At 47.3% G+C, this 61,603-nt stretch overlaps 1 protein-coding gene and 1 pseudogene across 1 annotated transcript; both read left to right on the forward strand.

Moving 5' to 3' along the window:
* Positions 1-42,408: 42,408 nt before the first annotated feature.
* NT5DC4 (5'-nucleotidase domain containing 4) lies at positions 42,409-57,016 on the forward strand. The gene is given in 19 exon segments (XM_074395712.1): positions 42,409-42,480; positions 43,100-43,175; positions 43,270-43,387; positions 43,466-43,536; positions 43,539-43,560; positions 43,746-43,852; positions 43,964-44,021; positions 44,372-44,466; positions 44,954-45,064; positions 45,223-45,311; positions 45,593-45,625; positions 46,277-46,384; positions 46,633-46,699; positions 46,808-46,981; positions 47,629-47,680; positions 48,073-48,123; positions 50,932-50,978; positions 50,981-51,018; positions 56,963-57,016. Coding segments are annotated over 19 exon segments (1,443 nt in total).
* A 1,567-nt stretch (positions 57,017-58,583) lies between these two features.
* Positions 58,584-59,477, forward strand: LOC120368062 (uncharacterized; annotated as a pseudogene).
* The last annotated feature ends 2,126 nt before the right edge of the window (positions 59,478-61,603 follow it).

The raw sequence follows: 61,603 nt of genomic DNA on the forward strand, positions 1-61,603 counted from the left end.
AATTAGAATTAGATTGAGCTGTGACAGAAAACTTCAATAACAAAGAAGAAAGTTTATTTCTCTCCTACATAAAAGAAGCCCAGGCCTATTATGGTGGCTCCACGGTCATCAGGATGGAAAGACAGACTCTATCGTGTTCCATCCTCAACATGTGGTTGCCACTTCCAGACCTAAGGACCCAGAGAGGTCAGTTGTCTCATTGTTGATGATATTAAGGTGTTCACATCACCAATAGCAAGGAATGTGGATGCCTTAGTAAGATATATGTCGACGCCAGAGGGTGGGATATAAACTCCACTCCTGGTTCTAATTTCTGCATCAGGATCCAGTCAGAAAACAGAAATCCGAGTTATTTTAACAGAGCATTTAATAAGAGTTGTTAGCTAGGTGTAAAGTGTTAACCAGTAACTGAAATGGCAAGAAACGAACACTGAAGTGTCATGGAGGTAGCAACCATCAAGGCTGGAAGAGCAGAGAAGAGGTGGGAATGATTAAAATGTTAGAGGTGGCCAGGCACGGTGGCTCATGTCTGCAATCCCAGCACTCTGAAAGGCTGAGGTGGGTGTATCACAAGGTCAGGAGTTCAAGACCAGCCTGACCAATATGGTAGAACCCTCTCTCTTTTAAAAACACAAATATTAGTCAGGCATGGTGACGTGCACCTGTAGTCCCAGCTACACAAGAGGTTGAGGCAGGAGAATCACTTGAACCAGGAGGTGGAAGTTTCAGTGAAGCAAGATCATGCCACTGCACTCCAGCCTGGGTGACAGAGACTCTGTCTCAAAAATTTAAAAAAAGTGTTAGAGGCTTAGAGAAAACCCATGTGACGCTGAAACTCAGAACCTCTGAGGAAGGGTCACTCCCTGGCTAGAGCTTTTGTGGCGGCTTGGAAGGGTCCTGTGGGCCTGGGCCCTAGCTGCTGACGGGAGGCAGATAGCTGGCAACTTGAAGAGGTGCATGAAGGGGCTGGTTCAGTGAGAGCTGAAGAACCACACACAGGACCCAACTGCTATGTCAGAAGGAACTACTGGCTGGGCGTGCTGACTCATGCCTGTAATCCCAGCAGTTTGGGAGGCCGAGGCAGGCAGATATCTTGAGGTCAGGAGTTCAAGACCAGCCTGACCAACATGGTGAAATCCCGTCTTTACTAAAAATACAAAATTAGCTGGGTGTGGTGGTGGGCGCATGTAATCCCAGCTACTCGAGAGGCTGAGGCAGGAGAATCATTTGAACTCAGGAGGCCGAGGTTGCAGTGAGCTGAGATCATGCAACTACACGCCAACCTGGGTGACAGAGCAAGTCTCTGTCTCAAAAAAAAAAAAAAAAAGGAAGGAACTGCTGTTGCTGCTGTCAGAGTGAAGAAATGTGAGGTGACCCTTTTCGGGAACAGGAGGTGAGCGAGAGGAAGTTCCTTTTCCTCCCTCCAGCCTCGCTGTCTAAGCAGAGCAAAACAGGGTAGCCCGTGGCAAGCCAATGTTGGAAGGGACCCAGCCCAGCGTCACAGCAGAGCAGAGAGGGCGGGGTTTGGAGCTGAGATATGATCACTTCACAGCCCGCAAAGGCAGGGTGTGCCGGGTTTCTCCGCTGTGGAAGTGTCTTTTTCTCTTGGAATGAACGCATTCTCTGTGGGGCGATGCTTTGATCCTGAGGGAATGTCATGTGCTGCCACAGTCTTTCTGCCAATGGCCTTAGTATCCACTAATAAATCTCACCTGAATCAGTTATTAGGCAGGTGGTTGTTAAACGATTTTCTATTTCTCTCATTCCTTGTACATCTGTTAGCTGGCCTTCTTCGGTAAAGAGCTTTCTCTTCTCCCTAGCCCCATCCCTGGGAAATTGGTTTTTAAGTGGGTGGCCACATACCCAGCCAAAGTTGAAGTAAGTTCTGTCTATCAGGACTTGGGGAGAGCGAATACTGGCGTCTGCAGCTAGCACGCTGTCACAGGCCTAAGCCTAGGCGGTCTCCCTACTGCAGTTGAATCCACGATTGACTTGAATTGTAAAAGCTTAAAGTAAAAAGAAGAAATGAGTGCTTCACATATGGAAGGATGGGAAAAGATAACCTGAATTCACAGGTGGTGTCTGGTGTTTCAGGACTGTCCTTCTCCAGGGGGGACCAACTGGGCCAGTGGTTCTCAACCTTGGCTGCTGACATAGTTAGGATGTTTGTTCCCTCCAAATCTCATGTGGAAATGTAATCTCCAGAGTTGGAGGTGGGGCCGAGTGGGAGGTGTTTGGGTCATGGGGGCAGATCCCTTGTGAATGGCTTGGTGCCCAACCCTTGGTAATGAGTTAGTTCTTGCTCTATTAGTTCATCAAGAGTTGGTTGCTGAAAAGGATATGGGGGCCGAGCGTGGTGGCCAATGCCTGTAATCCCATCACTTTGGGATGCTGACGCGGGCAGATCACCTGAGGTCGGGAGTTTGAGACCAGGCCTGGCCAACATGGAGAAACCCAAAATTAGCTGGGCATAGTGGTGAATGCCTGTAATGCCAGGTACTCAGGAGGCTGAGGCAGGAGAATCGTCTGAAATCAGGAGGCGGAGGTTGCAGTGAGCCGAGATTGGGCCACTGCATTCTAGCTTCGGTGACTGAGCGAGATGTCGCCAGAAAAAAAATATATATATATATATATGGGGGATGGGCATGGTGGCTCACACCTGTAATTTCAGCACTTTAAGAGGCTGAGGTGGGAGGATCGCTTGAGCCCGGGAGTTTGAGACCACCCTGGGCAATATAATGGGACCTAATCTCTACAAAAATTAAAACAAACAAACAAACAAAGGATCTGGGACCCCCTGCTCTCCCTCTTGCTCCGTTTCTCAGCATGTAACATGTCTGTTCCCCTTTTGCCCTCCTGCATGAGTGAAAGCTTCCTTGAAGCCTCACTAGAAGCCAAGCAGGTGCTGGTGCCACGTTTGTACAGCCTGCAGAACTGTGAGCCAAATAAACCTTCTTCTTTATAAATTACCCAGCCTCAGGTATTCCTTTACAGCCATGCAAAATGGACTAACACAGCTGTGCACTGGACTTACCTGGGGAGCTTAGACCTGGGTTCCATCCAAGGGCATTGCGATTGATTGGTATAATTGTAGCCTAAGCATCATGATTTCCAAATCTCTCTTGGGCATTCCAATATGCTTGCAGAGTTGAGAAACTTGAAACAGGCAGCCTAAATTGGCCACACAGGGTAAGTTAGTGCTCCTTGTTTCAATCCATTGGATAGAAATGAAGGAATTGAACCAGGAAGACTGGCATGTCTTGCTTTCAAATCAGCACTTTCAAAAATCTGTCCATTGATAGTGTTTGACCACATGGCATATTCACAGATTGGATTGCTCACCTTCAAATAAAAGTGACTGGTCTCAAAATCCAATTTAACTCAGCTGGTCCAATCCAGGTAACCAGATTTAGAGTGCTTTTCATGACTTCAGTCACAAGCTCATTTAAGCTGTTGTAAAAATGGAAACGACTTTTTCTATCTTAAGGATGGAGTGGAGAGGATCCTGAAGTGGCGGAAGTGACAAGGGTTGGTCTGAGTAGAAATGACAACAGTTGCTGCTGTGCCCTGAACCTTGGCCACAGTTCCAGTGTTGTGCCACATGCTTAATACAAAGTAGGTCTTTAAAACTTTTTAAAGTTGTGAATATTTCAGACATATAAAAGGCATAAAGAATAATGGCCTGGTGCGGTGGCTCATACCTGTAATCCCAGCACTTTGGGAGGCCGAGGCAGGTGGAGCACCTGTGGTCAGGAGTTCCAGACCAGCCTGGCTAACATGGCGAAACCCCATCTCTACTAAAAATACAAAAATTTAGCTGGGTGTGGTGGTGGGTGCCTGTAATCCCAGCTACGCAGTAGGCTGAGGCGGAAGAATCGCTTGAACCCAGGAGGCAGAGGTTGCAGTGAGCCGAGATCACCCACTGGACTCCAGCCTGGGAAGCAAAGTGAAACTCCATCTCAAAAAAAAAAAAAAAAAAAAAGAATAAAATAATGAAGACTCTGGTTCCACCACATAGTTTAAGATTCCAGAGCCAGGCTGAGCGCCGTGGCTCACGTCTGTAATCCCAGCACTTTGGGAGACTGAGGCGGGTGGATCATTTGAGGTTAGGAGTTCAAGACCAGCCTGGTTAACATGGTGAACTCCTGTCTCTACTAAAAATACAAAAAAATGAGCTAGGCATGGTGGTGCATGCCTGTAATCCCAGCTACTTGAGCGGCTAAGGCATGAGAATTGTTTGAACTTGGGAGGTTGGGGTTGCAGTGAACCGCGATTGCACCACTGCACTCCAGCCTGGGTGACAGAGTGAGACCCTGTCTCAAAAAAAAAAAAAAAAAAAATTCCAGGGCTTATACTGGTTTTGGTGTTTATTATTTCTTTTTATTTTATTTATTTATTTATTTTTTTTTTCTTGCTTTTTTTTTTTTTTTTTTTTTTGAGACAGAGTTTCGCTCTTGTTACCCAGGCTGGAGTGCAATGGTGTGATCTTGGCTCACCGCAACCTCCGCCTCCTGGGTTCAGACAATTCTCCTGCCTCAGCCTCCTGAGTAGCTGGGATTACAGGCATGCCCCACCATGCCCAGCTATTTTTTTTTTTTTTTGTATTTTTAGTAGAGACGGGGTTTCATCATGTTGACCAGGATGGTCTCGATCTCTTGACCTCGTGATCCACCTGCCTCAGCCTCCCAAAGTGCTGGGATTACAGGTGTGAGCCACTGCGCCCGACCTGCTCTTTTTTTTTTTTAAGACAAGGTTTCACCATGTTGGTCAGGCTGGTCTTGAACTCCCGACCTCAGGTGATCTGCCTGCCTTGGCCTCCAAAGTGCTTGGATTACAGGCGTGAGCCACCACTCCCGGCCTCTTTTTTTTACCCCCCACATATATATAGCGAAATATATAGTATAAATATGTATATTATGTATAGTTATATATAAAATATGTGATATATTAATTATATATATATAACTAAATAACATATGATACTGTTTTGCATGTTTTAAGCCCCATGTAAATGATCTCACACTATATGTATTGTAAAATTTACTTGTTTCTGCTTAGCATTATAGTTGTGAGATTCCTTTAATTCCAGTTAAGGAGTACTTTCCTTAGCATTCTTACATGAGGTTCCTTGAACACTTGTATTAGAGTTTCTCTAAAATCTAAATCTAAGAGTATAATTGTTGTATTATATTATAATATAATACAGAAAGGCTGGGTGTGGTGGCTCATACCTGTAATCCCAGCTCTTTGGGAGGCCCAGACAGGCGGATCACTTCAGCTCACAAGTTTAAGACCAGCCTGAGCAACACAAGGAAACCCTGTCCCTACAAAAAATACATAAAATTAGCCAGGTGCGGTGGTGCACGCCTGTAGTCTCAGCTACTCGGACGGCTGAGGTGGAAGAATGGCTTGAGCCTGGGAGGCGGAGGTTGCAGTGAGCTGGGATGGCACCACCGCACTCCAGCCTGGGTGATAGAGCCAGACCCTGTTCCCAAAACAAAACAAAACAAAACAAAGTGAACAAACAAGCAAACAATAAGACCTGGTATATATTATATACTTATATAGTATATGCTGTACTATAGTATATGTTCATTTATAATCTTATCAGATATTGCCAAATAGGTCCGAAAATTGAACCAGGTTAAACTCTCATGCGTGGTGTATAAGAGTTTCAGTTCTGGCCGGGCGCGGTGGCTCAAGCCGGTAATCCCAGCACTTTGGGAGGCTGAGGCGGGTGGATCACGAGGTCAAGAGATCGAGACCATCCTGGTCAACATGGTGAAACCCTGTCTCTACTAAAAATACAAAAAATTAGCTGGGCATGGTGGCGCGTGCCTGTAATCCCGGCTACTCAGGAGGCTGAGGCAGGAGAATTGCCTGAACCCAGGAGGCGGAGGTTGCGGTGAGCCGAGATCGTGCCATTGCACTCCAGCCTGGGTAACAAGAGCGAAAACTCCGTCTCAAAAAAAAAAAAAAAAAAGAGTTTCAGTTCTATGACTTTACCAATGCTTGGTATTGTCAGACTGAAACATTTTTGTCAAAGATATTATTTCTAAATTCTGCTAACAATCCTGTGAGCTAGCCTTGTTTCAGGCAAAGAAACTAAGTTGTGGATATTAAGCGACTTTTCCAGTGACACAGCAAATAATTAAAAGAGTTGGTTCTAACCCAGGTCTGCCAGATTCCAAAGCTCTTGAGCTGCGTGAAGTCACTAGAACACGGTAGAGCTTCTGAATCTGTAGCTGGAGGTGAGTATCACCAGGTGTCAGAGAAGGACCAAAGACCAGGAGTTAGGACGGAGTAGTAGGAACGGGGGAGAAAGCATGTAAGGAAGAATGTAAGGCAAGAAATGCTGACAATGGCTTGTCTGTGGCACCATCAGGCAAGGCTGCCATAAGAAAAGGGTAACTGGTTGGGTGTGGTGACTCATGCCTGTAATCCCAGCACTTCAGAGGCCCAAAGGAGGTGAGTTACTTGAGGTCAGGAGTTCAAGACTAGCTTGGCCAACATGGTAAAACCCTGTCTCTACTAAAAATACAAAAATTCGCTAGGCATGGTGGTGGGTGCCTGTAATCCCAGCTACTTGGGAGGCTGAGGCAGAAGAATCGCTTGAACCCAGGAGGCAGAGGTTGCAGTGAGTCGAGATCATGCCATTGCACTCCAGCCTGGGAGATAGAGCCAGACTCTATCTCAGGGGGGTGAGTGGGGGTGGGGTGGGAAAGGAAAGAAAAGGAAGAAAAAGATAACTGTGACAGTTAAAAAAATTTTTTTTAAAGAGATGAGGTCTCACTGTGTTGTCCAGGCTGGACTGCAGTGGTGCAATCACAGCTTACTGCAGACTCCAACTCCTGGACTCAAGCGATCCTCTCATTTCTGCCTCCCAAGTAACTGGGACCACAGGTGCGCCATGGTGCCTGGCTAACTGTGACAATTTAAGAATGGCCAGTTTTTTTTGACGCTCTTCCCATAGAGGTGGGGTCTATGTTCCCTCTCCTTAAAACTAGGTGGACTCTATCTGCTGTGATTCGTAGAATTTAGTAGATGGGACTGCCAGTTCCCAGGTTCAGGCCTTAAGAGTCTGGCAGCTTCCACTTCTTGTGTCTTGGAACACCAGGGGAAAAGTAGCTTCCATAAGAGAAGCCTCACTACCCTGGGACTGCTGTGTTGTGAGGTAGTCCAAACAGATTCATGGAGAGGAATCAAGATTTCTTTCCCCTTTTCTCCCGAGCCAACATCTTTGGCAGAGCTGTCAGCCAACAGCCAGCCCCAGCCTGCCAGCCGTGTGAGCAAGCAGTCTTGGAAGGTGATTCTACAGCCCCAGCTGAAACACTCCAACTGATGCCGTGTGAGCCGAGAAGAGCAGCCAAACTGAGCCTCTCTCAAATCCCTGATCCTCCAAATGCGGGAAAAATATATTGCTGGTTTTAAGCCATTAAGTTTTGAGATAGTTTGTTACATAATAATAGATATCAGAGCTATAGTTAAAGCAGATGCTGAAGGGAAGATGTTTTTATCATTCATAGATATCACAAAATATGTATATTTAACGCATTTCAAAATTTTAATTCTAACCAATACAATTCTTTGGAGTTTACTTTTCTTGTGATAGAAATAGCACATTATAAATCACCTACTGGTGAAACCCAATCTACTCTTGTTATTTTTCCATATTCCATTCTAGTCTTTGCTTCAAGTGAAAATTTAATTTGTGATTAAATATGTAATTATGGAATAGATATAATTTAGATTTCTTGTGTCATGTCATTTTTAGATGGGGTTGGCCGATGGAAATCAGACAGTAGTTAGGGTGGTACGAAATCAGTCGTAGTTTGCCTTATTTATTTATTTATTATTATTTTCTGAGACAGAGTTTTGCTGTCATCACCCAGGCTGGAGCGCAGTGGCGTGATCTTGGCTCACTGCAACCTCTGCCTTCCAGATTCAAGCAATTCTCCTGCCTCAGCCTCCCGAGTAGCTGGGATTGCAGGAGTGCACCACCATGCCTGGCTAATTTTTGTATTTTTAGCAGAGATGAGGTTTCACCATGTTGACCAGGCTGGTCTCGAACCCTTGACGTCAGGTGATCTGCCCACCTCAGCCTCCCAAAGTGCTTGGATTACAGGCGTGAGCCACTGTGGCAGGCTTACCTTAACACTCGCTTGCTTTCACTTACTCACTCTTTGCAATAACTCAATCTGGAAGTTTGATTTTACAGATGGGAGGACTAAGGCATTGTGGAGGTAAAAAAGGGAATCCAAGGTCTCACAGCTACAACATTAGGGAATGTGTCATTACGGTGGTGGAGAAAGTGAAAGTAAAGCGGAGACAGTTTACCAGGTGCCCACACACAGAGAAAACTTCCAACCAGTAAGATGGGAGCATTTCCAAATCTGAGATAAATGAGACTGCTAGATGCCAAACGGATTGCTCCTCCTTAGGAGAATCTGAGTGTATGGAAAATTATTTAAGGACCATTGAAACCACTTTCGGCGTGTGCTTTGGCAATAGCTCCTCCCAAAAAGCATGCAGCCGGCAGAAGATCTGGATACCACAGAGACTGAGATCCTACATGTGCTCAGGGAAGGGAGTCCCCACCATGGAACCTGTGTCTAGGGTCTTCAAAATCAATAAAAATGAGCAGGGAATTGAAGGAGAAGGAAAATAAAGCACAAGGGAGGTGATTTAGGGCTTTGCAGGAATGCCTGTTACCCATTTCTGGGGTTTTGTTGCTGGAGCTTTTCAGGGGAAGTGCGCTCCTGGCACCCGGGGCAACCAAGCATCTCAGGAAGGCAATGGCTATGGCAGACCAGCTTGCTTTATTCAGGGCACTTTTTGCTGTAATAGCCACAGTTGTTTCCCAGAAAAACCATTTGTCACAGGAACCCTGTCACTTAGAGCTTTGTGTGTGCATTTTATTGAGGAACTGGCCAGAACATGCAGCAAGAACCTGACTTTGCCTGACAGAGGCAGATGATATTAGGAGTCTACTGAAGACGTAGGAAGCAAAGCTTCTCGAAATACACCAGTATTTGGAAATTGCCTCCTTCTGTGTCCCTTTGGGAAGTTTTACGCAGTGGACACTTGTAGATACCCTGCATCCGTTCCCCTTCCTTTTCCCCTATCCAGCAGGCTCAGACTTCCAGTGGGGACTTCAGTGATTCCTGCTCTAAGCCCATCAAGACATGCCAGTTCTATCTTCTGGATGGGCATGTGAACACTCTAGTCTATTCAGGGTGAATCTCAGAACTTTTTCTGGGATCTTAGAGCAAAGAATTTTCTGCTGCTTTTAAAAGGGAAGCATGCAGCCCCAGGTGTTCCTCTGGGGAACACAGGGGTCCAGGCCTGTATCCAGGATGCCACTACCATGTGGAAGATGGCACGGAGCCAAGCAAAGTCATGGGTCCTGGCAACATTGTTGAGCTGTTGGATGCAGCCTTCCTGTGGACTTTTCTGCGATGTGGGCCTATGCATTTATTTTATTGTTTAAGCCAGTTTGAGTTGTGTTTTTCATTTCTTGAAACTGAAACCATCCTAACTGGTACCATTGGGATGCCAGCCACTACTTCTATCTGAGCTGTTGGATGGTCAGAGACAAAGTTCCAGCCCTTGGCATGGGGGAGACAACTTGGTAACCAAGGCTAGGCCCTTCTGAGAAGACAGAACTGAAGTGCTCGCAGCCCTTCCTGTGGGCTCCTCCAGAGAGGCAGCCCTGAGCTGTACATCCCAGTAGCTGCTGGAAGAGGTGGGACCTAAATTCCCTGTTTTGAGGGAGTGTACCGTCAGTCATGCCCATCTGACATAACTGAGGCTTGAACAGCTAATTCCCTAGAGGGCTGCATTTAACTACTCATGAAACAACGGAAGCCTAAATACCCTGCAAATAATCACAAAGATCCTGTCCTCCCATCCCCATTCTTTCTCCATCCTGACTTAGTAATACCAGCAGCTCAAAACACTGCCCCACTTCCTGTTTTTGTTTTCTGTAGCTCCTTCCCGCCAGGTTTACCAGATGACCACGGAGATAGGCTTCCAGGTCTTATCAGGCGCCCTTTGTCCTATCAGCCTCAGGCAGCTACCAGCCTGCCGGCCCCACCCAGTGCGCAACTCCCTGACTTGAAGCTGGAACTCTCCCTTGCCCCAGATTCTGCGTGGGTCTCTTGTTCTATTCTCATCTGATAGTTCAAAAAGTTTAACTGTCCTCTGTGGTAGATTAAAAAAGAAAGAGGTGGAGAGAGCAAGAACATAAACTGATTTAAAAGTTAATACAGGCTGGCATGGTGGCTCAAGCCTGTAATCCCAGCACTTTGGGAGGCTGAGGGGGGCAGATCACCTGAGGTCAGGAGTTCGAGACCAGCCTGGCCAACATGGTGAAACCCCATCAGTAGAGATGGGGTTTTTAGTAGAAAAAATACAAAAAAATTAGTTGGGCATAGTGGCAGGTGCCTGTAATCCCAGCTACTTGGGAGACTGAGGCAGGAGAATCGCTTGAACCCAGGAGGTGGAGGTTGCAGTGAGCCGAGATTGCGCTATTGCACTGCAGCCTGAGCAATGAGTGGAACTTCGTCTCAAAAAAAAAAAGTTAATACAAAACTGCAATAATGTACATAGTTTGGTATTACTAGTTCAAGAATAGTCATCAACTCATTGGAACAGAATTGAAAGTCCTGAAATAGACCCAAGGATATATGCTATATAGGAATTTACTGTGTGGTAAAAGTGTCATTTCAAATCACTGGGAAAAGGAACCACTTAACTGTGTGTGCTTTTGTCTCCCTGGGAGCACTTAGCAATGCCTGGAGACATTTTTGGTTGTCACAACTGAGAGGGTGCAACTGAAATCTGATAGAGGCCAGAGGTACTCTAAACATCATGCAGTGCAAGAACGGCCTCCCACAACAAAGAATTATCCAGCTCAAAGTGTCAATAGTGTCACTGTGGTGAAGTCTTGGGATACATGGGATAGTGGGAACAACTGGCTGGCCATTTGGGAGAGAAAAACAAAGTTAGATTCTGAATCATACCACAACGTAACTAATTTCAAGTTTGGTAAAGAATAAATTTTAATAAGTGAAATAATTAATATTTTATTAAATTAAATATTATATTTTAAATTTAATTATTAAATAAATTAATTAAAATATAAATTAAAAATTAATATTAAATAAATATTAAATATTAAATTAATATAATTTAAATATTAAATATTATATTAAATCATTAATATCTTATTAATGATTTAGAGTCTTACAAGACTTAGAAGAAAACACAGTTAAAGTTATTCTTATGGTGTAAAGACTTTTCTAACCACACAAAGCACAGATGTAAAGGAAGTACTCAGAGATTTAACTGAATAATCATGAAAAAACACTACACAGAGAGTATAAAAGACTAATACGGGGCTGAACATGGTGGCTTATGCCTGTAATCCCAGCGCTTTGGGAGGCTGAGGCAGGCGGATCACGAGGTCCAGAGATCAAGACCATCTTGGCTAACACGGTGAAATCCCATCTCTACTAAAAATACTTGAACTAGTGAGCTGAGATCCCGCCATTGTACTCTAGCTTGTTTGACAGAATGAGACTCCATCTCAAAACGAAAAGAAAAAAGAAACAGGCAGTCTCGGTAAGGTGAGGTGGCTCATTCCTGTAATCCTAGCACTTTTGGAGGTTGAGGTGAGAGGATTGGTTGAGCTCAGGAGTTTGAGCCAGCCTGGGGCAACATAGTGAGACCCCGCCTCTGCAGAAAAATTAGCTGGGCACAGTGGCATGCCCCTAGTCCTAGCTCCTCAGGAGGCTGAGGTGGGAGGATCGATCGCTTGAGTCCAGGAGTTGGAGGTTGCAGTGAGCTATGATCATGTCACTGTACTCCAGTCTGGGTGACAGAGACCTCATTTAAAAAAAAAAAAAAGAAAGAAAAAAGAAACCGATGGCATTAATTTTAATATACGCTTTAACCTAATGTGTCAAAAATATTATTTCAACACATAAGCAACATAAAAATAACTGAGGGACTTGATATCAGTTTTTGGTACCAGCTTTGAAGTCTGGCATATATTTTCCAGTTAGAGCACATCTGAATTGGGATTAGCCACACTTCCCGGGCTCATCAGCATCAGTGATTAGTGCTTACTATATTGAACAGTGCAACTTTAAGCCCGACAAGGCAGGCAGGGCTTATTTCCCTCTTACAGATAGAAAAGAGGCTCAGACGCCTACAGGTGTCCCTTGGCTGAGCAGGAACCCAGGCCCCAAGCCTTCGGGCTCCCTGCAGGCAGTTCCTCCCATTCTCCACTTCCCTCCACAGTCTGGAGCACAGTTCTGGTTTCCTCGCAGCTCGTAGCCCACTGCGGAGGCAGAACCAACTTCAGCTCCAGTGTAATGACTACGGTGACTGCAGTGGAGCCGGGCTTTCAAGCAGGGAGGGGGCCGTGAAGGCAGGAGGAGACAAGGACAAGTTATCTCTTGGTGACAGAATGGCTTCGGCTATGAGCTGCGTATGGGCAGGGCTCCTCAACAAGCTGCTCAGGCGACAGATACCCTGAGCCGTTTCTGAGGAGCCACCTGCCAGCTTGTTTTCTCTCTTTTTTTTTAAGACAGGGTCTCTTTGGGCTGGACCAGCCAAGGCTGGGCTCAAGTCCACCTATCTCAGCTTCCAAGTAGCTGGGACTACAGGAACACACCACCACATCCTTCTAATTTTAAAATTTGTTTTTGTAGAGCTGGGGTCTTACTATGTTGCTCAGGCTGGTGTCAAACTCCTGAGCTTAAACAATCCTCCCACGTTGGCCTCCCAAGTCGCTGGGATTGAACCACCACCCCTGGCCTACCTGCCAGCTTTCTATACCTTTAACTCATGGTGTTCATCTGCACACAGCATTTCTTTCTTTCTTTTTTTTTTTTTTAAGGTGGGGTTTCACCATGATGGCCAGGCTGGTCTTGAACTCCTGACCTCAGGTGATCCACCCACCTCGGCCTCCCATGCACACAGAGTTTCATGTTTCCATAAGGCTTGGCCCCTCCAGAGAGACTCAAAGTGCCCAGTAGAATGAAGAGAAGGCATCCATAAAAATAACAATAACATTCATACAAACATGGGAGCAGTGCATGGCTGCCCAGGCAAAGTGATTCTACCACTGGCAGTGCAGTATTTCTCCAGCATCTCTGAGTGGCAAGTTGGATACGAATCATTTCCCATATCGGGGTGGGCACTCTCCACTGCCCCCAGGCCCTGTGCTAACCTTCAGGAGGAGCACTGATTGCCCTCACGCCAGGGTCCTGTTGCCCACTTGGGGTCTGCAAGCCAGTTTTTCCCTGGGCATGGCTAACTCAGAGATTATTTGATGTGATCCATAAATTTAGGTACCTTTTCTAATAAAAATTTTATTACAATAAAAGTAAATACAGAAAAAAATTTTCAAAATGCAAATACTGGCTAATCACCAACTCTTAGCTCTACAGACAAACGTGTAAGCTAAGGGACAGCGTGGGCATGGGTTATACATGGAGACTGTGATGCTGAGCAAGCCACAGGGAGGACTGAGAGGGAAACCATGACGTCTGGGCCTGGCCCTGCCACTCAACAAAGAGACTTCAAAGATGTCTCTATGGATATCACAAAGATCGAAATATGCTTTAGTTATTTCAATGCTATAGCCAATTCTATCCAACAATGTCAAACAGTATTAGTCAATGAATTAGATCTTTAATTTTCTGAATGGAAACACAATTTTATAGCATGACCTTGAGCCTGGATAAAATATATTCCCTGCCTTGAATGTTGCTGTTAAGATCAACTGCGTTAGTTTAAAGGAAAGCGCTCTGTAAACCAGGAGATTACAACAAATACATATAGGATGTTATTATGATTAATCATCCTTATTCATTTTCCTTTAACCTAGCTGCAACTGGTATTCAACTTTGTAGTTTTTGTGAGAATCTTCTAATCAAAAAGTTTCTGTTGTTTAAAAAGAAATTTTTCCCCCCAGGCCCTCAGTAACAGTTTTTGAGACAGGGTCTCTCTGTTGCCCAGGCTGGAATGCAGTGGCACAATCTCAGCTCTCTGCAACCTCTGCCTCCCTGGCTAAAGCAATCCTCCCGCCTTAGCCTCCCTGGCAGCTAGGAGCAGAGGTGTGCTCCCCCATGTCTGGCTAATTTTTGTATTTTTTGTAGAGACAGCATCTTTTTGTTTTTCGAAACTCCATCCCAAAACAAAAAACAAAACAAAAAAAGACCATGTTGCCCAGGCTGGCCTCAGACTTATGGGCTCAAGCAATCCTGCCCACTCAGCCTCCAAAGTGCTAGGATTATAAGCATGAGCCACCATGCCTGGCCAGCCTCTGCAGTCTTGTTTCCTTCATAAAAATATTTATTTCGTCCTCAGCCCAGAACCCGTCTTTTCATTCTGACACCCAAGAATCCACCTTCAGCTGGCAGGAGCAGGCTGGAGCAGGAACTAACTCACTGTGACCTTTTGCTTTTGACCGTTCCTCTTTTTACAGTCTGGGTATGGTGTCCATGCATGCCTTTCCATGCTCTCTGCTCCATGGGCCACCCTGCCTTTCACCCCAGGCCCCAGCGATCAAAACAGGCGAGGACTGAGTTCATGGCCCCTGCCCTAGAGTGAGGAGGGAATGAGTCGAGAGCAAAGGCCAGAATCCCCACTGGCCTCTCTCCCCACTGCCAGAGCAGAGTAGGGTTTGGCTGGAGCTCCAGGATTCTGCTGGTGGTGGGCTCTGACTGCAGTGTGGGGCACTCTCTGGAGGCATCCTCTGGAGGTGGAAACTGGATCTGCCGACAGCCGTCGTGGGTGTTCCATCCTTGGATCACCCTGATGATGATGTTGCTCATCTGTTTTCCTATGGGGATGAACATCAAACTCCGAAAATAAAATGAAGCCAGCAGCCATCCCACACCCCTGTGCCCTCCTGATGAAGATGCCATGAGCTGGGCAGTTGGCCCATCTCAGAGTGATGATGCGAGCATGTCATCACCTTTTTTCCCCAAGCCTGCCCGGGACTTGCAGGGAGGGCAGGCAGAGGAAGGTTACTTCATCTCCTCACCTGGACCTGGTCTCCTTTGATACTGGCACAGACGATATGAGGAGTCTGATAGGGGCTGCCTGATTTTCTCTAGGGTGTTTACAAACTCACCTCCTGAATATAAATATAAACGGACAACGGTGAGCATATTTTTCCATTATTCATTCATGAATACTCCCAAGCATACACACAAGTAAATGTAGCTTGTGTGTATGCTTGCTGGTTTTTATGACAGTGTTGCACGCCTGTAGTCCCAGTTACCCTGGAGTCTGTAGTTCCAGTTACTCCGCAGGCTGAGGCAGGAGGATTGCTTGAGAACAGGAATTCACGACCTAGATCCTGGGCAGCATAGTGAGACCTCATGTGGAAACATACACACGCACACACACACACATCAAATTTTCACTTGAAACCTCCTTTTCTATTTATGTTTTAAAATCAGGCCAGTAAAGGTGGCTCACGCCAGCAACTCAGGAAGCTAAGGCTACGAGTTTGAGACTTGCCTGAACAACAGAGCAAGACCCTGTCCCTAAAAGAAATGTAAAAAACTACCCGGGCATAATGGTGTCCACCTGTAGTCCCAGCTACTTGGAGGCTGAGGCGGTAGGATTACTTGATTCCAGGAGATCAACTTTGACCCTGCCACTGCACTCCAGCCTAGACAACAGAGTGAGACCCACTCTCTTAAAAAAAAAAAAGATATGCCAAAAAAAAAAAAAAAACCTAAAAAAAAAAAAGTCTGCAGTCCTGACAGCCCACCAAATTAAGATTCTCAACCGACGTTAGCAGACTACCAGTTCCTCACCACCTGCTTCTTCCAAAGGCTCTGCCTTTTGCCAGAATACATATATTATTTATCTTTTCTCTCATGTAGGCATTCTGATATATTTGTAGACGTATTACTTTAAAAAAATTATTTTAAACTTTAAAAAATTTAAAGATAATACATGGATATAGTAGAAAAAATTCAAACAGTATGGAAAAATGTAAAATGAGAAGAAAAAGTCCCCCTCTGCATGGCATTCTTATTCCTTAGGGACCAAACCGTGGTCCTGGTGCTTGGCAAGTATCTTTCCCAACATTCACAATGTCTGATACGCACATTTTATGTCACCCCAATAAAACTGGGCTTCCATTCTCTTGCCTTAGCACAGTGACTGTGCAAAAGAAATACAAATCTGACCTCATGTTTGAGCTAATCTAGTTCTTAAGATCCCTGGAGAGTGCTAAGGACAGAGGCACACAACACATGCACATGTGTTAGGGATTGCAGTTGTAAGCAACAGCAATCACTGTTTTCTGTTGGGCAATACTGGTGCTCATAGAATGTCTGGATGACTCACAGCTGGGAGGCTCTACAGATGAGACCAATCCCCAAAATCATGTGGCAGAGTTGGCCTGGTTATAACATGAACACAGACATAGGCACTGGTGGCTGCAGCTTGCAACACCACGCCACCCACTATGGGTCCTGGTTGCTGGCTGTGTGGCAGCTGCAACTGCCACCCAGGAGACTAGAGGTGCTGCCACCACTGCCACCTCATGGACTGAGTGGGTTTTACAGAGTGCTTCATGTGACTAATTTCTTTTTCTTTTTTCGAGATAGGATCTCTGCTTACTGTAGCCTCAACCTCCCAGGCTCAGGCAATCCTCCTATCTCAGTCTCCTGAGTAGCTGGAACCACAGGCATACACCACTACGCCTGACTAATTTTTGTATTTTATTGTAGAGATGGAGTCTCGGCATGTTGCCCAGGCTCCTGTGACTATATTCTGATTCAGACACTGGGTGAGTACATTTGATTGACGGAGTCATGTGTACCAACCCTCCCTGCAAGGAAAACTGAGGACATGAGTCTCTGGCATTTTCAACTTCTATTGTGAAGGGATTTCTGCCTTCTAAAGATGGGGCTCCTTTAATAGACAGAGGATCAGATGCTGGACTGCTCAAAAGAATGAAAATTGCCTTCTACAATACCACCCTACAAAGTTTCTTAAAATATTGTTTTTTGGCCGGGTGTGGTGGCTCATGCCTGTAATTCCAACACTTTGGGAAGCCAAGTTGGGTGGATCACCTGAGGTCACAAGTTTGAGACCAGCCTGACCAACATGGTGAAACTCTGTCTCTACTAAAAATACAAAATTATCTGGGCATGGTGGCGCATGCCTGTAATCCCAGCTATCCAGGAGGCTGAGGCAGGAGAATCACTTGAATCCAGGAGGGGGAGATTGCGGTGAGTCAAGATCGCGCCATTGCACTCCAGTCTGGGCAATAGGAGTGAAACTCCATCTCAAAACAAAAAACGACAATTGTTTTCTGTCTGACCCCCAAGTCTCTTCCTCTCTTTCTCCCAGGTCTCCTCTCTCCTCAACTCTCCGTCCTATTGTCTGCTTTTTCTACTGCTTTGTGAAGTTCCGTGATTCCTTAGTGGGTGGTGGGGAAGCTCTGAATGCTCCTGCTTTAATAATTTTGTCCCTGCCATATATACATGTGAGAGGGCCTAAAATATGTGTGCAGTTTTTGCACAAGGGATGCTGTACTCTGCCCGAAGTTTGGCACCTTGCTTTGAACAGCATAGATCAGGGATCATTCCATTTTCACACAAACAGAACACTGCCTCATTCTCTGATAGCCGAACAGTGGACGAATCATGATTTCTTCTTTTTTTTTTTCCCCCTGAAAGTATGCTCGATGGCTCACCAAGATTTATGTAATACATCTTCCCCTGATGGATGTTAGGTCGTTGTCAGCCTTTAGTAACTGAAACAGTACTGCACCCTGGTGCCTGTGTATCACTCGCCTGTGTTAAATAGGGACGTTGCTGAGCCCAGCTGGAGGAGGATTCTAGCCTTGAACACTCCTGGGTGTGAAGTCACGGTGGGCCGGGCGGGCCTCCCAGGGCCTGCATCCAGAGAAGTCTCCATATGTCTTGTGGGTGGATATAGAACTGGAGAGAGGCTTGGCAGGAAATCTGTAGTGAGAAATGTCACAGCCCAAACAGTAACTCACAGACAGAGCTTCACATGTCTCGTTCCACAGCAATCAGCAGCTGGACCATTACCTGGAGGAGCTGCAGGCTTGATGAAAGCCCCAGAAACGGCTAAGGCAGAGCAAGTGCCTAGGAGTTGTTTGGCAATTGGATACAATATCTTTTAGATATTTTTAAAGCCACTGAGCAATTCAAATCCTCATGTTTAGAGATAAATTCAGAGGCCAGTCCTTTCACTATTGGGCTGGAATGATTTTTAGTCATCTCACCTCCCAGTATTTACTCCTTCTCCCAGATGCAGCAGCCCCAGCTCCTTCCAGAGAGTCACCTGTCCAAGTCAGGTGCCTCCTCAGAGGAAGCACCCCTCACCCGCCAGCTTGCCAGGGGGTGTAACTCCACCTGGGCCAAACATACCCTCTCTCATGGACTTTGACTGCTGTGTGGAGTGAGGCTGGAACCAGAGAAACCTGGCTGATGCTGACTCATGCTGGAGGTTCTTGCGGAGCGACGTGTCAGAGCTCATGAGCTCATTTCCCTGGAAACCAGCATGCCTGAACTTGACCTCTGGCTCTGCAGCCAGACAGCAACAGTAACAACAGCAACTCCCTCCCCGCTTCTCCTGCCTTGGTCCGGCATAGTCTGCACTCCTCCTGTGCCGTCCTCCCAGCCCCTCCACCATCCTGGCTTCCTGTTAGGCAACGCCCCCCTTGACTCATCCCACACCTCCCTCACTTCCATGCTCACTTGGGAGCAGCAGCCAGAGCCAGCTAAAGCTCTGCCTCCCCCAAACCAGGTACACCTTCACTCTCCCTCCAAAGCCCCGTCTCATCTCAATGAGATGCCTCACTGCGATGCTGGAACCACTTCATTCCAAGTGATCCGGGTCAGTTTCTCCCCAATCCTGTGACTACTGCCTCTGGTCACCCTGAGGGTAGGCAGGAGAGCCCTGATGTGGCAAAGCTGGGTGGGGACCAAATGGGCACAGGAGAGAAGAGGGAAGGTGCGGGAGGATGAGTCACTGGCAGAGCGGGCAGAGGCGCTGAAGAAGGGAATGAGAGCATGGACCTGGGCTTGACGGCTCAGCTACCGAACACCAAGATGCTGCAATTTGAGAGTTCCAGAAAGTTCTCTCTACTTAGCACTAGCTCTTTTACCAGCCTGGGTTAATACAGGATCTTTGGATCCCTTGAGAAAATGAAAATATTTAAATTGTGAACCCATTAACATCCAGGCACCGTCATTTGGATTTGTTCATAACTAAGACCCAGCAAAGAGCAAGCACTAAGAGGATGAGACACCGGCCTGTTGGCTCCAGAAGAAGAAAAACAAATCAGAAAGTCTGGATTTGAGGCCCGGTTTCCCACTTACTACTGAGCAACCTTAAGCAAGTTGTTTGATTTGTCTAGACACCAATTCTCTCATCATAACCGGTCTCACCTGCTTTGTCTGGCGAATGGGTAGAAATGGGCCAGGGAAGGAATGACCTGGAAGTGAGGCTGGAGGGGGCGGGAAGGAGTGATGTGCCAGCACCCCTGCTCCTCCTCAGGATCCCCAGGCAGTCCCTACACACACCTCTCTGTGCCCAAAGCCCCCAGCCACGTCTCCATGAAAATGAGGCAGGAGCGCGGAGCAGGTGCCGATGTGCGCCTTCCTGTGCACCTGTAGTTGCCGCATAGAGAGCCAACCTGGTGATAAAATTGATAGTAGGTAAATGCTGGGCTCTTTCTGAACGTTTTAGACCCTAGGCTGCTGCCAGTGGGGGGCAGGGTGAGGGCGGGAGATGGGTGCTGGGTTTTGTACACCCAGAAGTAAAAAGTACTTTTTTTTAGCTGGGCATGGTGGCTCACACCTGAAATCCCAGTACTTTGGGAGGCCAAGGCGAAGAGATCACTTGAGGTCAGGAGTTCAAGACCAGCCTGGCCAACATGGTGAGACCCCGTTTCAACTAAAAAATACAAAAAATTAGCAGGGCGTGGTGGCCTGCACCTATAATCCCAGCTACTTGGGAGGCTGAGGTGGGAGAATGGCTCAAACTCGTGAGGGGGAAGTTGCAGTGAGCCAAGATAGCGCCACTGCACTGCAGCCTGGGCAACAGAGTGAGACTCTGTTAAAAAAAAGAAGTACTTTTTTTTCAAGGTACATAACAGGAATAAAGATCAAATGTATACTGTTTCTCACAGTCTGGTGATTCAGGTTTGGTGTGTTTAAAAGACAGCTTATTTTGAAATGTTTGAGTCTTACGCATGTTTTTGTGTTGTCAATACTAATATAAAAAACCATCTTTTATTTTAAGGAATGCCTATTGTGCTCAGGGTATAATTATGTTTTTGGTTGTAGTCACCCTTTCTTAATATGATTATTTATTTCCCCGAAGTTTTAAATTTTTTTGAAGAGTTAATATATTTCCATGGCTCACAATTCAGAAATAGGAACCAATGTATTGTGAACAATTTCTCCCTTTCTCTTATTCCTTGTCTCTAATTCGTACCACATTCTTTGTCCTCTGATATCCTGTTTTTAGTTTCTTATATATTCCTCCAGTTTCTCCATGTAAATGGAAGAAATTTCAAATATATATTCTTATTCCTTTTTTAAATAAATAATTTCAATCTATATTTTAGATCGAGGAGGTATTATGTGCATGTTTGTTACCTGGATATATTGCGTGATGCTGAGGTTTAGGGTATGATTGATCCAGTCACCCAGGTAGTGAGCTTAGTACCCAATAGTTAGTTTTTCAACCCTTGCCCTCCTTCCCCTAATCTCCCCTCTCTAGTAGTCTCCAGGGTCTCTTATGCCATTTTCGTGTCCATGTATATCCAGTGTTTGGCTTCCACTTACAGGTGAGGACAGGTGGCATTCAGTTTTCTGTTCCTGCATTAATTCACTTAGAATAATGTCCTCCAACTGTATGCATGTTTCTGTAAATAATTTTTCCTTCTTTTTTACCGTTGCTTAGTATTCCGTAGTGTAGATGTACCACATTTTCTTTATCTAATCCACCATTGATGAGCCCCAGTCCATGACTTTGCTATTGTGAATGGCGCTGTAATGAACGTACGCGTACGTGAGTCTTTTGACAGAACTACTTGTTTTCCTTTAGGTGTGTACCCAGCGATGGGACTGCTGGGTTGAATGATTTTAAGATCTTTGAGAAATCTCAAAATTGCTTTCTTTCCACAGTGATTAAACTAATTTACATTCCCACCAATAGCGTTTAAACATTTTCTCCACAGCCTCATCAGCGTTTTTTTTTTTTTTTTTTTTTTTTTTTTGATGTAATAACAGCCATTCTGACTGGTGTGAGATGGTATCTCATTATGGTTTTGATTCATATTTCTCTGATGATGAGTGATGTAGAGCATTTTTTCATATGTTCATTGGCCATGTGTATATCTTCTTTGGCGAAGTGTTTGTTCATGTCTCTTGCCTACTTTTTAATGGGGTTGTTGTTGTTTTCTTGTTGCTACTCTCCTCTTTTTTTTAATGCAGAATGTGGATACTATTTGTCCTGCAACCTTTCCCCCAACAGTTGTTGGTAACTTTTGGAGCTCTTTCCTTACTAGTAGATGGAGCGCTTCCTCATTCTATTTTTTTAAATTGAGGTATGATTGACATGCCAAAAAGCTATATATATTCAATTTGTACATTTTGATGAGTTGAAAATAAATATACACCCATGAAACTGTCACCATAACAAAGCCATAAACCTCATCACCTCTAAAAGATTCCTCTCTCTCTTCCTCTTTTTTTGTGGGTGTGATAAGAACATTTAATATGAGCTCTACCCTCTTAATACAATTTTAAGTATGCAATACAGTATTGTTAACTATATGTGCCATGCAGTACGGCAGACTCGAGGATTTGTTCATCTTGAATAGCTGAAACTTTATACTTTTTGACCAATACCTTCTTTTTTCCCTCTCCCACCAGGTCCTGGTAACCTCATTTTTTATAGTTGTATGTGTATAAGGTATTGCATTATGGTGGGACCTTAACTTTATTTAACCAGCCCTCTACTGATGGATGTATGCTACTTGTTTTACTGTTATAAGCAGTGTTACCATGAGCAGCCTTATACAGGCGGGCATTTTGGATTTGTGCAAATTAGTCTGTAATGTAAAAGTGGAATGGGTCAAAGGATTGATCTTTTTTTAAGAGTTAGGATCTTGTTGCCCAGGCTGGAGTGCAGTGGCACCATCAGGGCTTTCTATGGCTTCAAACTCCTGTGCCCAAGCAATCCTCACACTTCAGTTTCCCAAGTAGCTAAGACTACATCACAGCCAACTAATTTTAAACATTTTTTGTAGAGATAGGGTATGACCCTGTTGCTTGGGCTGGTCTCAAACTCTTGAGGTAAATTATCTTCCCCGCTCAGCCTCCCAGAGTGCTGGGATTATACACATGAGCCACCACGCCGGGCTGATTTATCTTAATTTTGATAGAAACTGTCAGATTGCTTTCCAGAAGTGGTTGTACCCATTTACATTCCCACAAAGAATGTTTGAAAGTTCCTCTTTTTCCACAGACTCACTGAGTTTTATCAACTAATTGGATTTTTGCCAATCTGATAGGTGACAATTATCTGTAGAGTTAATTTGCAGTTGTCTTATGAGAAAGTTTGATGATCCTGTATGTTTTTTTTTTTGAGACAGAGTTTTGCTCTTGTTACCCAGGCTGGAGTGCAATGGTGCGATCTTGGCTCACCGCAACCTCCACCTCCTGGGTTCAGGCAATTCTCCTGCCTCAGCCTCCTGAGTAGCTGGGATTACAGGCATGTGCCACCATGCCCAGCTAATTTTTTGTATTTTTGGTAGACATGGGGTTTCACCATGTTGACCAGGATGGTCTCGATCTCTTCACCTCGTGATCCACCCGCCTCGGCCTCCCAAAGTGCTGGGATTACAGGTGTGAGCCACCGCGCCCGGCTGATCTTATATGTTTAAGAGCCAGTTTTTTAAAATTTTCTTTGAATTATTTGTTCATTTTCCTCTTACTGGGTTATCGATGTTTTTCTAGAAGCTCTTTATGTATTAGGGAGATTCACTCTTGTCTGTGATATGAGATACAAGTTCCTCTTCCCACAGGGTTACATGCTTTTGGTTTTGCTTATGGTGTATTAAATTATGATTTGTTATTTTTTTTAATTTTGAAATAATTTTAGACTTAAAGAATTACGAAGATAGTACAGAGAGTTTCCTTAAATCCTTCTTTCAGCTTCCTCTACTGTCTTCCAGAATCATGGTACAATGACTTTCAGTCAGAAAGGTAACATTGACTCAACAGTATTAATTAATATGTAGATTTCAGTTGGGTTTCCCTAGTTTTCCACCTAATGTCCTTTTTCTGTCCAGGATCCAATCTAGGATCCTGTTTTGATTTAGTTGACTCTCTCATCTGTGATGGTTTCTCAGTCTTTTCTTGTTTTTCATGACCTGGGCAATTTTTAACAGTAATGGTTGGGTATTTTGTAGAATGTTTGTCAATTTGAGTCCATTTACTGCTTTCTCATGATTGTATTAAGGTTATGGATTTTAGGGGAGAATAATGCAGAAGTAATGTGCTTTTCTACCAGTGTACCATGTCAGGGTACATGATATCAACTCTGATTGCTTGGCTAAGACAGTGTCTGTCTCCTTACTCCAATTTAAAGTTTCTATTTCCCCCCTTGTAATTAACAAGCATTTTGGGGGAGATACTTTGAAATTACTGAAATATCCTGATTTTTCTTAAGCTTCTGATGCAGGGCAGGTGACCCTCCAAACTGGAGATTAGCCAGAGGGGGTTCTTGGCTTTGCTCAGGAAAGAATTCAAGGGTGAGCCAGTGGTGTGAGACAGCGGTGTAAACGTTTATTGATGTGACAGTGAAGAGCAGCAGCAGAGGAACTGCTTCTTGTGGAGCAAGGCTACCCATGGGCAGTGTGCCCAGAGCAGCAGTGCAGGGGCCGTTTTGTGGTCGCATTTATATGTACTTTATTTTTTATTATTTTGTTCTTTTTTTTGAGACATCTGTCTCCTGGGCTGGAGTGCAGTGGTGCGATCTTGGCTCACTGCTTCTGCCTCCCAGGATCAAGCGATTCTCTTGCCTCAGCCTCCTGAGTAGCCGGGATGACAGGACTAATTTTTTGTTTTTAGTAGAGACGGGGTTTCACCATGTTGGCCAGGCTGGTCTTGAACTCCTGACCTCAAGTGATCGGCCTACCTTGGCCTCCCAAAGTGCTGGGATTATAGGCATGAACCACTGTGCTGGACCTGTATTTTATATGCAAATTAGGTGATGGATTATTCAGCAATTTCTAGAAAAAGGGGTAGTAACTTCTAGATGTTGCCATGGTAATGGTAAACTGTCATGGTGCTGGTGGGTGGGTCTTATGGAGAGACGTTTTTGGTGCCTCTCTTTGTTTCAGCCAGTTTTCAATCTTGTCTGGAGTTAAATGCTGCCTCCTACTTTACTTCTACCCACTAATTTTAGCATTCTTTTTTCTTTTCTTTTTTTTTTTTTGAGATGGAGTCTCGGTCTGTCACCCAGGCTGTAGTGCAATGGCACCATCTCGCTCACTGCAGCCTCTGCCTCCTGAGCTCAAGCAGTTCTCTTGAACTCAAACTCAGCCTCCCAAGTAACTGGGATTACAGAGGCATGCCACCATGCCCAGCTAAGTTTTTTGTGTTTTAGTAGAGACGGGGTTTCACTGTTTTGCCCAGGCTGCTCTTGAATTCCTGAGCTCAGGCAATCCACCCACCTCAGCCTCCCAAAGTGCTAAAATTATAGGTGTGAGCGACCGTGCCCAGCCTAATTTTAGCATTCTTTTTCTTTTTTTTTTCTTTTTAAGATGGGGTTTCTCCATGATGGCCAGGCTGGTCTTGAATTCCTGACCTCAGGTGATCCACCCACCTCGGCCTCCCAAAGTGCTAGGATTACAGGCGTGAGCCACCACGCCCGGCAATCCTAGCATTCTTATGCGGATTTTTTGCTACAGACTGAGCCAGCTGCATAATTTGTAGGGCTTAGCACAAAATGAAAATTCAGAATCCCTTTAAAATAAATTATTAGGAATTTCAAGATGAGGACAGCAGAGAATTAAACAAAGTGTGGGGTTTTAGTTATTACTGTGAAATTTTAATGGTGATTTTACCATTTTCTTCATTATCTCTACACTTATTAATTGGAGTTCTTCTGTAAAGAAGAGTTGTCCCTTCTGTGCCGTTTATTTATTAAGTCATTTACTTATGTCAATATTAATTTGGAGATATTTATTTCATTCTTTGGGTTATAAGTAAATACTTTTGTTATTCATTTTTGCTACTCATGTAGTTTCAGTTTTGAAAACTTGGGCAGCTCTTTCAGGTGGTTCCTGTGTTCTTTTAATATGGCCCCATCTTCTCTATGTTTTATTTCTTTTTATTATTATTTTTTAAGACAGAGTCTTGCTCTGTCGCACAGGCTGGCGTACAGTGGTGCGATCTCGGCTCACTGTAACCTCCATCCTTTAGGTTCAGGCAATTCTCCTGCCTCAGCCTCCTGAGTAGCTGGGATTATAGGCACCCACCACCGTGTCCGGCTAATTTTTGTATTTGTGTTAGAGGCTGGGTTTCGCCATGTTGGCCAGGCTGGTCTTGAACTCCTGACCTCAGGTTATCCGCCCGCCTCGGCCTCTCAAAGTGCTGGGATCACAGGCCTGAGCCACTGTGCCTGGCTTTTATTTATATATTTATTTTCTTTTAGTACTTCCTTACTTCCTGATAGCACAGGATTCTCCAGGTTTGTTTGCATTTTCTTTTTCTTAACCCTGGAATCAACCTCTTCACCAGGGAGCCCCATTCTTCTTATTGGAGAATGGAATTTTTTTTTGGACAGAGTCTCACTCTTCTCCAGGCACCAGGCTGGAGTGCAGTGATGTGATGTCGACTCACTGAAACCTCCACTTCCCAGCTTCAAGTAATTCTCCTGCCTCAGCCTCCTGAGTAGCTGGGACTACAGGCATGCACCACCATGCCCAGCTTGGAGAATGGTATTTAGAAACCAAGATTTGGATGCTAGGTATGCTCCTAGGTACTGGAGTGTCACTGTTTCTAGCCCCTCTCAGTGAACAGAGCTAGGAAATAGTAACTCATACATACAAACATTCACCTACTGTAAGACATCCTAGTTGCCTCTAAGTTTTGGCAATTATGAATAAATCTGCTGGAAACTTCTTTTTTTTTTTTTTTTTTGAGACGGAGTTTCACTCTTGTTACCCAGGCTGGAGTGCAATGGCGCAATCTCGGCTCACCACAACCTCTGCCTCCTGGGTTCAGGCGATTCTCCTGCCTCAGCCTCCTGAGTAGCTGGGATTATAGGCATGCGCCACCATGCCCAGCTAATTTTTTTGTATTTTTAGTAGAGACGGGGTTTCACCATGTTGACCAGGATGGTCTCGATCTCTTGACCTTGTGATCCACCCGCCTCGGCCTCCCAAAGTGCTGGGATTACAGGCTTGAGCCACCGTGCCCGGCCTCTGCTGGAAACTTCTATGTAGTTTTTTTTTTTTTTTTTCCTTTTAGACCAGGTCTCACTCTGTTATCCAGGCTGGAGTGCAGAGGCACAATCATTGCTCACTGCAGCCTTGATCTGCTGGGCTCAAGCGATCCTCTCACCTCAGCGTCCCAAGTAGCTGGGACTATAGGCACATGTGACCACATCCAGTTAATTTTTAAATATGTTTTTGGAGATGTGGTTTCCCTATGTTGCTCAGGCTCACCTCAAACTCCTGGGCTTAAACGATCCTTCAGCCTTGGCCTTTCAAAGTGCCGGCGTTGCAGGTGTCAGCCACCATGCCCGGCCTCTTTGTGCAGGCTTTTGGGTGGACATAAATTTTAAATTCATTTGGGCAAATATCAAGTAATGTGACTGCTGGAACATATGCTAAGAACATGTGTAGCTTGGCCGGGCGCGGTGGTTCACGCCTGTAATCCAAGCACTTTGGAGGCCAAGGTGGGCGGATCACCTGAGGTCGGGAGTTCAAGACCAGCCTGACCAACATGGTGAAACCCCATCTTAAAAAAAAAAAAAAAAAAAAAAAAGAATATGTTTAGCTTTGCAAGAAACTGCCAAATTGTCTCCCAAAGTGGCTGTACCATTTTGTATTCCCACCAAAAATGAATGAGAGTTCCTGCTGCTCCATATTTTCACCACTACTTGGTGGTGTCAGTGTATTGGATTTTGGACATTCTAATAGGCATGTGGTGGTACCTCATTATTGTTTTAATCTGTAATTTCTTAATGATATATGATGTTGAACATCTCATATGTTTACTTACTATCTGTGCATCTTCTTTGGTGAGGTGTCTGTTGAGGTTTTTTGCCATTTAAAAACATTATTTTTTACTTTTTTAGAGATAGGATCTTGCTCTGTCACTTAGGCTGGGGTGTAGTGGAACAGTTGTAGCTCACTGCAATCTTAAACTCCTGGACTCAAGCAATACTCCTGCCTCAGCCTCTTGAATAGTTGGGACTACAGGTGCATGCCACCATTCCTGGATAATAATAATAATTATTATTAATTGTAGAGAAGGGGTCTCCCTATGTTGCTGGGCCTGGTCTTGAACTCCTAGCCTCAAAGTGATGCTCCAACCTTGGCCTCCCTAAGTGCTGGGATTACAGGTGTGAACCACTGTGCCCAGCGTTTTGCCTATTTTTAAATTGAGTATTTTGTTTTCTAGTTCTTGCATTTTAGGTATTTTTTTGTGGGGGCTGGGGGTACAGGGTCTCACTTTGTCACCCAGGTTGGAGTGCAGTGGTACAGTCATGGCTTACTGCAAACTCAACATCCTGGGCTCAGGTGACCTTTCTGCCTCAGCCTCCTAAATAGCTGGAACTTCTTACTTTGTTTTGTAGAGATGGGGTCTTACTACGTTGCCCAGGTTGGTAACAAACCCCTAGCCTCAAGCAATCCAGCCACCTCAGCCTCTCAAAGTGCTGGGATTAGAGGGATGAGCCATGATGCCTGGCTAAGAGTTCTTTGTATAATCTGGATAACACTACTTTATCAGTTGAGTCTTTTGCAAATGTTTTCTACCAGTTCGTGGCTTCTCTACTTCTCTACTCATTACCTTGGCATTGACTTTCAGTATTATTGCTTTTTAATTAATCACTTTGAAACTATATAGAAGTGGTTTTTTTTTGTTTGTTTGTTTTTAAGATGGGGTTTCACCATGTTGGTCAGGCTGGTCTTGAACTCCTGACCTCAGGTGATCCCCCCGCCTTGGCCTCCAAAGTGTGTGGATTACAGGCATGAGCCACCATGCCCGGCCTAGAAGTATTTTTAAGATTTTTTTTTTTTTTTTTGAGACAGAGTCTTTTTTTTTTTTGCTGTGTTGCAAGGCTGGAGTGCGGTAGCATAGCCTTGGCTCACTGCAGACTCTGTCTCCTCAGTTCAAGCGATTCTCTTGCTTCAGCCTCCCCGGTAGCTGGGATTACAGGCACGTGCCACCATGCCCAGTTAATTTTTGTATTTGTAGTAAAGACAGAATTTTGCCATGTTGACCAGGCTAGTCTCGAACACATGACCTCAGGTGATCCACCTGCCTTGGCCTCCCAATGTGCTGGGATTACAGGTGCTAGCTACTGCTCCTGGCCTTTAAATTCATTTTTAAGAGTTTTTTTTTTTTTTTTTTTTTTTTTGAGGCTAAGTTTCACTCATGTTGCCTAGGCTAGTGTGCAATAGTACGATCTTGGCTCGCTGCAGCCTCCGCCTCCTGGGTTCAAGTGAGTCTCCTGCCTCAGCCTCCCAAGTAGCTGGGATTACAGGCATGCACAGCCATGCCTGGCTAATTTTTTATTTTTTGTAGAGACAGGGTTTTGCGATGCTGGCCAGGCTGGCCTCAACCTCCCTAGCTGTAGGTGATCTGCCCACCTCAGCCTCCCAAAGTGGTGGGATTACAGGCCTGAGCCATCATGCCTGGCCTCATTTTTAAAAGTTTGAACTCATTTTTTCCTCGTCCTTGAGTATGTCTTTCAGTTTCTGCCTTCTTCCCTCTTTATCTACTGTCTTCATCTTTTCATGGCTTGAATCATTCGATAAACATGAGTGAACACCTACTATGTGCCAGTCCCTGTAGATATTGTGCATATGCTATGGAACAAGACAGATAACCTCCATGCTCTCTTGAGTCTTCCTGAAGGGTCACAACTACTACGTAAGTAGAAATCTTAAAAGAAATACATGCTTGTTATTTTAAAAAAGAATAAAATAGAGGTATATAAAGTAGAATGTGAATGTTCCCCTCAGTCACCCTAATCCCACTCTTCTGCATTCTCTACAGTTAATGGTTTGGGGTGTGGACTTTGATGGTATCTTCAGCTAAACCAAATCTGCATGACACGGAGGTCTCAGGTTGTGGCAAAAGTATTTCCAGATGGAAATTGGCACTGGTTGGGATGTAAAAACCAAGTCAAAGCATCCCCATTCCCATTTCCAAAAGTTCTGATTTTGGTAGGCTTGCCTGACTGTTGCCTGCTGACCCTGGAAGTACTTGAGGCTTCCAAAATGTGTTCCTTGGAATCCTGGCTAGGATGCTGTTCTGAAGTAAAGATTCCATGGTCAGCCGGGCGCGGTGGCTCAAGCCTGTAATCCCAGCACTTTGGGAGGCCGAGGCGGGTGGATCACGAGGTCAGGAGATCGAGACCATCCTGGTCAACACGGTGAAACCCCGTCTCTACTAAAAATACAAAAAATTAGCTGGGTGTGGTGGCGCACGCCTGTAGTCCCAGCTACTCGGGAGGCTGAGGCAGGAGAATTGCCTGAACCCAGGAGGTGGAGGTTGCGGTGAGCCGAGATCGTACCATTGCACTCCAGCCTGGGTAGCAAGAGTGAAACTCCGTCTCAAAAAAAAAAAAAAAAAAAAAGATTCCATGGTCAACGGGATTTGAGATACACTCTCTGTTACATTCCCTTCTCAGGGGCTCGATATGCGTATCAAAACATCAAAGCTCTGAGAAGTCCTGCAATCACAAATCCTGTTTATTCTAGTGTTTCATAAATGTATTTAATCATATCTTCTGTTTGTTCCATGGAACTGTAGTAAACCCATGTTGATCCCAAGTTCTGTGGAACTAACTTGGGGAGCCCAGGAGCCTGTGCTAGTCCATCTGCCTGTGGCTCTTGAAATACAGCATTTCTCCAGGGGCTTTTGTATCTTGCTAGGGTGAGGTGAAGGCCTCCGAGGATGTGAGCTTCCCCTGAAAAAATCTACAGCAGATGACCCGTGAGGAAGATCAACCAGGCCACTACTCATGCAAGAACATTCTGCATTCAGGACCTTTGCCTGTGGAACCCAGTGACCACTGAAGGCTCTAGGCTTACTTAGACATAAGGTTGGCTTGCACTCCAAATTCAATGCCTTCTAGAAATCCAAAGTACTCCTCAGAATTTCCACCATTTTCCTGGACACCATGCCGTCATGTTATCTCTGACTTCAGCTCCTGTTCCTACGGGTGCTGTCCTGGTTCCACGCCTCCAGATAGTAAATGTCAGCCCTTGAGATTTCTGCAAAGGGAACGGTTCACACCAAGCATGTGGTGCATGGGAGGTTTGGAGCAGGAGTGGGCATGTGAAGAAGACAGAGGAGAGGTCTCGGCAGCCAATGGTATAGTAGGCAGCCCCATCTGTAGAGTCCCTGATCTTGGGGGCACCACTGGCCTCCATCTCATCCAGTCTGGCTTCCTTTGCACATGTTGCTGCTCTTTCTGTGTCTCTTCCTTTCCTCCCCTTCTCTCCACCTCCTTTGCTGGAGCAAGGCTCCTGACTCACACATGAGTTCAGCCCTATCTTTAGATCTCACCTTACTCAAAGGGGCTTATCAGGCCGGTGGGGAGGGAGTGTGATCTGTACAACCACCGAAAGTAGGTTGGCCTGTTGGAGCATGAGCTGTTTTTTTACTTTGTAGCTCTTGGTATTTGTTCTTTTGGGGTTTTCCAGTGCTTTCTGGAAACTGTGATTTCTCAAGCTGTAGGAATGGGAATCAGGGGATGTCCCAGTATGGGAGCAATAAAGGGAGCATAGACAGAGACATGCATGAGAAAGGACAATTTTTAAAATTTTTAATGAGAAAAAATTTCTTGGAAAAGATAATCTAAACAAAAGCCAAACAAACAAACAAACAAACAAACAAAACAAGTTATAAGAAGAGTATGCAGTGAAAAGCAAGTCTCTCTCCCCATGTTCAGCCCCTTATAACTTGTTCCTAAAATGGCCACTGTCACCAGCTTTTTATTGAGCTTTTGGGAAATGTTTTGTGTGCATATAAACAGAAATGTATATGTATTCTCCCCCATTACAAAATAAATAATACGGTGGGCGCAGTTGCTCACGCCTGTAATCCCAGCACTTTGGGAGGCCTAGGTGGGTGGATCATTTGAGGTCAGGAGTTCGAGACCAGCCTGGCCAACATGGTGAAACTCTGTCTCTACTAAAAATACAAAAATTAGCCAGGTGTGGTGGCAGGTCCCTGTAGTCCCAGCTATTTGGGAGGCTGAGAAAGGAGAATCACTTGAACCTGGAAGGTGGAGATTTCAGTGAGCCAAGATTGTGCCACTGCACTCCAGCCTGGGTAACATAGTAAGACTCTGTCTCACAAACAAACAAACAAAAATAAACAAATGGTGGCCCGTCATACATATAATCTTACTTTTGCCTTTTAAAAATTTAACAGCATACCTTCACTATTTTACATGGAGCTACAGGATATGTATGTTCATAAACATATAAGTTCATAAACATGCACTCATAACACAGACGTATTTTATTTTTTTCCTTTTATTTGCACAAAAGGAAAACCCAGGTGATCCTCCTCATTAACCGTTGGAGAAGGTTTCCAGGGCATGGGATTATCCAGTATGAGGTGGGATTCTGGGTGCCAGACATTCCTGATGTCAGGTTTGGTGATGGTGAACACTAAAGGTCGTTTCTGACCGCTCATAGTTGTAGCAGATTGTATCCTTCTTCCCAGTTCTCTTCCGTTCACTCCGTAACAGGATCTGGCTGCACCACCCCAGGCCATGGGACCTGGAACGCCTTCCTGTGGGAGGAGTATATTCTTTCGCTTCCTCGGCTTTAGGCTGGGAAGAGGGTGGGAGTTGTATACACCAAGTCCAAGTCAAAGCCTTAAGAACCAGTGTGGACTTTTGCTTTGCGTCTTTGTCCATGACTATGAGGATGGAGACAGGAGCTGGGCTGTTCTTTCAGCCTGAGTCTCAGACTAAGAAGACATGGAATAAAGCCACAGTTGACCCACATCTTATGAATAATGTCGTGAGAAATAAACCGTGCTTGCTGTAATACCCTAAAATTCTGGGGTTGTTGGTTACAGCAGCCTAACCTGGTGAAAGGTGCCTTCTGCTAGGAGACAGTGCTGGCTGTGCTCAGTCACAAAGCATTAGGACAGCTCTGAGGACCTGGTTACTGGTTACTTGCTCACAGTGTCCTCTATTTGATCCGGATCAGCCTCCAATTGATAATCACAACGATAATTGATAAGCTGAGTTGTAATCACAGCACTTTGGGAGACCAAGGGATCACCTGAGGTCAGGAGTTTGAGACCAACCTGACCAACACGGTGAAACCTTGTCTCTACTGAAAATACAAAATTAGCCGAGCGTGGTGGTGCATGCTTGTAATCCCAGCTATCTGGGAGGCTGAGGCAGGAGTTTACTGCTGGAACCTAGGGGGTGGAGGTTACAGTGAACTGAGATCGTGCCACTGTACTCCAGCCTGGGCAACAAGGGCAAAACTCAGTGTCACACACAAAAAAGTAAGTTTAGGTTGTTATTCCAGGAACCAAGATGTACCACACTTAGATATTTTTCCGTACTTTCTATATTACGTAGAAGTCCCAATGGCCATGAACTTTCAGGAAGCCATTTGGCAATGCAAAATAAGAGTTCTAAATAATTTTCACTTCTAGAAATCTAGCTCAAGATAATAATTAAAGAGGGAGGTTTGTCAGAGTTATTTGAAAAATTGGGAACCACCTAAATGCCCCATAACAGGGGAAGCGTGTACATACACTAGTCTAATGAGGGACATTATGAAGCCATTAAAAATCAAGTTGCTGAATACTTAATGACATAAAGGAGATGTTGATGTTTTAATATTGAATAAAATAAACAGGACGCAGAACTGTATATGCATGACAATTCTAATGTGCAGAACAAATTTGGGATTGTGCAGTTTATAATTTTATATCTTTTTTCACTTACACTTGTGAATAAGCACTTACCCTCAGCCATTAAATATGTAAATACATGTAAAAAGAAGACTGGGAAGGAAATAAGCAAAAATAGCGGTTATTTCTAGTAGATAGCATTTTCTTTCCCATACTTTCTATATTTTCTAAACATTCTAGGATGAATGTGTACTACTTTTAAAATAAAAAAATAAGTGACTGCTACTTAAAAATGAGAATTATTCTGGTCACCTCTAGGGCTGTGCCTTTGTGCTGTGGTTACCCAGGGGCCTTAACTGGGGCTCCTTGTCTAAGAATAAGCCTGTGTGTTTAATTAGGTCACTCTCCTGCCGACCTAGAATCTCTGCACAGGGCTTAGCTTGTGTTGCCCAGAACCCCTGAGGAGCCGCCCCTCCGAGGGAACTCTCAGCTTCTCACAGACAGGCACTGACTGCTTCTGCCTGCTGACTGTGAATTTGAGACTTCTGTGAACTGTCACTCCGACAGAGCTGCCACTCTTAGGCCTCTTCAACCTATCTTCTTTAAAAATTAATTCAGACGGCCGGGTACAGTGGCTCATGCCTGTAATCCCAGCACTTTGGGAGGTCAAGGTGGGCGGATCACTTGAGGTCAGGAGTTTGAGACCAGCCTGGCCAACATGGGAAATCCCCTCTCTACAAAAAAATATAAAAAATTAGCCAGGTGTGGTGGCATGCACCTGTAACCCCAGCTACTTGGAAGGCTGAGGTAGGAGAATCGCTTGACCCTGGGAGGCGGAGGTGGCAGTGAGTGGAGATTGTGCCACTGCACTCCAGTCTGGGCAACAGAGCAAGACTCCCACTGGAAAAAAAAAAAAATCAATTCAGACATATCTTATTGAAGAGAAAATGAAGACTTGGGAACATTTTAACCACTTTGGGATGATGAGAATTCATTCATTCATTAGTGAATAATAGCTGCTATGCCAGGCAGCTATTGTTCATTGTTCCCTATGGCCTTCCCCATATAGCCTGTGTGACACACATTCAGGCCCTGGAGTGACTGGTATGTGGACAGAGGGCATGGGAGAATTCTCAGAAGTCAAGCTGGCATGACAGCTGGAAGTGCTGCCCAGGAAGGAGCTTATCCCAAAGGGGAAAGGAGCGTGGCACAATGGCAAGGCCTTCAGTAGAGACTTCCTGGTCTGCCTCCCCACCTGCTGTTTCACTCACGTCTTTACCCAGGTCTGGCCCTTGTGAGGGTGTGCAGTGTGCTGTGTGGGGTGCTGTGCAGTGTGGTGTGAATGTCTGAGTATGAGTGAGCGAGTGGGTGAGAGTCCAGGGTCTGGTGTCCACAGGGGAAGCTGCAGTGGAGTCAGGGAGCAGAACTGGGGACAAGTGGAAAAGGGACTGGCAGCCTTATAGGACAGAGTCTGAAAAAAGTAGTACAGCATCATCCACTTTCAAAGATAGTCTTCCATAGCCGTTTTACAATAACCCATGTGAACTGCTGGGTGATACCTTGGACCTTATCATCTCCTAGGCTGCTCCACATCCAAAACCTTACATTGTATCATCTTTAATGCTTGTAAATTCAGGTAGGAGGTACATACAGTGATGTACATGAATTCCTATGCCCGCCGTTTGGTCTGTAAGTTTCGTCCATGTTATTGTGGGTAGCGTGATTGGTTTTTCTTCATTGCTGATTCCACTGGGTTGACATGTCAGCATTTATTTACCCATTCTGGAACTGATGGAGATTTGGGTTGTTCCCAGTTTGTGATGATGATGATAAAGGTGCCACGGCATTTTACACACGTCTTTCGTTGGGCACACACCATTGTCTTTTCTTTTTTTTTTTTTGAGAAGCTGTTTCACTCTATTGTCCAGTGCAGTGGCATGATCTCAGCTCACTGCAACCTCCACCTCCTGGGTTCAAGTGATTCTTCTGCCTCAGCCTCCTGAGTAGCTGGGACTACAGGCACCCACCGCCATGCCCGGCTAATTTTTGTATTTTTAGTAGAGATGGGGTTTCACCATGTTGGCCAGGCTGGTCTCGAACTCCTGGCCTGAAGTGATCCGCCCGCCTCAGCCTCCCAAAGTGTTGGGATTATAGGTGTGAGCCACTACGCCCAGCCCATACATTGTCTCTGAGCCCACTTTCCTTCCTGTGGCCTCTTTGCTGCTCTTTGAGACTCCGGTCCTGCAGCACCCCCAGGTTTCTTGCCCATCAGTGTGGCCACTGCCCTAATTCATTTCTTTCTTGGCTGAGACTCGTGTAAGGGGTGTCTTTCACATGCTGTTCCCACATCTGCACCCTCTTCTTGAGACCTCCTGACTCCTGCCCTGTCTCACCACTGACATCCCACTGGCCAAGGCCTCCTCTGACATTGCCGAGCACAGGAGGCATTTGAACCTTCTCTCCCTCCGCCTTTCCGCAGCACTGTGCCTGCTCCAGGGGCTTGGGCCAGCTTTTCTCCTCCTTTTGTTCCACTCCTCCGCCTGCTTCCTCTCAGCCTCCTCTGCTGGGTCCTCTCCTGTCTCCATCCCACCTGGTTGTTCCGGGGGCTCTGTTCTTGCCTCTCTTTCTGTCCCTCTCCAAAGGTCCTCATGCTGGATCTTTAGCTGCCGGAGATGCTGATACAACATCTCTCATCCTTGATCCCTAGGTACAAAAACCTAGGGAATTTTCCAAACTCATTTTGTGGAAAACCTTGATAGGCTCTGACAGGAGGTTATTTGCTGTCCCTATGTAGCCACTTCGTGTGAATGAATATTCATATGTTGGCTGCAGGAATGTCAATGTGTTTGACTATGGGCTGCTGCCCCAGATCCCAGCAAGGGTGTGATCATGCATATACAGAGGAAATTATGTTTTATCTTCTTACGCCCAGAAAATATTAAATATAGCTGGGCGTGGTCGCTTGTGCCTTTAATCCCAGCTAGAGGCCGAGGCCAGTGTATTGCTTAAGCCCAGAAGTTCCAGACCAGCCTGGGCGACATAGTGAGACCCCTATCTCTAAAAACCTTTTTTTTTTTTTTTTTTTTTTTTTGGAAAAGAAAATATTGAGGCCAGGCATGGTGTTGAAACCCTGTTTCTACTAGAAATACAGAAAAATTAGCCAGGCGTGGTGGCGGGTGCCTGTAATCCCAGTTACTCGAGAGGCTGAGGCAGGAGAATTGCTTAAACCTAGGAGGTGGAAGTTACGGTGAGCCGAGATCGTATCATTGCACTCCAGCCTGGGTGACAAGAGCAAAACTCTGTCTCAAGAAAAAAAGAAAATATTGAATCTGAATATATCTATCCCTAATGGTTTCAGATGAAAAATTGTAGACCTGGAACTCCCAAGGGTGCCTCAACTTAGGCCTCCCCAGCTCTGAATGGGGCTGTTCACCTTCCTGACAAGCCCCCTTCCTTCCGGCCTCTCTGGCTGGGTGGCCCCATACTCCTCCGGCTCCTCAGATTCTAAGCCTCTTCCCTCACCGCGATCACTTACGACTCAACAGCTCTCAAGTCCCGGTTAACCCAGTGGGTCTTTGGCCTGTCCTCTCTTCTCCATTTCCCATCGATTCAGGCTCTCAATAGTGCCCTCCTAGGCTACTGCAGTGACTTCTCAGCAGCTCTGCTTTATCTGGGCTTCCAGTGCCTCCTTGAGCTGACACCAGAGGCAGCTTCAGAAACATGGTGGAGCATCCTCATCATGCTCAAGATGCTGCCCGGCTCCCACCACCGGCAGGATCAAGGTCAAGCTCTTCAGTGGAACACAGGAAGCGTCCCGATCTGGCCTTGCTCCCCTCTCCCATCTCCCATGGGTCCCTGGGACTGATTGTGGGCAGGCCACACCCTTCTCCCTTTCACACTACTGTTGCTCTGCTAAGAATTCTTCATGTGGTCTGCCTAGGGCGTTCTCCTTTTTCAAAAGAGAGTGGGCATCGCCTTCTCCTGGAATTGCCTTCACTCCGGGCCCCTGTAAAGGCCAGGTTTTGGTGAAATACAACTCTCCTGTTGATGTTCTGCATCTATATTTTATGTCCAAAGCCCCATATCTGTAATGGAATATTCTAGTAGGAGGCGAACTTGCCGTCTCAGTGACACTTCTCTTGAGTCCCATGGGAGTGGCATCTCGCTCCCCTCCACATCCCTGCCCTGCGCCCACTACTGCTCCCAGAATGCTGGGCTTGATGAATTCTTCTTCTCTCAACATTGTGACAGTTCCCTCTGGAGGAAGATTGCTTGAACTTGAGTCCCGGACAGCTCCCCAGTTTCCGGCACCCTTTCCCATCCAAACTCATAAACCTGATCCCAGCCCAGACTTCATCCACAGACAAATGGATTCCATCCTTAAGGCTTCCTCTTCCTCTCCCTCATCACACATCACTCTGCAAGCCAAAGGGGTTTTTCTCCCAAATTTTCTCCAACCTCTCCCCCTCCTAGCATCACACCCACCGAGGTCTGATTCAGGCTCAGCATCCCTTGCCCTGCTCACTGCAACAGTCTCCAAACTGGCCTCTGCCCCCTCTATGTGTTTTCCTCCATCCGGGGCCAGGTCACTCTTCCTCTTGCCACTTTCCACAGATGACCTGTCACCCACATGATAAAGTCCCTGAAGAGCTACTGCTGCGTGCCCCAGCTCATCCCTCAAGCCCTGCTACTGCATTTCCAGTCACGTGTGCCGCCCCTCCAGCCAGGCCTGTCTGCTGGCTATTCCCACCCGCTGGCCAGGCTGCTACTCAGCACCATTCGTGGATACCCTTGCGTGAGTGCGGCTCCACCTGCCCTTGCCTGGTGGCTTATTCTTTAAGGCTTCCTTCTCTGCAAAGCTCTCCCTGAACCCCCTGGGTGCTCAAGGGCATGGGCTCATCTTTTCACTGTTTCCTAGTTACATGTGCTGTCTGTCTCCTCCTGTGACTGTGAACTCCCTAAAGGACAAGTGGCACATCTTACTCATAGTTTTGAACCCAGCTTCCAGCGCAGGCATGGCAGGAGGCAGATGCGTAATCAATGCATGTTGTCTGACTAGGATGGTTTATAAACAGGAGCCGTCTGGAATCCACAGATCTCAGGCTCCCACCAGCTTCCCTTTGCCTCTGGACTCTGCCCTGGCCCCTCCTCACCTCGCCCACATCCTGCTGTGTAGATACTCACCCCTTCCAACTCTGAAGATTGCAGGGAGGGGCCCCGTGGCTCTCTGTGGGAGAGGTGTCCCAGCTTTTGCTCTCAGCCTCCCCTGGCTGAACCTCAGTGGGAGCTGAGCAGGTTTGCCGTGACCTTAGATGCCTTCCTTCTGCCCCAGATCTTGCCTCGGGGCTCTACTGCAGCTCCCTGCCCTCTGCTGCTGGACTGGGAGGCCTCCAGCACCCTGCCTGACATGTTCCTCCAGGAGGGGACACAGCTGTCTCCTGAGCCTCCGGCGCCCTCCACCTCCCGCAATCCTCAGATGCTTCCCTGGGGAGACACGACCTGTCAGGGCTGCACAGCTGCTGGGATGAGGGCTCCCTTGGTGTTCCAATTTAGGAGTAAATAAGGCTTCACCCTCTGAGGGGTTGGTTTCATGTAAAAGAGAAGTCTCAAGAGCCTTGAATTGATGGCACTTGGGGGAACCCTTGGCTGCTGGCCTCGCCTGCCTTCTATGGGCTGTGTAGTGACATTCCTGTTCCCACCTCTCTTCCACTCGTCCCTAAAATTGCAGGCTCCAAGGGCTCCATCCTGAGCTCCGGGGCAGTGTCTGCATGCCCTCTGCCCAACCCTGGTCCCAGTATGCCCACCCAGGCCACACAGGTGCACTCTGTTACCCACCCACCTACCTACGCTCACACATGCATGCCAGCAATCATACGTTGTCCAGGTTGGTCTTGAACTTCTGGCCTCTAGTGATTCTCCCACCTTTGCCGCCTGACTCACTAGGATGATAGGCGTGAGTCACCGTGCCCAGCAACACTTTTTAAACGGATGCGGTTTAAGAGGAATGCTGGCTGGATTAGTCTTGTTTCCACTTCCCTGTAATAAAGGAGAGCTGCCAAGCTGGGGGCTCAGAAGAAGGTGGAAAAACGCGGAGAAGAAACTCCAGGACAGCAACGAGGAGGAGGCTGGAAAAGGGGTCTTGGAACATAGATCCTCTTTTTAAGAAGTGTGGAAATAATTTCAAGTTTATGAAAAGTTGTAAAAGTAAAAAATAGTACAGACACTATCCTTACAGCCTTTACCAAGATGTACCTGTTGCTAACATTTACTCTTTGTTTTTGTCCCCTGCTCTATGTGAACACACATGGGTATGTATGTATGTGTGTGTGTGTGTGTGTGTGTTTGTATGTCTTATGTATGTGTGTGTGTCTTATGTGTGTGTGTGTGTGTGTATGTATGTATGTGTATAGACACAACTGTTTTTCCTGAACCACTTGAAGGTAAGTTACAGTTACACTCATCATGACCTTTTTTCTAAATTCTTTAGTATTTCCCAGGAATAGGAATATTTCCTTACATTATCACAGTGTAGTCATCAACTTCATAGGTTTACACATACAATTTCATAGGGCAGAACTGTCATCTAACCCACTACCCAGATTGCAGCGTTAGTTGTTGACCGCATCACGTCCTTGGCACTAAATGGCCTGCAGTACAGGATTCTGCGTAGGCTTGAATAGTCCATTCAATCACCGTGGCTCTTTAGCTTCCTGTAATCTGGAACATTTCCTATGCCTTTCTTTGTCTTTAACGACATTGAGAAGTCAAGGGACTTTTGTGAGGGGCTGGGGCAGAGGTGGTTTTGCCTATTGATTAAGAATACAGATGCTGGCGTCCAACTGGCTGGGCTCAGTCCCACCCTGCCATTTATCAGCCTGGTAAGTGTGGGAGAGTTGCTTAACCCTTCTGTGCCTCAGTTTGATCATTCATCAATCCAGTGAACAGTTAACCTGTCTCATGGGTCCATTAGGAGGCTTGGCACACAGTAAAAACAGGGCAAGCATTCACTTACTGTCGTGGTAGCAAATCACCTTCTCTTTACGGGGCTCTCAGTGCATCAAGCCCCACAGGGGTGCCTCAGCATTGGCTCAGGGTTCAGGACCAAGCAGCCTGCAGTCCTCCCTGGCTGTACATGCAGTTATCCTAAGGACTCTGTGGTCTGGACAAGCAGCCATATCCTAAGATGGTAGCAGATGCCAGCCAAAGACTCAACAGGGATGTGGCTATCTCAACAGACAGCAAAGTGGGGACCCAGGGCCCTCCAGGAAGTGAAGCCCTTCCCATTGACCAGCGTGGCTGGGCATAAGTCCCACGTTGTTGAGTAAACTCCAGGAGAGGTACCTGGAGAAGGGACCCGAGAAACCACTGAAGTGATGAAACATACCTGAATGTTGCTGGATGGCTTCACCACCCTCAGGTGCAGAGACTTTGAGATGGAGCCTAAGCTGAGCTATAGGAAAGGCAGTTTTTGGACAGCTGCCATGATGCCTCCCAGTGGAAGGGCTGAGCAACTCCTAGAGACTTCTCCTAACCAGGTATTTACTCCTCTTTTCTGACCTAGAGAGGAGCCAGGCAATGTGGAAAAGGGGCTTAAAGGGCTCCCGTGAGAAAAGCAGAGAGCATAGAATAATGGGTGGAAGGGACTCCAGACAGCCTTCTGATTTCTGAAGCTCAGTTCTCCCCTGACACCCTCCATGAAGGCTGCTGTATATAGGCTGCTAACCATCAATCTGTCTATCCATGAATCTAGCCATTCAACTTGACCACAGGTATATATTCTGAAAAATGTGTCATTAGGCAGTTTCAGCACTGTGTGATGCCACAGAGTGCACTTACACAAACCCAAACGGTACAGCCTACTACCACCTCAGCGGCAGGGTGCAGCCTGTTCCTCCCAGCCAGCATCGTCACGAGCATGGGAGTGATGCTTTGCGTTATGATGGTGATGACGTCACTGGGCCATAGGAGTTGCTCAGCTCCTTGTTATCTTATGGGACTAAGTGGCACATGCGGTCTGTCATTGGGAAAAATACTCCACAGCGCACAACTGTGGTTGCTCGTCTGGCTTTGTCAAGGAAGGAGCTATTCCATAGATATGTTTTCTCGTTGTTGTTCCAGAAAACTTTTGTCCTTTTAAGAGTGCCACCTTCATTTAGTTTAGCCATTTTGGAGAGAAAGTGCTGAAACAGACTGTAAACTTGTCTTTCTTTCTTTTTTTTTCTTTTTTTTTTTTTTTTTTGAGACAGAGTCTTGCTCTGTCACCCAGGCTGGAGTGCAGTGGCATGATCTTGGCTCACTGCAACCTCTGCTTTCTGGGTTTGAGCGATTCTCCTGCCTCAGCCTCTAGAGTAGCTGGGATTATAGGCATGTACCACCATGCCTGGGTAATTTTTTTATTTTAGTAGACATGGGGTTTCACCATGCTGGAAAGGCTGGTCTTGAACTCCAGACCTAGTGACCCACCTGCCTCCACCTCCCAAAGTGCTGGGATTACAGGTGGGAGCCACCGCACCCCGGCCTTGTCCTTCTTTTTAAAAGAGGGCCTGCCGCCTCAGTTAAGTCTTTCTGGATGATCCAGGTCACCGCTCCAAATGGAAGTCACATGCTTCATTGTAAAGCCAGTGGTATGGGCCCTCAGGGAGTATTTGGAACTCTACACTAAATGGTCCCAGTGGCTCTGCTTTTTGACACTGTCTTTTGTACTCCCCACCCCCTATTCTGAGATCCCAGTTATCTTCCCAATTCTTACAGCCCTTGACATGCTTCTAGCAATGTCTTCTCTAAATGGTCTTGAGCTGGAAAATTTGATAACCGAAAGTGTTAGAACTGTGCATAAAGCAAGAGTACTGAGTTCTTTCTTTATGAAAGACTCTCAGTCGTATAGCACGGAGCCTCCTGCCTTTGTATCCCATTGTTGCCTCATTCCGGGTTCTCTGCTACCCTCCACGCCACTGTAGTCTGTGAATGCAGAAGCCCTAGGAACGGGGAGGGCTACATAGTGGGCGGGAATTGCTCTTCCTAGATCCTTGCTGCTTTCGCTGTAGAGAAAAGGATGAGATACCAGAGCCTGTTCTGACTGAATCCTCCCTCAAAGGGGCTGGGGGAGATGGGAACAGGGTGGGGCCAGCTGGGTCAGTGGTGCCTGAAGCTTTGAGAGAGAGGAGAGTGTTTGGGCCCCACTGGTAGTGTGCAGGAGGCTGAGGAAAGGACTCCTGCCTCCTCCTCACTCTGGATGACAATGGCCAGTGTGGAGTGGGGAGAGCCCAAGGGTCTGGTCTCCCTTCAAGGCCCAAAGCAGGACTGGTACCAGTGGTGATGGGCACCTGGGGTGGAGGCCAGGAGTCTCAGCCTATAAACACCCCATATGCACACAAGGACTCCTTTAAATACGCAGCTATGGAGACACCCAAAATGCAGACGAACACTTGCACTCATCAGGGATGCGCTTCCACAGGTGCAGCAACCATCAGGAAACTGACCACACACACTTCCCTCCCTCCACCAAGATCTCTCCCCGTCACTACGGACACAGTGACAAACACATCATCTCTGAGTTTGGACACTGGGCTCCATTTCAGAAGGTGACAACCCTCACACCAACAACTGCACATACTTGTTTATAGGGGCGGATGCCCATAACATGTCTGCATGGTGGGACAGCAAGCTGCTGATTGCCCACACACACTCAGACACACACTTGCCCACGTGCTCCCACACGCTTACACACACACTCACACTTGCCCACACACTTGCGTTCAGACACACGCGGGGCCAGGCAGGGCCCTGGCTTGGCCCGACCTGCTTCCCCATCCTTTCTGCAGCTGCAGGGGTGCTTTGCTCTCCTCTGCTGGGTTTCCACCCGCTCCGTCCTCAGGTCTTGGATTATGGGGCACTGGCGGGCTGGTGCCAACATCCTCCTCCCTTTCCCCTGGATTTTTGTCAACTGCAGCCTGACGCTGGGGAAGATTCATTGCTTTGGCTTCGACATGGACTATACTCTGGCCGGTACGAGAGCTGTAATGCAGTGTATTGGGAGCTGGAGGGAGCAGGGGTTGGGCAGCCAGCCACCAACCGCCTGACTCTGCTCAGGACCCTGAAGCCTACAAGCCCCCAGCCTATGAGGCCCTAGACTTTGAGCTGCTGCTGGAGCGCCCGGTGTGCACTGGGTACCCACTCGAGATCCTGTGCTATACCTACAACCCCACCTTCCCCACTAGGTGCGTGACTCAGGACAGGTGGGAGGTCACTTGGCCTTGGTATCCCCCCCCACAGTCCCCCCACCCCTGCCTCCGCAGGGAGCTGGTGTTTGATGCCCTCTGTGGGAACCTGCTGAAGGTGGACAGCCACGGGAATGTGCTGCTGGGTGCCATGGCTTCACCTTCGTCTCAGAGTAAGGGACAAAGTGTGCCGGGAGGGTGGCAGGTCAGCAGGGGAGGACAGAAGGGGGGACGGAGGAAGGATGCAGGCCCACGGTGGAGGCTCAGCACAGAAGGGCTGGGTGGGGGTTGGAAGGGATGGCCAGAACCTGGACAGGCCTCAAGGAGGCACTGGGGAGGGGCCATTGGCTGCACCCAGCCTACCCCTCCTCAGGGCAGAGAGCTGGAGCTTCTACCCCAGCAAGTTCATTCAGAGGGATGAGCTGCAGCGCTTCCACATCCTCAACACGCGCTTCAACCTGCCTGGTGGGTGGAGGGTTGGCGGCACCGGGAGGTGGTCCTGAGACTCCCAGCTCTGGCCTGGTGGGGAGCTGCCTGGGTCTCTGGGCTGACAACTGACCAGCCTGTCTGCCCAAGAAACCTAGCTCTGTGCCTGCCTGGTGGACTTCTTCTCTGGCTGCTCCTGTTACACCAAGTGTGTCTTGTGCCCTGCCCAGCTCTGGAGTGACCAGCAACACACTGCCACTGCTCAGGGACCAAACCCCAAAGTAGGGAGCCCCTGAAGGGTTCCCCAAGGGGCTTGAGGGGTTCCAGGAGGCTCAGTGGGAAGACCTCTACTGCAGGGTGGTACCCAACCCTGTCACTGGTGCTGCCCCCAAGGGGTGACCCTTAGCCCCAGGTGATGCCTCTCCCAGGATGGCTAGGACATAAGTCCACTGAAGGCCCCAGTGTGGCCGGTGGGGTTGCTCTGGTATAGCACTCAGGGTAGGAGGTCACCTCAGGCTTCCTTACTGGTATTCCCTGTCCCCTCTTGGCCTGCCCCAGCTGTGACACTGGATATCAGCATGGGACCCTTTTCATGTCCTTCTGAATCCTGTTCCAGGATGTGGCCAATGCCATGAATCTGTCTGGTCTGGGTTCTCCTGGGCAGCCTCCGGCCTCCAGTCCGCATAGACTTTCCATCCTCTTCCCACTGAGGACTGTGGTCTGGTCTGGGCTTCCCAGAGCCGCCCACTCTCCTCATCTTGACATAGACATGTAGGTGGGTACACACACACACACACACACACACACACACACACACACACAGACACTCAGAGACACACACTCAGACACACAGAGAGACACACACAGAGATACACACCACACATGCACACAGACACACAGACACACACACACACACGCACACAGAGACACACAGACACACACGCACACAGACACAGAGACACACACACGCACACAGACACACAGACACACACACACACACGCACACAGAGACACACAGACACACATGCACACAGACTCAGAGACACACACGCACACAGAGGCACAGACACACACACGCACACACACACATGCACACACACGCGTGCACACTCACGGCCTTTTGCTCCCTCCTGCAGGGCCGTCTCAAGAAGACCCTGGAGGGCTTGGAGACGTATGTGAAGAAGGAGGTCAATGGCCACAGACCCAGAGCCCCAGGGCTTTCCCTGCAACCCTTCCCTGGCTTTCTTGGAGGTTTAAGCTGAGCTCTGCTTCCAGGTGGCTCAGGTCTGTGTGGCCTGGTGCCTCCCTGCCTGGGCTGGGGTGGCTCCCAGAAGGCTGAAACCTGAGGAGGGGATCCCAGGGCAGCGCTGAGAGTCCCACCCCTGCAAGTCCCTCTACCTCCACCCCAGGCACACCTCCCGTGCTGCTGGGGAAGATGAAGGAGGTTGGGAAAGTGTTTTTGGCCACCAACAGCAGCTACAACTACATCGACATGAGTGCGTGTATCGAGGGACGGGCCCTCGGCCTCCTTTCTGGCCTCTGGGGACATGGATGCATTGCAAACAACAGTGAGGGGCGGGAGGAGCCACGACCCTTCTACCCCCAACACTGGACTGGTCTCCCGGGCTCCATTTCTTGGCCTTTCAAGGCCTCAGGGGAAAGAGCAACTTCCTCACCATCTTGCTCCTGTGGTCACCAGAGTGCCAGGGGGATGGTAGTAAGGGCAGAGGTAGGCGGTGGCCCAAGCTCGGTGCCCTGCCCCTGCCCTGTCCTTGCCAGGCCATCGTGACCTACCTGTGCAGCACCAGTGAGGTGAGTGTTGGAGGGCTGCATGCACAGCCTGGGGGTTGGGGGGAGGCTGTGCAGGGGCCGGGGGCGCCAGGCCACAGCACGATGCCGAGGGCCTCTCCCATGTCCAGCCTCCCTTTGAGCAAGACCCGAGTGTGTGAGTGGTCATTTCTCATGAGTGGAAGCTCCCCAGTGGGTAGGAGGCTGGTGACCTCAGCCAGGCCCTGGGAGGAGCCTTTGGGGACGACAGGAGGCAGTCAGGTGTGTGGGGAGGGGTGGTGGAAAGGGGGGAGACGAGGGCATGGCAGGCCAAGGGGAGGGGTGCTGGGGCCTGGCAGTGATCACGTGTCATGGGGCAGGCAGCAGGCCCCTAACTTGGTAGCTGTGCTGGTGCCACCTGTCCCCAGGTCTCTGACTGTGCTGTGAGGGGCCCTGGAGGCTGGCCTGAGGGTACACATGATGGCTGACACCCACCTCCATCAGTTCCTTTTGAGCCCGTTCTAGTGCCCAGCTTGGTGGGGGATGCTGGGCATCGAGACCTGGTTCCCAGGGGCTGGAGAGGTCCCATCCGGCTGGGAGGTTGGTGGGGAGAGGGCAGGCTGTGACGGGTGACCGGATGTAGCAAGGTCAGATTTACCAGGCTGTGTGTGTGCGACCCGCGTGCACCCCCAGCAGGCTGAGGCCTCGGCCAGCCCCTGGAGGTCCTACTTCGACCTGAGGGACATGCAGCAGCCCTGCTTCTTTGTAGAAGGGATGGTCAACATGGTAATGGCAGATGCAGAGGTCCATGGACCATAATTGGGGAGGGGAGCCTGCCTGCCCCTTAGACTTGACCTGCCCTTGTGGTTGGCAGCTCTGCTGGCCTATTTGTTCCTGGAGGCAGGGAGCCACAGGCCTCCTTCAGGGCCCTCTGCTGCCTCCTCCCACGCTCCCCTGGTTATCCCTGCCGCTACGAGCTTCCTCTGACGCTCCCTAGTTAGAGACCAAAGATGCAGTTCTCCTGGCTCCAGGGCACCCCTCTGCCCCTCCAGGACTTGGGGAAGCTAGGCGTGGGCACTTATACAGGGCCCCACCAGCACTATGCTGTCTACTCTGGAGGTATCAGCTCCCACTATGCCCCCACTCCTTCCCAGGCCCCTCATCTGCCCCAACTCACTGCCCCAAGGCAGGAAGGGCAAAGGAGCCTGTCCTTGCTTGGTGGGGCAGGCTCGTCCAACATGGTGTGTGACACGCTCTTTGGGGTTTGGGGGAAGGACATCCTGTACATTGGGGACCACTGTTTTGGGGACATTCTCAAGTCCAAGAAGTGGCAGAGCTGGCGGACTTGCCTGGTGGTTCTTGAGCTGTCCTGGGAGCTGGACATCTAGGCCCTGGAGAAGGGTGATCTGCTGGGGTTGGGAACAGTCAGAGGGCACTGGCTGCCCATGCAGAGTCCCCAGCACTGCCTTCTCCCTTTCCCCGTGGGGGCCAGGAATCCTGGCCACTCTGTTGCTTCTGAGGGAGGAAACAGACACCCAGAGAGGGTAAGCAGCTTGTCTGAAGTCACACAGCCAGCAGGGACAAAGATGAGAGTCAAATCTGCATCTCCTGACGCCAGAGTCCTGTGCTGTTTCTGCAGGCCGCACTTTCCTCCTGCACCTGACCCAACTCTCCCCACCCGCCCTGAGGACGTTCAGTGGGTGGAAGGTACACAGGCTCCATCCAGGAGTGACTCGAAGTCATCCTCCAGAGCAGGGAGTCATGTGAGCCCACACAATTCGGGGTTTGTCCTGAGAGCTGAGGCTTTAGGTTTGAGTCATTGCTGTGTGACCTTGGGAAAGTCACCTGACTACCTCACCCATCCCTTGGGGCCTACGGGGCCTACGCTGTCCCTGCTTCAGTCTGGGCAGAGCCTTACCTGTTATAAGGGGCCAGGGGTGTTATGCACACAGCTGGGGGAGCGCAAGGGCAGGGCAGACACAGGCCGGCAGGGCCAGTGGGTGACACAGGCCATCACTCACCCCCACTGACCCCTAGTGGCTTTTTAGAGCTGTAGGAGGAGCTGAACAGGCTGGACATGTGCCTGGTGGACCTATATCAGTGAGACCCTGGCCTTTCTGGGGGTAAGATAGGGGGCGGGGAGAGGGATGGAGGGACAGTGGCTCACATCCCTGCCTGGCAGCAAGGTCCCAGCCAAGGTTGTCAGGACATCAAGGTCTGTTTCAGGCTGGGCTTCCCTAGCAAACTGGATGTGGGGACCCCTCTCATCCCCTTGAGACTGCTCACACTCTGTGACCTCTAGGCCCTTCCTCTGAACCCGTCCAGCACTCAGGGACCTTCCCTCGCACGCGTGCACACACCCAGCCCGGCACCCACACTGGATGCTCGCACGGCGTCTTCCACCCGATCCCTGTGTGGGGGGGGTCTAAGGAGACTGTCCTGGCACCCAAGCTCTGTGCCTCCCCTTGGTTACCAGACTGTTTTTGTACCAGGCACATAGATGGGAGCAGTTGTGAGCTGCAAGTCATCAACTTCACCGGGAGAAATCCAGGTGACAGCTGAGTGTCCAGGGATCAGGGGACCAGGCCCAGTGGGGGAGGAGCCTGCGTTCCCTGTGCCAAAGGCCCAGTTACCTGATTCTCCCCATCATCGCCTGGGCTCCACCTGCCTTGTCAGCCAGCGCCCTCTGCTGGCCAATGTTCCAAAGGGCAGCCTTGCCTCCAGTCCTGCAGTCCTTGTCAATCATCCTGCCTAAGAAGTGCCTGCATGCTGGCTGGGCCCTTACTGATCGACTAGCCAGTTCTAATAGGAAATACGATCGAGGACCAGTGAGCCCAGCGTCCTGGGAAAAGAGAAGAAAGGACAACATTCCCTTGTGGCATTACTGACCGGCCACCAAAAAGCTGGAGGTGCCCACGGCTGACCAGGTGGAGGGAGTCAGGCCACTCAGTCATCCCAGTCCAGCCGGGGCCCGTCACAAAGGGTCTTTGCAGAGCCTTTTACAAAGCACAGCTGTCTGATCTTCCCCACAGGCTTATAAGGTGGATGGAGCACGGACTGTCGCCTTTATATTACTGATGAGGAAACTGAACCTCAGAGAGTGGTCACCTTGGGAGTAAATGTTGGGACTGTTCTCTAGGCTCTAAAAGCAGGGCCTGGTGGTGGGGTGGGACCTGATAGGAAGGTGCAAGTGGGGCTGGGGTGCGGCCTTTGCCAAGTCCTCTGTTGGACTCATAAGGTAAATGAGACTGTGGTTTAGTCCTGGGTGGTCTACCTCCAGGGCCAGGCAGGTAACTTCGAGGGAAAGCTGGAGCGGGGCCCGTGGCAAAGTAGGGAGCTGCCCCACCTCCAAAAGCCAAATGTGCAGCCTGTAGTTCTACAACATGCTGCTCCTTCCCTACAGAGGGGCACAGGCCTCAGTGTCCCCCAGTGAGAGGCTCAGGGAGGCCAGGGTTGCCCAGAGAGGGAGAAGGCGAGGGCAGGCCCATGTGGGCTGGGATTTCAATTCAGCGTGTTGCTTCTCTGGTCAGAAGGACACCCGGGAGAGGGACCTGTGCTACAGCACCACAGGCAGCCTGTTCCACTGCGTTTTCCACCAGACGCTCTTCTCCAGCCCGCTGATGCGCTACGCCAACCTCTACACTGCCACCTGCTTCAACTTCCTGTACCACCCGCTCAGCTCACTGTTTCGGGCCACCCCAGAGTTGTTGGGTCCCTGTGGAATCTCCACGGCTGTCCCTGAACATCTATCCTAGAAGGACCCACTGGTTTCTAGTCTTGCTAGGAGCTCGCAAGGTCACCAGACCCAATCTCCCACCTTCCGACTCAATGGGGTCACAGCCTTGCAGTTAACTGCCCGGGTCTTAACAAATGCATGGGAAGAGTTAGGTTTATATAGATAAGATGCCTCTGCGGGCGTGTTCTTCCTCATGCTCAACCTTAACTCCTGCATTAGATTGAGACCACACTATCTCATTTCCTTGGTAGAAATGGAATGTCTTCCTCCTTCCAAGGAGGAAGACACAGTCCTCCCACCTTCAGTAAACATACAGTGGCTTCCGAGGAGGTGGCAGATGATACAGTAATCTGCTCTGGCTGGTTTTCTTCTGGGAGACCAGAGGATGCTTTTGGCTTAAGAGCAGGGAGGTAGAGGCGGCCATGATGGCACTGGGCAAGGGTTAGGAGTCACGGGATTGGCCAGCACAGGGCTTCCCTGGAACCTGCACATGTCAGCCCTTCCAAGATGGCATCGTCATTTCCATTTTATAAGATGTAGAGCCTGCAGTTTGGGATCTGGACTTGAAGCTAGGTCTTTGAGGCTCTCTGCTGCCTGCTTTCCCTGCTGCCCTTGGCTGCCTTCCAGATGTTTGAGAGGGGAAAAACCATTTATTGAATGTCTGCAGTGTTTCCTGCACTGGGCTGGGTGCTTTTCATCGATTATGCTTAATGCTCAATATAACTCAGCGAGGTAGGTTTTATCCTCCTTATTTTACCATTGGCGAGAAAGCACAGAGAATCTAAGTGACTTGCTGTCATACAGCTAGCGGACCACAGAGCTGGGATTTGAGCGTGTCAGGCTCTAGGGGGTCACACTGTCCCCTGCACTGTGCTGCCGCACGCTTGTGGGAACTGGCTTTCACTGGGCAGCCTCATCTCATCTTTGGGCTCGTAGATGGGCTGGACCAGAACTCCTGGTGAAGCTGGGGGATCAGGCATAGCCATCTGTGCTGGTAGATATTATTGTTAAAGTAGAGACCAGACAGTGAAGAACACACCGTCCCCTCTGCCCAAAAGTGACAAGGTGAAACATTTAAAGAAATTTGACCTTACGAACCTTGCAGGCCTGGGATTTTTTTGTTTTGTTTTTTAGACCAAGTCTTGTTCTGTTGCCCAGGCTGGAGTGCAGTGGCTTAATCTCGGCTCACTGCCACCTCCACCTCCTAGGTTCAAGCAATTCTTGTGCTTTAGCCTCCCAAGTAGCTGGGATTACAGCTGTGCTTGGGAGGCTGAGGCACAACCATGCCCGGCTAACTTTTGTGTTTTTGTAGGGACAGGGTTTCATCATGTTGCCCGGGTTGGTCTTGAACTCATGGGCTCAAGCAATCCACCTGCCTTGGCCTCCCAAAGTACTGGGATTACACGTGTGAGCCATTGTGCCTGGCCTTGGCCTGGGATTTTTGAGGAAGTGAAGTCCAGCTGCCAGAACCTTCCTGCCCCTGCTGACCCTCTGAGGCACCCTCCTCTGATTGTTGGGCAGGAAGCTGGCAGCTGTGGGCAGGGGAGGCTGTGCATAGCTGAGGAATCCTGGAAGGCCAGACCCAGAACAGAGTACTTTGCTTATGTCCACATTTAAACCTACAGATGCCGCATGAGTCGGTTGTGCAGCAAGAATGGGCCAACTGGACCCTGCCTCCTGCCTCCTCTCTTGCAGCCAGAGGGTGAGTGGCTGTGGCCGAGGGTCTCTGTGGCTTGGGCTTCCATGGGCTAGAGCAGTGGTTCCCAATGGGGTAGTATCAACCCCAGGGCACATGAGGCAATTGGTGGGGTGGGGGGAGGCTTTTTTTTTTTGTCTGCAAGCATAGTAATTCCTGATTATTCATGTAAAAATACATGAATTATTATTATTATTATTATTTTTTTTTGAGACAGAGTTTCACTCTCGTTACCCAGGCTGGAGTGCAATGGCGCGATCTCGGCTCACCGCAACCTCAAAAATACATGAATTATTTTATTGTAAATCGCTTTTTTGAATTTCTCCTTTGTTATAGTTAGGGTATTATCTAGTTATTTTAAATGATAGAGATGATAATTGTATTGATGAATTTCAATTCAGGATGGAAAAGTGGAAGTTAAATATTTGTTTTTAAAATGGGGCATGGGGCCCAGGTGTGGTGGCTCACACCTGTAATCCCAGCACTTTGGGAGGTTGAGGCGGGTGGATCATCTGAGGTCAGGAGTTTGAGACCAGCCTAGCCAACATGGTGAAACCCCGTCTCTACTAAAAATACAAAAATTAGCCGGGCATGGCGGTGGGTGTCTGTAGTCCCAGCTACTCGGGAGGCTGAGGCAGGAGAATCACTTGAACCCAGGAGGCGGAGGTTGCAGTGAGCTGAGATTGCACCACTGCACTCCGGCCTGGCAACAGGGTGACTCCGTCTCAAAAAAAAAAAAAGCAGCATTGGATCCAAAAGGGTGATAGGTTCTGCTCAGCAGTGGTTCATTGATTCTTGGGCCCTGTACCACTGCAGACTGCTTTTGGCCAATCCATATAACTTACTCCCTCCAGAGAGGTTGCAGGACATGCCCTCTTCCACACCGACGCTTCCTCCCTAGGCAGCTTTGTTAACATCAGTAACTAGTGGCTCTAGCTTCAGATCTTTTAGACACTTTGTGTGGCCTGACTCACCTCTGAGCTGAGACATGATTGGATGCCTGGGTTCCTCATTGGGTTCTGCACCCCCAAGCCTCACATAAGGGTTTCTGTTCCTACCTTGACTTTCTGGGGGCTCAGTTTAAAAGATGTGAATTCCTGAAACACCATAAAAACCCTAGAAGAAAACCTAGGCAACACCATTCAGGACATAGGCACAGGCAAGGACTTCATGACTGAAACACCAAAAGCATTGGCAACAAAAGCCAAAATAGATAAACGGGATCTAAGTAAACTTCAGAGCTTCTGCACAGCAAAAGAAACAATCATTAGGGTGAACCGGCAACCAACAGAATGGGAAACAATTTTTGCAACCTAGCCATCTGACAAAGGGTTAATATCCAGAATCTACAAAGAACTAAAACAGATTTACAAGAAACAAACAAACCCATTCAAAAGTGGGTGAAGTATATGAACAGATACTTTTCAAAAGAAGACATATATATATATGAGGCCAACAAACATATGAGAAAATGCTAATTGTCACTGATTATTCGAGAAATGCAAATCAAAACCACATTGAGATACCATCTCACACCAGTTAGAATGGCGATCATTAAAAAATCTGGAGACAACAGATCCTGGAGAGGACGTGGAGAAAAAGGAACACGTTTACACTGTTGGTGGGAGTGTAAATTAGCTCAACCATTGTGGAAGACAGTGTGGCGATTCCTCAAGGACCTAGAAATAGAAACTCCATTTGACCCAGCAATCCCATTACTGGGTATATACCCAAAGGATTATAAATCATTCTTTTATAAAGACACATGCACATGTATGTTTGCTGTGGCGCTGTTTACCATAACAAAGTCCTGGAACCAACCTAAATGCCCATCAATGATAGACTGGACAAAGAAAATGTGGCACATATACACCATGGAATACTATGCAGCCATAAAAAATGATGAGTTCATGTCCTTCGTAGAGACATGGATGAATCTAGAAACCATCATTCTCAGCAAACTGACATAAGAACAGAAAACCAAATGTTTTCACTCATAGGTGGGTGATGAACAATGAGAACACTTGGGCACAGGGAAGAGAACTACACTCCCTGGGCTAGGTTGTGGGGGAGGGGAGTGGAGGGGAGACGGGAGGACAGGGAGGATGGGGAGGGATAACACAGGGAGAAATGCCTGATGTAGGCAATGTGGGTTAGGGGATGGAGACAGCAAACCACCATGGCATGTATGTACCTAAGCAACAATCCTGCAGGATGCAGGATGTGCACATGTACCCCAGAGCCCAAGTGTAATTAAAAAAGGAAAGAAAAAAAAAAAAGATGTGCATTCCATAGGTCCCGTTTAGCTGGGTGGTACCAGGCACAGTGTTCTTTCAACCACTGTTTATTGAGTGCCGCCTGTGTCCCGGGGCAGTGTAGAAATAAAGTGTAAGTTACTTCATTCTTGCCTAGGAGAAGCTCAAAATTCAAGTGCATTCACAGTTGTTAATCAGTGGTTTGCATCTCTTTTTCTATCCTAGCCCAGCAGAGGGCTGGACACACTCCTGTAGGTAACAGTGGTTTGCTGGGGAAGGCTGTGGTTTGATCCCTCTACCTCCTCACCCCATCAGGATCCAGCCTAGGGCATTTCGACACATTAACTACCTGTGGTTGGGAGTCACTGTGCAAGCTTGGGAAGAAAATATCCATAGTCTCTTTCTTTGTTTCTTATAAGGCTGAGGGCAAAGAGAGAAGCAAGGACCAGGAGAGCTCTCCTGACGGAGTCCCGGACATGGCCTGGCATCACGGGTCATCTTCTACTTGAGATATTTTTCAGATAACAGAAGTATAGAAGAAGGAAAAAGCAACTGTATTGAAATCTCCTAAATGTAGGAGATTTGGAGCTCACAAACACTTCTTTTAGGGAGGGGGGACTATTGCTCTTAACCTAGAAGGCATCCCCCATGGTCTTTGAGATGTTTGTAAATGTGTGTACAAGTGAAATTGTTTTACCTGCTTCTCTTGAACACATCATGTATCATATCCAATTTTATTTCTAAACTTATCTTTTAAAAATATTATTTCTGTGCACTTCTGATTCTGTTACTAGTAAGAACAATAAAACCTGATTGGCTATAGATTGCCCCACTAACTGCTCTTTTATTCAATATGAAAGATGTTAAATGAGATAGCCCAAATGTCTTTGAGCTTGTATACATGCATTAAAACACACAAAAAGTCACACTCATGATTTAAAAACTTGACTCTCGAGTGTGTTAGAAGCTTCTCTGTGGTATTAAAGCACTGAACCATCATTGTTCTGATGCCACTGAATTTAATTTATTCCTACAGTTCACTTTTTGCCTGTTAGTGGCATCATCTGACATTCTGTGGAGACACAGGTTGAACCTGCATGTTTGAAACAATGAAGCAAACCCTTGAAGAAACAGGTCTGAGGACACACTTCATTAGCTTCATTTTCTGTGGGTAAACAGTGGCAACACTTGGGATATCCGAGGATAAATAAGGGACAATGGGCCATGGGATCTGAGAGTTCACTTTTTGTTTGTTTGAGATGGAGTCTCACTCTGTCACCCAGACTGGAGTGCAGTGGCACGATCTTGGCTCCACCTCCTGTGTTCAAGTGATTCTCTTACCTTGACCTCTGAGTAGCTGGGATTACATGCACACTCCAGCACACCTGGCTGATTTTCGTATTTTTAGTAGAGACAGGGTTTCACCATGTTGACCAGGCTGGTCTCAAACTCCTGACCTCAAGTGATCCACCTGCCTCAGCATCTCAACATGTTGGCATTACAGGAGTGAGCCACCAAGCCTGGGCTTTTTTTTTTTTTTAAACATCTCCTTTGCATTTCAGAAGCGTCCAGGTTTGACACTGCTAAGACCTTTTCTTCCTTTCCCTGGATTGACTTTCAGGCCCAGAGCCTGTAGGGAAAGGTTCTCCAGGCAAACAGCAGGTCTCACTGGCCTGTGTCTTTACTTGATTCATACTCAAGGGCTAGAAGATAGTATTTATCAGAAAAACTGCTCAGACCCTAGACCCCTTCTTTTCTGGAAAGGGCTTGAAATACAGTGTATTAGCTAATACTACAAAAATCAACTCTTAGAATTCCTACCCAGGCTAGAGAGGATACAGAAAAGGACAGGTATAAATAATCTGGCAGAATATGCCTTAGGGAATCCCAGGGAGGGAGAGGAGAGAAGGAGGGGTGGGAGAGGTGGCCAAAGGGCCTTTCTTATGCTTTTCCTATTGCCCGGCCCATTCCCCGCCTCTTCTCCTGGTTATATCTGCTCTCCCCTCAGCTCACCTCCCTGTCTAGACCAGTGTCTCCTTAGTCCCTCGCTCACAGGCCTCTGTTTCTCAGGCCTTGCAGTCTTCTGTGGTTCTTAGATTAACATGTGTCCCCACTGGACTCTCAGCTCCAAAAGGTAATGTCCTTTTAGCTGACTGTTGTGTCTCTGGCACCTACGGTGTACTGCGTATTTTATTGAATGATGTATGCCACCCAGTTTGTTATTACTCTTGTAGAACTGCAGGGAAAGGGGTGGGGCAAAGGATATGAGACAAGAGAAAGTGTAGAAAGACTGTAAGGCTTTGGATTAGAATGCAGCTCCTAAATCTCAGGAACGTATCTGGGTAAGAGGTAGGACAGACACTTCTATTTGGATAGTTTTTTGTTTTTTTTTTTTTTTTTTTTTTTTTTTTTAAACCTGATATCACCTCTACACTCTTGTTTTATCTATACCTTAGAAGCACACCATTATTTCCAAGACTGTGTGCAGACACTGACAGTCATCTCCCATTTCTGGAAGAATTTTTAGCCGGGCATGTGGCCATCTGATAGACATTTCTCTACTTTCTTTAAATGGGTGGGGACATGTGACCAAGTTCTGGCCCCTACATTCTGGACAGAAGTAATGGCTCCAAATTCCAATCTGCGACCTTAGGAGGGACGTGCCTTCCCCTTCCTCTCTCTCCCCTTCCAACTGGCTGGAGAGTGAAGTTGGTTGGGAGCCTTCTTTGGCCACATGGATGAGGCTGGTCCCAAGGGATGGTTAGTGGCATAGCTTGGGTCTGGCAGTAGATAAGTACTGTGCTGTCACTTGGACAGCTGATGTGAGAGATGCATTTCCATTTGAGAATAATGACAGCAGCTGAATTGACTTCCTCATTCTGGCATCATCTTGAGCAGTGAGGAAATGAAGAGAAGAGAAGCAGTATCTGTGGGGTAGTGCACTCGTGGTAAAAATGTGATCATTTATTTGTACAACGAATGACTGTACTTTGGCTGTCACAGTGATTCCTGCTTGGTAAACTGGGAACAGCTGAATAATTTCTCTTGCTCAGATGTGCTGTTTCCTTCCCATTATCCTAGTCCTCATTTTCTTACTTTAAATAGAGATAGGAGCTAAAAGTTCTGGACCTGGAGCCAGACAGCTCTGACTTTGAAATTGCATGACTGTCACTTATTAACTACTCTGTTTCCAGAGCCATGTCATAAAGCTATTGTATGACATGGTTCTGGAAACAGAGTAGTTAATAAATGACAGTCATGCAACTGTAAGGGCATAGGGAGATAACGGACACTGGACACGGAACTTGGTCAGAGGAAGCACTAAATAAGGGTTTTCTATGCTATTATAAGGTCTTTCTCTCTCTCTCTCCCCCGTGTGTGTGTGTGTGTGTGTGTGTGTGTGTGTGTGTGTATGTGTGCGTGTGTGTGTACATTAGTCAGGATTTTTTCTTTAGCAACTGATGGAAACCTAATGAAACTGGTTTGAGAAAAAAGATAATTTATTGGCTCATATAGCTAAAAAGTTCAGGGCTAGTCCAGCTCTAGGCATAGCATTAATGTCTGTCATCGGACATAGCCTTGTTCTCTCTAACTCTCAAGTTTATTCGTGTTAGTACTATTCTCTGGCAGGTTTTGTCTATGAGGTTATAAGATGGCTGTCCCCAATCTCCAGATTTCTATCTTTATCTTTTCAGGAACTCACCAGGAAATCTCTAATGAAAGTCTGGGAAATACCTCACTGGTTGTGAGACACTATCCCATCCTCTAATCAGTGCCACTAGCCAGGGAGATAACAAGTTTGAATTTGCCAGGCCTGGGTCATATGCTCATACCGGGGTTGAGTCCATTCTTCTTAAACCACGTACAGTGTCAGTAGTAAAGAGGTGGTCATAGTAGGGAAAGTGGGTGCTTTTTTGAGACAGAATCTCGTTCTGTCACCCAGGCTGGAATGCAGTGGTGTGATGTTGCCTCACTGCAGCCTCCACCTCCCAGGTTCAAGTGATTCTCCCGCCTCAGCCTCCCAAGTAGCTGGGACTACAGGCACACTCTATCACGCCTGGCTAATTTTTGTATTTTTAGTAGAGACAGGGTTTCATTACGTTGGCCAGACTTGTCTTGAACTCCTGGCCTCAAGTGATCTGCTCACCTTGGCTTCCCAAAGTGCTGGGATTACAGGGGTGAGCCATCACACCCAGCCTCGGATGCTTTTATTAGAAGAGGGAGTACATGCCAGGCAGGCAAGAACTGTTTTTTTGAGACAGAGTCTTGCTCTGTTGCCCAGGCTGGAGTGCAGTGGCATGATGTTGGCTCACTGCAACCTTTGCCTCCCAGGTTCAAGTGATTCTCCTGCCTCAGCCTCCTAAGTAGCTGGGATTACAGGCGTGTACCAGCACGCCTAGCTAATTTTTGTATTTTTAGTAGAGATGGCATTTCACCATGTTGGCCAGGTTGGTCTGAGTCTCCTGACATCAAATGATCCGCCCACCTTGACTTCCCAGTCTGGGATTACAGTCACGAGCAACATGCCCTGCCTCAGGAACTGTTTTTATAGTTTGTAAAAGACTCAGCTGAGCTCCTGGCATAGTGAGCACTAACAAATATAAACCATCAAGCCTCGGCTCTGTCTTCTGGTCATTCTGCACAGAAATGCTGTATATAATCCCCTTTTCTTTTTCTCTGAAACTTGCTTTATACTCACCTCCTCTAAAAAGCCATCCTTGAACAACACTGGACTTACTTCTGCAGAGGCTCATATTTCCACTAAAATTCCCTATGAACCTTCTTCCCAGGTGATTAAGGGCCCACTTCTTTCCTTCCTACTCTCCCTCCTTCCTGCTCCGTATGTCTAGGAGCAGCTATTTACTAAACAAGAGGGTTACTGAGTATCTATAAAGAGCCCCAGAATTAGGGTGCAGTTACTTTGCAGCTGCTGTACCATCCACAATCATTTCCATCCATATCTTTTTGTGTCTGGAAGATTCTACAGTCTGATGAGGCTGTTCAAACCCTCCAATTTGCCATTTTGAAACATACATCATTAGACACCAATAGTTCCACCCACACAGTTACTGTTAGTACATAGGAGAATACTGTGAGACATCCTGCAAGGAACTAACAATAAATAAAATGAAACTGCTCATTTGAGAACTAAGCTGTAATGTCAAGACAATGGTTTTGAGGAGATGTAAAACCACCATAAAGAGACAACTGACTCCTAGGCCTGGGGTCAGGGGAGAGATTTAGGTGGCAAACATGGACCATTTGAGAAGCCAGAAAATAAATGCACAAGCAATGGATTACAGTGCAAGATCAATCATGAGGACCTGGTCAACAAACTTAGGTCATGGACGACCTCACCGAGGTGCTGTGCAGTGGGGCCGGCGGGGTCCACAGTTGGGGGCAGCGGGGACGGGGCCGGCAGCGGGGGCCCAGGAGCACAGAACCACGTGAAGGAGAGATGAGCCCCACGGGCCGGACAGGGGCGCACGTGTGCAAAGAGACGGTGGCGTGTGTCCTCTCCGTGCACCTGTGCGTGCACACGTGCTGGGCACGCGTGCAGCGAGTCTGAGAAGACCCTGGCTGCACTGGTGTGGGCTGCACAGACGCAGATGGCCCGGCCATGTCCTGCGGCCCCTGTCGGATGGATGCGTGCCGTTTGTAGAGAAGAGCCTTTGGGCCCGTTTGCTTGTTCCACAGACACACGTGGGACTGATGCTTTGAGTTTCTTCTGTGGGGTTTTCCTTTCTCTGGTCTCCGTGCAGCCCCGGCCCTCCAGGGTGCTGGTGGCCTCAAAGGAGGAACTCTTGGTGGAGGTGGGGGCGCCTCCCCCAGGAGGGCGTGATTTGCAGACTTGGGTCTCTGCTCTGCTTTGGGGGTGGGGCTTGCTTTCACAGAGACCCCCTCCTCCCTGCTCGCCCCTTCCTTTCCCGGCCTTGCCAGGGTCTTGGCTGTTGGCAGCTCAGAGGTGGGTGAGGCCTGGGGTGCGGGTGCCCTGCACCTGCTCCTGCTCCTGTTGCCCCTTCCTGCTGTCTCCTCTGTGCCCAAGGAGCGCCCATGGTGCAGTCCTCAGGCAGGGCCAGGATGGGGCCGAGGCCCTGCGTGGAGATGCTGCACCAGCAGAAGGCCGAGACCCACTTCCCTTAGCTCATCTGTTCACTCTTAATAAAAAGAATTCTCTCAAAAAAAAAAAAAAAAAAAAAAAAAAAAAAAGTATACTTAGTGTCTGAGATCTGAGGCAAGAATATTCCTAATACAAAAGGACTCGCTTCGGACTCTCTAATCCTGGTGATTTTGAATATTTGAGTCCTTTAAGTCCCATGTTCTGAGTTTGTGGTCTCTAAGCAGCCCTCTGAGCATTATTTGGCTTCACAGGTAAAGTTAAGTCTAATTCCTGCATTTTGGTGACAATTTTATTAGGTATATTTAAGATTTACAATATGATGCTATGGGATACATATGGATAATAAAATGGTTGCTATAGTAAAGCAGATTAACATCATCTCAGTTTTTTTGTGTGATAAGAGCAGCTAAAATCTACTTATTTAACAAAAACCCCTAATACAATTGTATTAACTTTAGCCCAATCTCTAGACTTGTTCCTCTTATCTGCTATTTTGTGTCCTTGGCCTACATCTCCCCATTTCCTCTTCCTCCATCTGTGGTAATCTGTTTCTCTGTATACTTGAGTTCTTTTTTAAAAAATTAAATATTCCACATGTGATCATGCAGTATATTTCCTTGTGTCTGGCATATTTCACTTAGCATAATGTTCTCCAGGTCCATCTATGTTGTAGCAGATGGCAAGAACTCCCTCCTTTCCAAGGATCAATACTATTCCATGGCATGCATATGCCATATTTTCTTTTATTTGCCCATTGATGGGCATTTAGGTTGTTTCCAGATCTTGGCTATTGAGAATAACGCTGCCACAAACATGAGAGTGCAGATATCTTCATGAGGTGGTGATTTCATCTTTTTTTTTTGAGACAAAGTCTCACTCTGTAACCCAGGCTGGAGCTCAGTGACACTATTTCAGCTCACTGCAACCTCTGCCTCCTGGGTTCAAGCAATTCTCCTGCCTCAACCTCCCAAGTCGCTGGGATTACAGACACCTGTCACCACACCCGGGTAATTTTTGTATTTTTAGTAGAGATGGGGTTTTACCATGTTGGTCAAGCTGGTCTCGAACTCCTGACCTCAGGTGATTCACCCACCTTAGCCTCTCAATGTGCTGGGATTACAGGTGTGAGTCACTATGCCAAGCCAATGATTTCATCTTTTTGGGTACATACCTACTCAGAAGAGGGTCAGATAACAGTTCTACTTTTAATTTCTTTCGGAGTCTCCATAGTTTTCCATAATGGCTACACCAATCTACATTCCCACCAACAGTGTACTAGGCTTCTCTTTTCTCCATAATCTCATCAGCATTTATCTCATGTCTTCTTCTTAACAGCCATTCTTACAGATGTGAGGTGATAGCTCAAAGAGGTTTTAATTTACATTATTCTTCTGATTAGTGATGCCAAACACTTTTTCATATATATACCTATTGGCCATTTTTTAATGTCTTCTTTGGAGAAATGTCTGTTTAGGTCCTTTGCCCATTTTAAATTATTTGTTTTTCCATGATTGAGTTATAAGAGTCTATCTCTTACTGAAGGTCTGTTGGCATTACAGGTTTGTAGCTCATAGTTTTTTGAGCACTGTTATTATAAATCTGACTTTCAGAAATAGATCTGCTTCCCTTACAATGAAAAAATCTAGTTCTGGGTGAGGCTGACAGACCCTTGATCAAAGTACATTCTCTTTGGTAATGAATGGTCCTTGTGAGGTCTCTTGGGAGAGCCAACTGGTGTAACCTTAGACAAACTCCTAATTCTCTATGCAAAGCCATTATCACGGTTTTCTATAATAAAGATAAACAAGTGGGAACTAATACAAATTTAATGTATTTTTTAAAGATAATACTTAAATATTAAAAAAGCTAAGATTTAAAATGTGTTGACTAGATTTTTCTACACATTATATTTACATAATGACTGATTTTACGTTTCCACAAGTAGTTGCCCAGGAGGAAGAAAAAGCAACCTAACAGTCTCTGGGGCTTGCACTGCCTTCTCAGGCCAGCTATCCCCTAGCAGAGCAAAGAAATGAAGAAGCAGTGTCCACTCCCCACCCATCTACCCTGCCCTCTTTTGTTATTTGAAGTGTTTCTAAGTAGCAAATGCAAAAAACTAGGTTTGGATATAAAGCTAGATGACCACGCCAATTCAGGATTGTGTTTCATCTGAGAGCTGGCATAGAAAAAACAAGAATTCTCTCTCATTTACAAG

The sequence above is a fragment of the Saimiri boliviensis genome, chromosome 1 (assembly GCF_048565385.1).
Source record: "Saimiri boliviensis isolate mSaiBol1 chromosome 1, mSaiBol1.pri, whole genome shotgun sequence".
In the NCBI taxonomy this organism is placed as follows: domain Eukaryota; kingdom Metazoa; phylum Chordata; class Mammalia; order Primates; family Cebidae; genus Saimiri; species Saimiri boliviensis.